General features: G+C 51.3%; 2 protein-coding genes across 3 annotated transcripts in view; one reads left to right on the top strand and one right to left on the bottom strand.

Moving 5' to 3' along the window:
* Positions 1-23099: 23099 nt before the first annotated feature.
* ITM2C (integral membrane protein 2C) lies at positions 23100-36695 on the top strand. Its single transcript, XM_025889861.2, has 6 exons — positions 23100-23336; positions 30873-31013; positions 32768-32956; positions 34163-34273; positions 34817-34967; positions 35470-36695. Exons 1-6 carry the CDS (start codon positions 23223-23225, stop codon positions 35559-35561), a joined length of 798 nt encoding a protein of 265 aa, XP_025745646.1. The 5' UTR covers positions 23100-23222; the 3' UTR covers positions 35562-36695.
* Positions 36696-61179: 24484 nt separating this feature from the next.
* The window catches only part of GPR55 (G protein-coupled receptor 55), a 16273-nt gene continuing 8610 nt past the window's right edge, over positions 61180-68842 (bottom strand). For both annotated transcript variants that reach the window (XM_025889853.2, XM_025889844.2), the window contains exon 2: positions 61180-64899. In XM_025889853.2, the coding sequence (XP_025745638.1) occupies positions 63929-64891 (963 nt within the window). In that variant the 5' untranslated portion in view covers positions 64892-64899 and the 3' untranslated portion in view covers positions 61180-63928. The remainder of the gene's footprint in view (positions 64900-68842) is intronic.

Below are 68842 nucleotides of genomic sequence, written 5' to 3'. Positions count from 1 at the left end.
CCCCCATCCCTGCACTCAACTTGAATTCTTAAAAAATCCACTGGGTGGCAGTAGAGCTCCTTGTTTCCAGCCGCAGCTGAGCCTGGGGACGATGCATTCCTGGAGCATAGCCGCCCCTCGGGACCCCGCGGTGCTGAGCGCCCACCTGCCCCAGCTTCCCGAGTGCCCTTTTGAGAGAGAGAGAAAAAAAAAAGAGGACAGTCAAGAGAGGTAAACAAAGAGCCAGAGGGAGGGATAGATGCATCATACAGATGCAATGTGTGATAGGGACCGTAAAGAATGAAGGGTAGAATTTAGTGGTGGGTATATATGGTGGTTTTGTTTTGAAGCAGCTTTAGCATTTAGAAGAATTTTAGATTTACAGAAAAAAAATGCAAAGATAATAAAGAGAGTTTCCATATTTCCCACATCTGGTTTCTCCTATTAACATCCTAAATTAATATAGTATATTTGTCATAACTCATGGACCAATACTGATGTGTTATTATTAATACTCAAAAGTATTATTAATACTTCAAATCCATACTTTACTCAGATTTCCTTAGTTTTTCCTTAATGTCCTCCCCCTGTCCCCGATCTGACCCTACATGACATTTATCTGGTCATTGTGTCTCCTTCGGCTCCTCAGACTCCCCTTGTTTGCCCTGAGGGGCATTTTGTAGAATCTCTCGCAGGTGGGATCTGTCTGAAATTTTTCTCCTGGTTACAATGAGACTATGGGTTTTGGGGGAGGAAGACCACCCAAAGAGAGTGCCATCCTCATTGCGTCTTATCAAGGGTGCACACAGCCCCATGACTTACCCCTTGATGTTGACCTTGATCATCTGGTGGAGACTGTTCTCAGGTTTCTCTGCAGTAAAGCTGTTCTTTGATTTTTCCCTCTTTCGATTCTGTCCTCAGGAAGAAGTCGCCGTGTCAGCCCACACTCCAGGAGTGGGGATCAGGCTCCACTTGCTTGGAAGCAAGTAGCAAGTATCTACATGGATTATTTGGAATGGTTCTGCATGAGAGAGCTGTCTCTTCTCCCCATGATATCATTTCCGCCTGTAAACTTCCCTTGTAGAATTTTCTGTATGCTTGAAATGTTTCATCAGAAAATGGTGGAAACAAAATTAAATGATCCCAAAAATAGAGGGGGGGAGGGGGATATGTGCCCTGCAGACACTGCTGAACCCCAGGTGAAGGGCCCCGTGTGTTTGAGGGGCCTGAGCAGCATGCACAGCACCTTCCCTGGAGTTCACTCTCCTACTGCCTCATGGATGCCCAGCAGCAATGCCAGATGTGCCGGCCCAAACCGGAACTCAGGGCGGCCCACCTGCCAGGGGCCCCCCAGCTCTGCCCTGGCTCCTGAGTTCCTGCCTCATCTCCCACCCCTTCCTCCCATCCTGTCCAGGGCAAATCCTGCTCGCTTTGCCTCGAAGTGTGTTGGTCTCGAGGTTGCAAATGTGACGTCCTTGCACCAGTTATAACAAGCCTTCTAAAATCCTAAGAAAGCTCTTTTCTCTTCTTAGGAAACAGACTTAGAGATTCAATTGTGTGATGATGCAATACAGCATCAGTATTGATTTAATGTGTATTTTGTGGTGACTGGCAGGTAAATATTTGCTGACCTTCTGCATCTAAGCCCTCCTAAAGCACCCACGTCAACAGATCCCCATTCTCTCAAGGTTCTTGGTTAATCGCCAACAATCCCCATAATTTTGACTGAGTGATTACCAGGTGCGCCACAAGGGTTAACTCAATCCTCATGACACTCAGGTGGATAGGTCCTCAAGGATCCTGACTTTACAGATGAGGAAACAGAGGCACAGGCAGGGTCAGCCTCTTCGCCAAGGCCACGTAGCAGAGCCAGAAGCGGACTGGGCAGGCAGGATCTCTTTTCTTCAGTCTGACCCTCCCCACCCTCTTCCAATTGCCTGTCTTCCTCCAAAAATCATCAATAAGCAGATAATTGAGGCTCGGTTGTCACCAGCCAGACCCCAAGACCTAACCTTTTACTGTTCACCGGCTTGCGTGGACCCACCGTTCTTTCTCCCACATTGTTCCCTAAGCTCTTCTTTCCAGCTTCTCTCTTAACTCGGGGAAAACACCCAATGAGCATAGCATCGCATGGTGGGAACCAAAATTACCCTTGAAGCAATAACTGCCCAGGAGAGCTGGGGTGGCTCAGACCGCCCCCACCAGCCCGAGCTCGACCCCTGACTGACGCCTGTGCAGAGGGACCGTGGGGTGACCGACGGAGTGGCCCACTTACCTTCCGTCATTCTAATGCTAAAATCCCCACCCAGGTGGGAGCACAAGCCTGTGTATGTAGGGGTACATGACAGTGTATGTGGGGGTGTGTTTGCTTAAGGCGCAGGTGCCACCTGAGCCGTCTCCACACGAAGATAAGGCTCCCCTTTCTAAATATTCATCCTAACCCTAAATAAGGGAAACCCATTCACTCTTGCTGGGGAGTCACAGCTTTGGACACGATTCCCCTTGATCTCTTTATCTGCTGCAAATAAAGTTTCCTTTGTGTGTCAGTTTCTACTTGTGACTCACCAAGGAGCAAACTCAAGGTGGTTCGGTGACGCAGGGAACAGGGGCAAAAGGGGGTCTCCGAATCCCACCCATTCTGATCAGCTGTTTACATGAGAGGCGCGAGAGGAGCAGCCACGGCTCTGCCACTCACCGTCCCCATAGGTCGGAGCCCTGCGCCTCTCCGAGGTGCTCCCTGCTCCCAGGTGCTGTCTGGTCTCAAACGGTGATGTGCTTGGCACTTACCCGGGCGGCGGGGGGAGGGGGGGGTTGATAAAAAGCTGGTTCTGATCCAGAGGGTGTGGGATGATGGGGCCTGAGATTCTGCTTTTCTAGCCAGCTCCCAGGGTGCTGCGGCCGAGGGGCCACACGTGGAGAAGCCAGAGAGGGCAGGTGACACAGGGTGGCAGGTGCTCAGACTCAGCCGCAGGTCATCTGGCTTCCATGCAAATGAGTAAGGAGCAGCTCCAGGCAAGCTCATCCTCCAGGACGAGGGCAGGCAGTGGGCCCAGGGGGGTGCGGCTGTGATGCCAGGCCTCAGAGCGCTCCGGGAGGCCACCCACGATGGCCAGGGCCACCGGAGAGCCCTGGGGGGCGGGGCGTGGTGTGGACCAGCCTAGGGACCAGACGACTGGGTCACGCCTGGACCCAGCACCCAGAGGCGGGATGCTGAGCCGTGCGGCCCCCCAGAGAGGGTGTGGGTCTGAGCTGGGCTCCCAGTTTGCTGCCCATCCCTCCCTTGTGTACCCACCTCATGTTTCCGTCCCTGTGCCCCCTGACCATGAGCTTCTGCCGGTCAGGGAGATCGGGGTCAGGCATCATGCAAGCTTAGCTGAGAGCAACATCCCAACAGGGGAGCCTGCTGCCGGCCTCTAGGGGCACCATCATTCCTGTCATACCCGGGTTTATGTATTTAATCTGACAGTTTTCCAGCAGATGGCAGGGAAGCCTCTTGGGGACGAGTGCCCACAACACACCATCGGGGCTGCCACTCTGCGATCGAATGAAAGAACAGAACCCACGTGGGCTGGTAGCTTCGGTCCTTCCTGCGGGCAGGCCAGGTGCTCAGATGTGCTGAAGAGGGAGGTGGCTGCCCCCTCCTCACTGGGAGCCCAGCAGCCAGAACCCCTGTGCCCGTGCAGGCCGTGACGCCCTGAGACATGACCAAGTTCTGAGGACAGGTGGGTGCCCAGCCTCCCGTTAGACCTTCCCAGAGAAGCTCTGCCTCGCGGTCTGTCACTGGCAGGGACTAGGCAGGGGCGGAGGACATTCCGAGCTGCCACTGGGGTGCTCTGAGTCTGGCTGGTGGAAGCCTCACAGGCCCACACGGTGGCAGTGATCTCTGGCTCTTGTCCTAAATTCAGGCAGACGAGGCGTGAGGCGGGAGCCTGGGTTCCTCCAGGCGTGGTGGTGATCCTGGAGGATCCTCATTCCACAGCAGCCTGTTTGGGGGCCGCACAGAGGGGACGTCCACAACCTCGGGGAGCCTGGGGAAGCCCCAGAGGTGGTTCGGGGAGAGCAAGCTTCCGGCTAAGGTTGGCCCCCAGGAGGGCTGGGGACATCTGGTAGCTTCCGGGTGTTCCTCTCCTACTCATGGCGATGCTAGGTGCAGGCTGGGGGACCCGAGGGAGCCTGGATGAACTAGTTGCTAAGAGGACTGAGGCTCTCGTGGGTGAGCTGAGGGGAGCTTTGGTGGGGAGCTGAGGCAGCCTCCAGAACCCAGACGTGCTGCCTGGTCTGGGTAAGAGCAGTCCTGCCATGGAGGGAGAAACTTTGCAAGGCAAGGGGAAATCAGGCAGATCCCAGAAAGTGGGGAGGGTTCATGGGACAGACTGGAGTCCCGATGAGCCCCAAACACAAGAACAGTTCACTCGGCCCAGAAATCCCCTCATCTGAGGTTGGACAAGAAAATAGGGTAGAGGACAGTAAATAGAAGGAAAGTGGATAATCCCAATCACTCGTGGGGTGATTGGATTCTGGGACTCTTCCAAAATCTAAACACAGACCTTTCAGCCTTCATAAAAATTTACTCAAATAGGATATAGACCCAACTATAAAAAGCAAAATTATGAAACTCCCAGAGGATAACATAGGAGAAATGACCTTGGTTGGGTGTGGTGATGACCTTTTCAATACAACCAAAGACATAACTCACAGAAGACATGACTGATAAGCAGGACTTCATTAAAATTAAAAACTTCTGCTCTGCAAAAGACATTATTAAGAGAACAAGAAGCAAGCCACAGACTAGGAGAAAGTATTTGCAAAAGACACATCTGACAAAGTACTATTATCCAAACTTTACACAGAACTCTTAAAACTCAACAATAAGAAAACAACCCGATTTAAATATGGGCCAAAACTTTATTAACAGACACCTCACCAAAGAAGAAATTCCAATGGCAAAGACACATATGAAAAGATGCCCCACATCATATATCATCAGAGAAATACAAATTAAAACAGCAATGCAGTACTACTACACACCTATGAAAATGGCCAAGATTTTTAGGGCAGTGAAAAAAACTGATGGATACCTGTCATCACACATTTGCCCAAACCCATAGAATGTACAACACCAGGCGGAAGCCTAGCTTAAACCATGGGCTTTGGGTGATAATGACATGTCACCGTCAGTTTATCACCTGTAACAAATGTCTCACTCGGTGGGGGATGTTGGTGGTGGGGGACGCTGTGCATGAGTGGGGGGCAGATGGTATATGGAAAATCTCTGTACTTTCCTTTCAATTTTACTGTGACTCCAAGATGGCTCTAAAAAAAAAAGAAAAAGAAAAAGAAAGAGAGTTGGGGCGCCTGGGTGGCTCAGTTAAGCGTCTGTCTTTGGCTCAGATCACGATCCCAGGGGCCTGGGATCGAGTCCAACATTGGACTCCCTGCTCAGCGGGGAGTCTGCTTCTCCTTCTCCCTCTGCCTGCTTCTCCCCCTGCTGTGCTTTCTCTCTCTCTGTCTCTGACGAATAAATAAATAAGATCTTTAAAAAAAAAGAAAGAAAGAAAGTCTTGGGGTGCCTGGGTGGCTCAGTCGGGCTCTGCACTCAGCAGGGATTCTGCTTGAGATTTTCTCTCTCTCCCTCTTCCTCTGCCCCTCCCCCTGCTCATGCTCTCTCTCTCTCTCTCTCTCAAATGAGTAAATAAACACCTCCTAGACAGATCGAAAGGACTCCTAAAGAAACTGATCGATGCCCTTCATCAAAGCGTTATTTCAAAACACTTTAAAGGAAATCAGATGTACGCCACATGGGCTGAGGAAGATGAAATCATCAGTGTCCTCATATGTAAAGCGTTCAAACTTCGAAAGCTTCACTGATGTTAGGAAAACACAGAAAGGGAGAGACAATAGCACCAGCAGACATTCGGGGCCTTCCTGATTTACAGCAAGACGAACAGATGAAGGCTCACCAAACCTCCAAGCGACAGGGAATTTGCCCTTTAACGTGCGAGGAGAATCTCTCCAAAGCAGATGACAGGACCGGCCGCGCTGGACAATCACAGAGCACGAGCCAAGATTCTGGCAGGCAAATTCCGAAGGATCCTGGGCCATTCCTGAAGCCAGCTTATTTCCCACGAGCGAAAAAACTCACGGTGATGGGCTGAGAGCTCGGGTGGCTGAAAAACAAAAAAACAAAAAACAAAGCAAAAAACCCTTGAACACTTAAGGAAAGAACATTCAGGGGCGCCTGGGTGGCTCAGTCAGTTAAGCGTCTGCCTTCAGCTCAGGTCATGATCTCAGGGTCCTGGGATCGAGCCCCATGTCGGGCTCCCGGCTCAGCAGGGAGCCTTGCTTCTCCCTCTCCCCCTGCTTGTGCTCTCTCTGTCTCTGTCTCTCTTTCAAATGAATAAATAAGAAAAGAAAAGAACATTCATACATCAGATGAAAATTATTGGGGAAGGATGCACGTATTTTGAAGAGTACCCTTACACCCCTGATGTTCCACGCAGACATCTGGCAGAGGCCAGGAAGACGGCTAGAGAGCGTTACCCGATAAAACGCAGGATGCCCCGTTAAACTGACAAATACCTCCTCAGCCTGGTGATTGATCATCAGCATCGACGGGCCTGAGTCATGTTGATCACATGTCTCTGACATGATGCAGTAAAGAATGGCACTTGACCTCTGGTCTTCCTTCTCCAAACCCCTAACCCCCATCTGATCCTAACAAGCACATCAGACAAATCCTTTAGCAGGACATTCTACAGAATATCTCAAAACCGTCAAAGTCATCAAAAACAAGGGAATGACTAAATGTCATGTGGGATCGTGGGTGAGATCCTGGAACAGAATAGGCATATCAGGTAAAAACTAAGGAAATCTGAATAAAGCATACGGATTCGTGATGGTAATAAAAGTACCATCCCCATGTGAGATGTTAATTTTGAGGGAAATTGGGTGTGGGGCATATGGGAACTCCTCTGTCCTATATTTGCAGTTTTTCTGTAAACCTAAAACTTCTCTAAAAAATGAAGTTAATTTTTTTAAAAAGTTACTGAGGGTACAGGAGATGCAAATAACGTTACCAACCAACTTGCTGTAACTGACATTCATAGAACTTAAAACGCCAAACTGCACAAAATACACATTTTTTTCAAGTGCACACGAAATCTTTGTCAAGATCAGCTATACACGGGACCACTGAGTGAGGCTCAACAAATCTGAAAGAAAAGGGATTTAAATTATTTAGAGTATGTTCTCTGAACACAATAGAAATAAATTAGAAATCAATTACACAAAGATAGCTCTCACATCCCCAAATATGGGGGGATTAAAAAACACTTTTCACAATAATCCTGCGTCAAAAAAAAAAAAAAAAGAAATCACAAGGGAAATGAGAAAATATTTTAATATAAATGAAAATAAAAACCTAACATATCAGACATCATCCCAACCTCTGGCTTCTTCGTCCAAGTGACTTATCTAGTCCCACGACTTTAAATTCTGCCTGTGAGCTGCTGAATCCCACATTTTTATCTCCAGCCCAACCTTGCTTTCAGAGTTCACATATCAAGCCGCTGCTGGATGTCTCTTGGATGCTTCAAGAAGAGCATCTCAAACCCCAGATAGCTAAGAAATAGATTCTCCTCCCATTTCCCCACCATCCACCCCTTTCCTTAGGCCCCAAGCCCAGGAATCATCCTTAGGAATTCTCCTAAGGAGAAGGATTTCCTTCCCACCTCCCCAAGTGCCCAGGCTCTCTCCACATTCTTCTGACTCTACTTCCAACCCAACTTGAATCCACCCACTTCTGTCCCTCTCCCAGAATAGAAAGCCCATATTTACAAACATTTCTTACAGTAAGTCATTTGTGTCAACCGCCATACTTTGATTCTTTTAAATTTCCTTCTAAAGATAACATTAATCTACATGTATGAGTCTGCAAGGGCTGCCATAGCAAGTAGGGAAGGTTGTCTCTCTTAAACAACAGAAAATTACTTTCTCACAACGCGGGAGGCCAGAAATCCACGATCAAGTTGTTGTTGTCAGGGTTGGTTCCAATGGAGGCCTCTCACCTTGGCTTGTCCCACACCCAGGCCAAAGCTCCGACATCCACATTCCCCAAACAAGAACACATTTCTGGGCCCGAAGACCCCACTTCCTCACATGACAAACAGAACCTCACTCGTCCTTGTGGGTGACCCATAACCGCGTTGGGAGACGCGGACATGAGGGACGCCACAAGGCAACAGGGGCGCGTATGTTCCACTTTTCTCCTAACTGAATGTTCCCCTGTATAAAAAAATACGGGATTTGACAAGAGTGGGTAATGGCCAGCACACCCATCTTCCCGCGCGGATCCTCCTTCACCTGCCCCTCCACGGCACCTCCTCCGAGAAGCCCGCCCTGACCCCTAGCCACGGCTGGCCACCCCCACCCCCCTCTCTGTTCCTGCTTTATGATCTTCAAGTTATTTATTTCCCTTGGAGATAATCACATTTATTTACTTGATTATTTTTGTCTCCTTTCACTAGAACAGACGATGCAAGGGAACAGTAGGGCGCTTGTCTGTCTTGGTTTCCGTTTGAACCCCGTAGCCTGGCCTGTTAAGACAGCTTGAGTCAGCCGATTTGCAGTGAATAAATAAATGGCTGCCGCATTTTCAAGAGTCGATTTGGCTTTAGGGTGACTTTTTCATGCTCATCTTCTAAAGTGTATTTTTGCTGAATCCAAAATGTTGAAAATCGTCTGCCTTCCTTCACGGGAGGTGACTCAAAAGTCTGGCAAGGAAAGAAAATCCAGCGAGGCGATGTTTGGGTGGAATTGAAAGGTAGCAGAATCGCCACTCTGGGAGCTACCACCAGGGGGCGCCACGGAATCGGCCCTGCAGGCGGCGGAGGCGGCAGCTCTGGACCCGAAGCGGGGGGCGGGCAGCGGGGGGCGGGCGGCGGGAGCTGGGGCCTCCGAGTCCAAGTTCTCGGCCGCACACGTGCCTCTCGCGTTCTCCAGGTATCCCCGCGGCCGCGAAGGTCCCTTCACGAGAGCGCCTGCGAAAACACAATTCCTGGGAACTCTCTACGACCTATGTATAGAAAGGCACATTTTACTGGGGACCATAAAGCTTCCAGTAAATGGAGGGAGAAACCGTATTCCTGGATAGGAATACGGAGTCTCCCCCAAATTAAAGCAACGCCAACAAAAATCCCCCCAGGTTTTTGCAGACAACTAGAAAATTTATTCTAAAAGTGGTCTTGAGAAGCCAATGCATTACAATCGTCAAGAACTTTAAAAAAAGAAAAAGTCCTGACTAATGATTCCGATGTCCTATATATATATAACAATGCTAGAAGGAAATATTGGTGAATACATAAGTTTAAGGAGGAGTCTAAGTGTACAGGCAAGGAAGAAATCATAATGGGAAATGTGATGGATTTACTTATCAAAACAGTCCATGAATTCTATAGAGAGGCAGATGTCAAAATGGAAAAATACCAGTGACTTCTGGTGGACAGAGCTAATATTCTGAATGTACAAAGGGTCTTTTCTGTTTTTTATGAGACAAACACAGGAATGGAAAAACGGGGAAAAGACACAGGCAGAGCCTCACAGAGTGGGGTCTGGAGCAGCCCCACACACACACACCTCTAACCGCCCCGCACCCCCCCGCCCGCCCGGCTAGGGCTGTGCGGTTTATTCCGAATAAGCGGAGAAGGCTGAGCAGAGACCGGGCCCAGTCTGATTTACGGTAGAACGTGCGCCCTCTGGCGGCTGTGGGGAGAACAGACGTTGCGGGGCCCGGGGGAGACCCTACCACGGTCCAGGTGTGAAACCAGAGAGAGGCTCCAGGTGAGAAAGCGGCGGGGATCAAGGCGGGAGAAGCGGTCCGACTGGATAGACTTTGGAGACAGAGCCCAGGGAATGTGCTGATAGAGCCAGTGCGAGGTGTGAGGCAAAAAGGCAACAAGGCTGACTTCAAGATTTGACCTCAGCTGCTAGAAGGGAGCTGTCCTGGCCGAGGTGTGGAAGGCTGGGGAGAAGCAGGTCTGGAAGAGAAAGTGCTTTGGTGGCGGGAGTGTGAAGAGTCACAGCGTTTCTGGAGGAAAGGTTGTCAATGTGTGTCAAAATATTTTGCAAGACACAGGCCATTTTAAACTAGCAGACCCACTTGCAGCAATGTATCTTGGGAAAATAGCAAGCTAGGGATCAAGAGAGCACGTTGCATACAAGTATCTTCATGGTTCCTCTGCTCGTAAGAGCAAACATTTGGAAAAACAAATATTCTTCAATCAATAGAACATGGTGCATTGAAGAATGGGATTCTGTACGTCCCTTAAAATATAATCTATTTGGTGACGTGTAAAGGTGTTCAGAACATTTAGTTAAGTGAAAAAAGCAGATTATAAAACTATATAACTCCATTTTGACAAAATGAACTGTGAGTGTACACATGCACGTAGATCGAACCTGGGAGAATATACACGGATTGCATACAACAGCTGTGATCCTAGGGAAGAACAAGGTTGCTGTTGTGGGTCAAATTTTGTCCTCTAAAATTCATATGTTGGAATCCTAAGCCTTACAGTACCTTTGAATTTGACCTTATTTGAAAATACAGTCATTGCTGATGTAATTAGTTAAGATGAGGTCATTAGGATGGGGTAATAGGTGTCCTTATAAAAAGGAGAAAAGAGGCAATTTGGACACACACACACGGAGAACACCATGTGAAGATGGAGGCAGAGATCAGGGTGACGCTTCTACACACCAAGGAGCACCAAAGATGACCAGTAAACCCAACAGAAGCCAGGGGGCAGGCCCAGGACAGACTGCTCCTCGCAGCCTCAGAAGGAACTATTTACCGCACCACCGTGATCTGAATTTCTAACCCCCAGAACGGTGAGACCATACATTTCTGTTGTTTGAGCTACTCAGTTTGTGGGACTCTGTTATGGCCGACCTAGCTAACTAACACAGTTGACTTTCTTTTCTTTCCTCTTTTTAGAAAGAGAGTGTGCTTGTGCATGCGTGAGTGGCAGGGGAGGGGCGGAGGGAGAGGGAGAGAATCTTAAGCAGACTCCGAGCCCAGCACAGAGCCCCATGCGGGGCTCAATCTCACCACCCTGAGATCATGACTTGAGCCAAAATCAAGAGTTGATCACTTGACCCACTGAGAGCCACCCAGGTGCCCCAATACAGCTGACTTCCTATATTGTCTGAAATTTCTGCAGTATGCACTTATTTAATTTATCCTCAGAAAAAACAAAGTATTTCCCCCCTGCTGCCGAGGCTGGAGGAAGGTAAGAAGGAGGTGGGTTGGAAGCAGGATGCCTTTGTGAAGAGTAATGAGGATGTCCGCTAAGGCATTGTTTATACTAGGGAAAAACTGGAAATGATCGGAACAGCCAACAGCAGAAAGTTATTTGAGGTCCAATAAGTACCTCCAGGTTCTGGTCTGTTTGTTATCTCGTCAAAGCCTTAATATTAGGATTTAATCATCATTACCTATGAAATAGTTTGGCCTGTCTAACTTAATTTGAACATGAGAGAAGGAAAGTTCATCTTCAGTAGCAATAAAAATAAAAATAGTCGAGAAAAGAAGAACAGAATACACATGAAGAAAAAAGAAGGAAATGAATTTTTTTAAGACAGAAATAGGGGCACCTGGGTTGCTCCGTCGGTTAAGCATCCGACACTTGGTTTTGGTTCAGGTCATGATTTGTGGGTTCTGAGATGGAGCCCCAAGCCAGGCTCCACATTCAGGGGGGAGCCTGCTTAAGACTCTCTCTCCCTCTGCCCCTCCCCCCCACTTGCTCTCTTTTTCTCTCTCTCTAAAAAAAAAAAAATCTTAAAAATATAATAAAGGCAGAATAAAGTAATTAGAAAACAGGAGAAAGCAGAATTGATAAATTCAAGAGGTCGTTCTTTTAAAAAATACATCATTAGCAAATATCTCACTTTAAATTATTTTAATGAAAAAATTGACAAGATATAATATCAAGGTATACGTTTTTACTTATCAAAATAAAGGATACATTTTACATGATTTCACTAAATGTTAGTAAGAGCAAGGTGTAGCCTTTTCTCTCAAGTATGGCTGATGATAAATTGAAAAAAAAAAAACATTTCCAGAGAGGAACCAAGTGATATGTGTAAAAAACCTATGAGATGGGGACAAAGATCTATACACACAGATGCTCGTGAATATGAAAGATTTGTTAATTGTGCCATACGTATTTGTTTTATATCGCTGCGGGAACATTATCATAAATTTAGTGGCAATACAATTCATCATCCCAGAGCTCTGTCAGTCAACAGTCCCGGTGGGCTCTGCTGTTTCCTCTGCTCCTGGGCTCACAAGGTCAAAACCAAGGTGTGGGGCGCCTGGGTGGCTCAGATGGTTGAGCATCTGCCTTCGGCTCAGGTCATGATCCCAGGGTCCTGGGATCAAGTCCCACATCGGGCTCCCTGCTCCTTGGGAGCCTGCTTCTCCCTCTGCCTCTCTCTCTCTCTCTCTCTCTCTGTCTCTCATGAATAAATAAATAAAAATCTTAAAAAAAAAAAAAAAAGAAAAGCAAGGTGTGGGCCAGCTCGAGCTCCAAACCTGGAGGGTCCGGGGGTGGGGGCAGTGGAAGGCACTTCCGGGCTCATTCAGGTTGTTGGCAGATTGCAGCTCTGTCTTCTTGCCCTCAGCTGGGAGTTTCTCCTGCATTCCTTGTCATGTTGCACCTGCCGCATCTTTACCCAGCAAAACCACTCCTGTCCTTCCATGCTTCAAATCTGAGTTCTCCTTCTGCCACACCTGTCTCACCCCAGCCAGAAAAAGTTCTCTGCTTCTAAGAGATGCAATGAGATTGGGACCATGCAGATAATCCAGGATGGGCTTAGTAATTGAGTTATTTCTGTGAAGTTCCCTGCACCACGTAAGGTGACAACATCACGTGGGAAAAGGTGGGCAAGGTGGTCGGAGTGGATACTACCTACCTCATGAGAAAATGCTGCAATTATTTTAAAGCGAAAAAAAAGTGAGATATTAATCAGGGTTTCTCAACCTTGGCGCTATTGACATTTCAGACTGGATAATTCTTTGTTGTGGGGACTGTCCCATGCATTATAGATGCAGCAGCAACCCCAGCCTCTACCCATCAGAGGCCAATAGCACCTCCCCCACCCAAGCTGTGACAACTGAAAATGTCTGCAAACATTGCCAAATGTTCCCCGAAGGTCAAAAATACCCCAGTTAAGAACACTCACATACTGGGGGCGCCTGGCTGGCTTAGTCAATGGATCAAGCAACTCTTGATCTCAAGGTTGTAAGTTTGAGCCCCACACTGGCTGCAGAGATTTACTTAAAAAAGTAAAATCTTGGGGCACCTGGGTGGCTCAGTCGGTTAAGCATCTGACTCTTGATTTCGGCTCAGGTCATGATCTCAGGGTTATGAGATCGAGCCCTGAGTCGGGCTCCGCGCTGAGTGTGGAGCCTGCTTGAGGATTTTTTCTCTCCCTCTCCCTCTCTCCTGGTTCACACACTCTCTCTCTAAAATATATAAATAAATCTTAAAAATAAATAATAAAATCTTTTTTAAAAATAAAAGAAATAAAAAAAGAACACACACATACTCCACACACACGAATACACACGAAATGGGGTCCTGGTTCTGTAGAAAACACAGCACACACACATATTAAGAGAGAGTAAAAAACATTGGATGAAAAATAACAAAGTATTAACAGTGGTTATTGTGGGTTTTGTCCTAATAGTTATTTTATTTTCTTATTCTTTTCTCTGCTTTTCAAGTTTGAATAGCTATTGCTTCTAAGCATTATTTGACAAAGCAATTTCTCCTTAAATGGATTTTCAAGCATGAAATCTGTGTCTTTATTCTTGGGAGAAGTTCTCTTTGATGGCACTTCACTCTTCTTCTTGCAGACTGTTGAATATTTGTATCTCTATTCATAACTGAAATTATATTTTTCTCCTTTATTTGTCAGACTTTGGTGTCAGAATATATCATCGATGCTTAAAATTAATGGAAGCATCCATAGAATTAGCTGTTCCTTCATTATGAGAGGACTATCTAGTTAAGTGGTCTGGCTGTTCAGACCATTTTTTGAGATAATTGCTTTGAGAACTTTCTTTGGTAGTTTCCCTGATTATAGGGCATTATGATATTCTGCTTCTTCTTTGGTTCGTGTTGGCCATTTACACTTTCCTATAAACTCATCCACTTCAAAATATTTATATTTATTAGATATGATTGTATATAAAAATAATTTATAATTTATAATATCCACCTTATCTATAATATCTTTCTCATTGAATTAATATTTTTCTCTCTTGCTTATTAATTAGATTATCTATAGATTTGTCTCTTTCTACTGATTTTTTCAGAAGAACTATCTTTTCATATACTTAGCAAGTATAACAATTATGGAAAACCATATGGAGGTGCCTCAGAAAATAAAAAATAAAACTATCATATGACTGAACAATCCCACTACTGGGTAAGTAGTCAAAGGAAATGAAATCAGTGTCTCAAAAAGATAATCTGCACGCCCATGTTCAGCACAGCATTATTCACAACAGCCAAGGCATGGAAACAACCTAGGTGTGCATCAGTGGATGAATGGACAAAGAAAACTCTATATATCATGGAATACTGTTCAGCCATAAAAATGAAGAAAACCTTCACATTTGTGACATCGATGAACCTGGAGGACATCATGCTTAGTGAAATAAAGCGGACAGAGAAAGACAAGTACTGTATGATTTCATTTACATGTGGAATCTAAAACAGTCAAACTTATAGAACCAAAGAGTAGAATGGTGGTGACCACAGGCTGGGGGGTGGGGAAGTGGGGAGATGCTGGCCAAAGGTACAAACTTTCAGTTCTAAGATGAGTAAGTCTTAGGGATCTAAAGTGCAGCATGGTGACTAGTTCATAATACTGTGCTGTATACAGTAAATTTGCTAATAGTGTAGATCTTAAATGTTCTCATCAAACAAACACAAAGTGGCAACAACATGAATGGATGTATTAATTAACTTGATCATTTGGTGGTGATCATTTCACCATGCATACATATATCAAATCATCACATTGTACACCTGAGGTACATACAATTTTCATTAGTCAATTATACCTCAATAAAGCTGGGGAAGAGAAAAAAGATGTTGCAGAAAAATGAGGAAAATATACATACTCACCAGTTCTCCCGTTTTTCCATTTTCCCATTAATTTATTTCCTTCTCTTTTCTTCAGGTTTGTTTTGTCATTCCCTCCCTAGGTTCTTGGTGTCAATCCTTAAGTCATTTACTTTATTTTTATTTTTTACATTATGAGTTCTATTTTTTTAAGTTGTATTTATTTTTTTTTAGTCATTTCTACACCCAACGTGGGGCTCAAACTCACAATCCCGAGATCAAGAGTCACGTTCTCCTCTGACTGCCAGGCGCCTCTGAATTCCTTTTTTAATACTATGGACTCTTACTGTTTTTTTATGAATTCTTTGCGCAGGAACTGCTGATTCCCTGCTTCCCTCGCTCTTCCTTCTTTAGTAATAGAAATCTACTGAGCTCATTGCTGCCGAGTTAAAAGGACTATATTCCTCAGCCTTACCTCTATCAGGAATAACTAGGAGTTTTCCCAGTTGACAACTGCCTCTTTATTTCGTACCTGGTATTTTCAGACATGTAAACATATCAAATTTTCCATCATGACTTCTTGCCTGGTACAGTTAGAAAGTCCCCACTCCATAGTCACCAGTATCTTCGTCGGCTAAATTTCAATACAGTATTTTGTTATGCTGAAAACTGTACTCATCTTTTTTCTTTTAAAATTCTTGGCAGCTGCAGTGACAAATTTTAGAGTAGTATTTCTGCTTGTCTGCAAAAACCTATTAGGATTTTAATTGGATTTGCTTTGATTTGGAGGAGAATCAACATTTTCTTCATCTTCCCGTCCAAGAAGACAGTTTGTCTCCCCATTTTACTTAAGCTTTATACCTTCCATGAAATATTGTGCCTTTCTTTACATAGGCCATAAAGTTTATTCCTCAGAATGTTACGTTTGGAGTTGCTCTCTTGAAGGGAAGGTCTTATCCATGATATTGCTGATGGCATGTGTCACAGGGGCTAGGTTGGTGTGATGGTGTGTGGGAAGGCTTTCAGTGAGGTCATTGCAGGCCTGTCTTGGCTCCCAGCAGTCCCAACACCAGCAGAGCATGAGAAGCTCTTTTGGGGAGGTCCTGGAGTTAGGAGGTGGTGGGGATGGAGATTCAGTCCCAAGGGATATATCGCCACAACCGAGACACTATACCACCTCTCTCCAAAGAAACTCTTCCCATCAAAAGACTTTTCACAGCACAAATCCAGCTTTGAGGGTCATCCCTAAGACCATGTGTGCAGCAAGATGATAAATGAAAGGACTGGTGGAAGATTCTGAGTGGCACCTTCATCAGGGTGGCTCTTGTGGAACGCAAGCTTGCTGCAGAGAAAGCCTCGCCTTCCAGTCTGTGAAGTGAAAAAGACACCCTAAAAAGGAAACCCAGTCCCCAGCAGGTGCTCAGCAGTAATGGGTGCGCACATTCGCTGAGGTCACGTGGAAGAACAGAGTGCTGTTGCTAAGAGCCCCAAACTGGCAACAACCCAAGTGCTTACCAACCGCAGACTGGATACACACATCGGGGTGCACAGCAGAACACCATGCACTCCGGAATGAACCAGCCCTAAGGACCCTCAGCATGGACAACCCTCACAATCGTGACGTTAAAGATGCCGGACAGAAAAATCTCACATACTGTGAGATTTCTGTAGATTAAATTTTAAAAAATAGGCAAAGCTCTTCACTGGGTAGGAAATGAGGATACTGTTTACTCTTGGGTCATGAGTGGCGACAAAGGGGGATGTTAATTCTCTGTTTCTTGATCTGGGGGCTAGTTACATGTGTGTGAATATTTTGTTTTGTTTTGTGAATATCCACTGAGCTGCTCGCTTATAACTTAAGAATATTTCTGGGTATATGTTACATTTCAATAAAATGTATTCACCCCCTCCCCCCCAAAAAAACTGTCTGAATCAACAGTTCTCAAATTTTTTTGACTCAGGGCCCCTTTATTTATTTATTTGTAAAGGTTTTATTTATTTATTTATTTGGCAGAGAGACACACAGCGAGAGAGGAAACACAAGCAGGGGGAGAGCGAGAGGGAGAAGCAGGCTTCCCGCCGGGCAGGGACCCTGATGCGGGGCTCGATCCCAGGACCTCAGGATCATGACCTGAGCTGAAGGCAGATGCTCAATGACTGAGCCACCCAGGCGCCCCTCAGGGCCCCTTTAAACTCTTAAAAACATCAAGGATCCTAAAGATCTTTTGTTTATGTAGGAAATACATTTAATGATATTTAACATATTGACAATTAAAACTGAGACATATATGGGATATTTATTAAGTCATATAAAAATAACAGTATAAACCTATTACATGTTAATAACATTTTTATTTTTTAAAACTATATTTTCCAAAGTAAAAAAAAAATCGTAAGAATAGTGGAGCCACTTTACATTTTTTGCAAATATCTTTAATATCTAGCTTAACAGAAGAGAGCTGGACTCTCCTATTTTCTTCTGCTTCCAACCTGTTATGATACCACATGTCGGGTAACTTCTCAGCTACTCCGCTGGGTTCTCGTGAGAGAATGAGATTGAAAAAGGCAAATAACATCCTAATGTTATTAGAAAAATAGCTTTGACCTCCAAATTCTCAGAAACAGTTGTGGGGATGCCCAGGAGTCCCCAAAACACACTTTGAGAACTACTGATCTAAACAGATTAAAATTTTTTGAGGAGGGAGGGGGTCCAAGCTCTTATAAATGTAAGCCAAACTTATGTGCACATCATTGCTCCCTTATGAGAATTTTCAGGTGGTGAATAAACTCCCAAGAATGTTTCACCTGTTCTCCCTTCATAGATGGCACAATGATCACCAGGCCATCTTTATCTGTTTGCTCTCCGTAGTGTGCTGAAAGAGCCCAGGCAAAGGCTTTGGTCTAGGGTTCTCTCTTCTGGCCTGCTGAGGGTTCTGACCTTGCACGCTGACCTCTCCACTAAAATGTCACCACCTTGACAATTTTGATGGCATGGACAAATTCCTTCAAAGGTGACCAGATTACCAAAACTGACATAAGAAGAAATAGAAAATCTTAATAGTACTATATTTGTTGAAGAAGTTGAATTCATAATTAAAAGCTTACCCATAGTAAAGATTCCAGATCCCCATGCCTTTATTGGTGAATTATATCAAATATTTTAAGGAAGTAATAACACCAATCTCACTTAAGCTTTCTCAGAAAAAAAAAAAAAAAGAAGGAGAATGGAAGACTCCCTAATTCATTGTATGAAGTCAGCACAACCCTGATACCAAAAATTGGCATTACAAGAAAAGAGAGACTGATAGCCTTCATGAACATAGATAAAAAACAAAACAAACAACAACCAAAAAATTTTAATGAAATATCAACCAGTTGACTCCAGTAATATGTGAAAAGTAATTATGACCAAGTAAGGTTTATCCCAGGAATGCAAGGCTCTTTTAATATTCAAGGATCAATTAATACAATTTCTAATAAAAGATGCAACTCATACGGTCACTTCTATAGGTGAAGAAAATGTATTTGACCTAATGTAATACCCATTCATGATTAAAATTCTCAGCAAACTAGGAAAAAAGAGAATTTCCTCAATATGATCAAGGATGTCACAGGTTGAGTTGTGTCCTCCAAAAAGATGTGTTGAAATTCTAACAACCTGTACATGTGACTGTATTTGGAAATAGGGTCTTTTCAGATATAATCAAGTTAAGATGAGGTCGTCATGGTGGGCCCTAATCCAATATGACTCTGGTGTTCTTACAAGAAGAGGAAAGTGTCATGTGAAAACAGAGACACAGGCAGAAGAAAGCCATGTGATGATGGAGGCAAAGATCGGAGTGATGTGTCTCTAAGTCAAGTTATGCCAGGGTTGTCAACAAATAGCAGAACGTAGAAGAGGGAAGGAAGGATTCTCCCCTATAGGGATAAGAGGAAGCATAACCCTACTGAAACCTTGATTTTATTTTATTTATTTAGATCCATTTATTTATTTGGGAAAGAGAGAGAGAGTGTGTGTGCACGCACTCGCACAAACATGTGTAGGGGGAGGGGCAGAGGGAGAGACTCTTCAAGCAGACTGAGCTCGGAGCCCAACATGAGGCTCAATCCCACAACACACAACCCATGAGATCATGACCTGAGCCGAAACTAAGAGTCAGATGCTTAACCGACTGAGCCGCCCAGGCGCCCCTGAAGACTTGATTTAAGACTTAGAGCTTCCAGAACTTTGAAACAATAATTTCTTGTTTTCAGCCACCTGAGTTGTGGTGTCAGCCTGTTTATCAGCCCTGGCAAACTAATACAAAGGGCATCTATGAAAAACCTACAACTAAATTACATTCATGGTGAAAGACTGGACGTTTTCCCTCCTAAGATGAGAAATAAAAATGAGGATGTCTACCCTTAACACTTTTATTTGACACTACTAGAGTCCTAACCAATAAGGCTAGAAAAAAAGTAATAAAAGTTATAAAGATTGAGAAAAAGGAGTAAAACTGTCTTTGTTCTCAGATGGCATGAATATACATTAGAAAGTCCAAGGAATCTATAAAAAATACTGTGACAAATAAATATATTATTTCCAAAATCAATTGTATGTCTATATGCTACCAGTAAAGAATTGGAAGACGACATAAATAATAAATGCAATAACATCAAAAACATAAAACACTTAGGCATAAATCTAACAAGAGATATATAAGACCTCTGCACTAAAATCTGCAAAAAATTGGTGAGAAGAATTAAAGACAAGCTAAACAAAACAGAGAGATATGCCATGTTTATGGATTTAAATTCAATATTGTTAAGACATCAATTTTCCCCTAATTGATCTCTAGATGCAACTCGAACCCAATTTGTTTTGTAGAAACTGACAAGGCAATTCTAAAGATTTTATGGACCTAGAAGGGCCAAAATAATCTTGAGAAAGAAGAAAAAGATTTCCACTGCCTGATTACAAGACTTACTAGAAATTTACAACAGTCGAGATAGTGTGAAATGGCATAAGGGTAGGAAAAAAAACCAGAAGAATGTAACAGAACAGAGTCCAGAAATAAGCTAACATATAAATTGTCAACCGATTTTGACAAAAGCACCAAGGCAATTCAATGGAAAATGGAGCTTCCATTTCATTAAGCAAATGACTCTGGAACATTTCTATATGGATAATCATTTAGAAAACAAAACAAAACAAAACCTTAACTCCTACCCTACACTCTTCATTAAAAAAAACACCTAAAAATAGATCATAGACCTATATGTAAAGCCTAAAATTACAAAGCTTCTAGAAGAAAACATACTAAATAAAACATCTTCAAAATTTCAGGGTGGGCAAAGATTTTTTAGACAAAACACTGAAAGTGCTAACCATAAAATGAAAAATTGATACATTAAACTGTATCAAAACTGTAAACTTCTGCTCATCATAAGACAAAATTAAGAAAATGAAAAGACCAGCCACAATCTGAGAGGAAATATTCACAATAAATATATACGACAAAGGGCTTGTATTCATACAATGACCTCCTACAAATGTATATTCATACAATGAACTCCTACAAATCAATAATAAAAAAGACAATCCAACCTCTAACATGACCAAAAGACTTGAACAGACATTTCACAAAAGAAGATATACAAATGGCCAATACCATAAGAAAAGGTGCTCAACATTCATATTCATCAGGGAAATGCAAATTAAAACCACAATAAGGGGGCGCCTGGGTGGGTCAGTCGGTTAAGTGACCAACCCTTGATTTTGGCTCAGGTCGTGATCTCAGGGTTGTGAGATTGAGCCCCCTGTAGTCTCCATGCTGGGCGTGAAGGCTGCTTAAGATTTTCTCTTTCCCTCTCCCTCTGCCCCTCCGCCCTTCCTCACTAAAAACAAAAACAAAAAAACACAATAAGATACAACTTGTTATATCAGCTAAGATTACTAAAATTAGACTGACTGACAGCACCAAACATTGGTGAAATTGTGGAGCAACTGGAACTCTCATACATTGCTGGTGGGAGTGTAAAATGATAAAATTCCACTCCTAAGCAGTAGTAAACTGAGGTGGGGGACAGGGTGGTATGAGTGATCTGCCCCAGGTCAGGCAACTAGGGGGTGCAATATCTGTGGAGAATTTAAACACAAGACTAAAACCAAACCAACTAAACATTGGGTCACTTTATCAATGCCATGTGATAAAATATGCCTATCTGCTGGAGTGGACCGTTCCTACCTCACCCTTTGTGATGCTATTTACTCAAGAAAAAAACAACAAACGTCAACAAAAAATGCTATGTCCGGAAATGTTCACAGCAGCTTTATTCATTAGCCAAAGACCAAAAGCAACCCTAAATGTCCATAACCAGGAGAATGGACAGACAATTGCAGTATATTAACAAAATGGAATATTACTCAGCCATTAAAAAGAACAAAGCATTGTGGGTAAATTTCATAAACATTATGAGACTTTGGCAGGTGGAAGGTTGAATGTGATTAGCTCCTTGGTTGCCGGGTTGCATCTTAGGACTTTCTATCTTCTGCCACAGGGATTAACACAATGCTTGACATGCAGGGGCCCTTGGGAAACACTTTCTGAATGGAGGAACTTATGTTGGGGATGCTGGGTGGGAATCTAACCAAGCGCTGGGACTTAACTTCTCCAAACAGCAAGATTCAACTAGGAGTCCTTGGAGCTGGTTAACAAGAGTCCATAGCCCCTTCCTCTCTGGCTCTTGTCCAAACCAAATTCATCTGCCTCCAAACCATCTTCTTCCACCTTCCCTTTCCTTCTCCCAGTTTCCTAGAGTGGTGGCCTTAGCATCAGTTAAATCTTCCTTCTCAAGCTGTCTGTCCTCAAGGCTGATAGATTCATCCAAGATCTGAACCAGGATGTTGGAGTCTGGGATGTGGGCACCTAGGGCTCAAAGCAGCCACCCAAGACCTAACAGGTGGGAAGGGTCAGTGGAGGACTTCCAACTATCCTCAACAAGCTCTCAGACTCCCCTGCCTTCCCCAGTCAACTCAACTGCAGAACCAAAAGCTGGTGTTCAGCCCAAGGCTATGTGTGGTCTGCTGGGTGTTGTCCCCAATCCAGTCTGGACCAGGGAGAGTAAGGAAAGATCCAGGGTTTGGGTGCCAAGAGTCACTCCAGTAACACAAGCCCCTGGTCCTACACAATACCAGTGATGCTTTGCAGGGGCAGAGTCTTGACTAGAACCCAAGCCTCCAGTCACCCACCCGGCAGATCTTCCTGCCACACTAGGCCCTCCTGGATAGGGGAGAAACGGGCCACAGGGCTGGTCACTCACTAACTGAGGCCGCAGCCTGCCCTCGTTTCTCTACTCCCAGCATCCTTAGCACGTATCCCCAGAGACCCTCAGGAAGTTTCTACAGGAATGAAAAATGAAGGAAAAAGGATGATGGAATATGAAAGAGATGTGGATGGATGCAGGATGCAGGCAGTTAGGCACCTGGCCTTGAAGCCCCCTCCTGGGCCCAGGACCGGTGGGAGGGAGCAATGAGAGCAGGTGTAGCGGAGGCACCAGCATTTCCAAAGAGGAGGGTATGAAGTGGGGGCGGGGAGATGAGGAATTTGTCTGGAAGCTGTATTTGCCGGACGAACACTCTTTTAACAAAGACAGTGTTATGGGGACGCTGGTCTTGGCGAGGAAGCTGGAAGGGATAAGGCTGCGAAAGGGGCTGAGTCCATGCCTGATTGGATGGAGGGATGGATGGAGGGATGGATGGATGGATGGATGGACGGACGGACGGATGGTGGGTGGATGAATGGAGTGAGTGAGTGAGCGAGTGACTGAGTGAGTGGCTGAGTGTGTGAGCAAACCTCAGCCCTCCTTCGGTGGGAGCGGCGCGCCCCACGGGGGTCACTGCGCGCCCCGGGGGTTGGGAAGGGGGCGCAGGCGCGGCGGGCGCCGAGGCCCTCCTCTGGAGGGGGGGGGCGGGGCGGACTAGAGGCGGGGTTAGGGAAAGGGACGCGAACACCAGCCAAACTTCCGGTGCCTGCAGAGCGGGGAGCGGCGGTCGCCCAGATCGCGGCTGCTCGGGCAGAGGCTGCACGGGCAGAGGCTGCACGGGCGGACGCGCGGCCGGGGGCAGCCATGGTGAAGATCAGCTTCCAGCCCGCCGTGGCCGGCATCAAGGGCGACAAGGCCGATAAGGCTTCGGCCGCGGCCCCGGCCCCGGCCGCCGAGATCCTGCTGACGCCCGCTCGGGTAAGAGGGGCCGGGGGTCTCAGGCTGGAGTCGGGGGGGCGAGGGGCGCCCCAACGGCCCCGGGAACTGTTCGAGTCGCATCGGGGTCCCGGAGCCGTGACCGGAGAGAGTGAGGGTCCGGAATGGGCCCTCCATCCCAAAGTGGGGAGAGGGCTTGGGTCCTCTCCTAAAGCGGCCGCCAAAAGCAAAAGTCCGAAGAGTGGGAGGGGTCCGAGTCGCTGGTCCCCAGGTGGGGAAGCGCTCGAGGTCTCCTCCCAAAGTGGAGGGGCCCTAAGTGGCTGGCCCCAAGACTGGGGAAGGGGCCGGTAAGAAGTTGGAGGAATGCTGGTGGAGGGTATGCGTCTGTTTCTAATCAAGGGGGAGGGGCCGAGAGTCGAACCCCAGGTGGGGGATGGGAGGAGGGTTGGACGTTGTTTCCCCAAAGTAGGGAGATGGGTCAGGATTGGTGGGGAATGGCTGGGGGGAGGGCGGGGGGGGGAGAGAGTCCGGTGCCAACGAAGGGGGAGGGGCCGTTGATTTCGTCCCAAACGGGGGGCTGCGGGGGGCGGGGAATGTGCTGCTGGTCTGCACCTGAATTGGTGGACCAGAAAATGGAAATAAACCAGGACCGGCCGGGCTGCCTGTCCGGGATTGAGGTTTGAGGTTCGAGGTTCGAGGTTCTAAGGCCAGGTGCCCAGATCTCACCCCACCCCCTGCCTTCTGGACCTCCCTGCTCCCCTCTTCCTTCCCCTCCGGGCTCTCGCTCTGCTCAGCTCCCTCCATCCCGCAGGGAGGCTCTCCCACTGCTCCGGTGCCCTCCCGCATCCCGGAGGCTCTTTGTGGGGGCGGGCCTCGGTGCACTCCGCCCCCTCCGGCGTCCTCCCCCCTCCTCCCCCTTCCCGCCGGCCGCGGGGGGAGAGAAGGCATTTCCGCCAGTGGAAAACTGTCTGAGCTGCGTGGAGTCTGACCCGGAGAGGGCAGGACGCGTGGCGGGCGGGGAGGGGAGGAGGTCCAGCCAGGCTGTATTGTGCTCCGGCAAAGGTGTCCACGTAGCCCTAGTCTCTGGCGGTCTTGGGGTGCACCAAGCGGTCGCATCTAGACTGGACTTCCAAAGTCTTTGTCCACTCCCCTTCTCTGCCCGCTGCGGGCTTCTGATGGCTCTTTCTCAGCGCCAGGTCCTTCCTCAAGTTTTGTGGCTCAGATTCAACCTTGCCCGGAGTATTACGGGGGGGGGGGGGGTGGCGGTGTGTGTGCAGGCGGAGAAAGAGGGGACACTTGAGAGGGGCCTCAGAGGTGGGTGGTGTCACATCCTGAGCAAAGACCCTGAGTGAGGAATGCACCGAGGAGCCCTCCCCTGTCCGGATGTGGTCACTGCATCATCCAGGACCACCTGGGCTGGGTTGGGGGTTGCTATGCACACCCAGCCAGAGCAACTCCATCTTCATCTAATGTTAAATGGGCAGGGGGCATTCCATATTTGAAGACCATGGTCTGCAGCTTTAAAAGTTTGCAAGGGTCTCTTCAAGCTTCCTTCCTTCCTTCACCAAGGAACCAGCTTCCTCTGCTCCTCTCAGCCCAGGGAGGGAGCAGGGCTGGGACCTTACCTCTTTCTTCTCCCAGGGCCTGCTCCCCAGCTCAGGCCTGGAATTCAGACCCTGCCTCTGAGGGCTGTAGGATTCCAGCAGAAGGGAGGACCAACCAGGCAGTAGGAGGATGTAATTCAAACCCTGAGAAGGTCCACCAGATTTCACAGGAGTGGCACGTTCTCCATGCCAATGGCGTGGGGTTGGATGGCAGGTGCCCGCATCACCTGGGTAATAACTGATATCCAGCTTCTGGCGCTGAAAGCCAGCATCTTCTCTTCCCCCTCACCCAGCGTGAAATGGAAATACCAACATCTTCCCGATGCTGTCTGTAATGGCCGTGAGCCTGCCTCCCAAACCTTGTTAGTTGCACAGAGTCCCCTGGCTGTCTTAATTTGGCACGGAGTGGGAGGATTAAAATCCTGGTACCTCTAGGACACAACTGCATATCAGTAAATGATCATAGCTCCCCAAGGCCTTGAGGTGATGCAGAGGGGGCTTTGGATGTTCCGTGTCAGTTCTGCCAGTCGCCTACTGGAATTGGAGGGGGTGGGGGGAGAGTTCACTGCTCTGGGCCTATTGTGCCCTCACCTGGCCAAGGGGCACATTCTCGTGTCCAGTAACCAGGGTGCGGATGGAGCCTCCCTCTCCTGCCTCTGGCGGTGAGCACAGCAGGTGTCAAGCATTCAGACAGAGGGCCACCGTTTAATAGGGCACTGAAGCAGATGGTGGGTGGACTGGGAGGCCCAGCCTTCTCCTTTATCAAGACAGAGCATTTGAGGTTTGCCCCATGCTGATGGGGACGCAGAGGAAGACTTATTAGAAGGTTTCTTCTGGCTGAAGGGGACCTGAGAACCCTCCTTGGTTACTGAGCTGGGCTCAAAAATCAGATATAAAGCCCTGGAAGGAGCACTTAGGGAATGGGCCTGTGAATGCCCTCAGCAGTGAGCTGCCCTGTGGCTGTTCCATGAAATGTCCACCTGCGTGCAGCCCCTGGGGGCCAGGGTGAGGCAGCGCAGCACCCTCACGGCGGGGCTCCCCCCTGCCTCTGACCAAAAACTCAAATACAAGGAGGATTCTGTCCCCAGACCTGCTGCTGGGAGGAAGTGCCTCAGTGGGCCGGGAAGGGATGGGGGTGGGGGCCCAGCTGGGCCTCCAGCTGCCCACCCTCCTCTTGGCGCTTGCCTCGGAGGTAATGAGAAGCCTGTGCTGATGGGCGACTGGCCAGAAGCCAGCCTGGAAAGTGGGCAGCCCGGGAAGCATCCCCTCTTAGCACGCGCTGGCTAGATCCTTCTTCCCCTTTGGAGGCCTACTCCTGGCCAGCCCTGCACCTCTCCACCCAGCTCCACTCTCCCCTCCATCTGCCTGTGCCTGAGTGCACGCATGCACACGCGCGTGCGCGCGCACACACAGCCAGGTGTAGGCATGTGCAGACCGGACTGAGCTGGGGGGCTGCAGATGGGCTTGGGGGCCTGCAAGAGGAGAGAGACAGAGATGTTCAATACCATCCTCTCTTCAGCGCCGGCTAATTTTCTCCTTGGCTTTGCCTTTGATTAATGGCTCCTGCGTCGCCCCCTCCCCCAGCCTGCATACCTGGGGATCAAATTTCACTTTCAGCGTCCTGGCCTCAGGCCGTTGGTGGGAGGGAGCTGGGTCTCCCGGAGTGGTTGGGGGAGGGTCCCCTGCCAGCCGGGAAGGCGGGCCTGGCCAGGCGTGGAGTGCTTCTGCCCGAGTGCCCCGGTACCTGCTGCCCCAGTGAGGGACCTTTGTAGGAAGGTGGTCCTGCCCCTGGTCCTGCCCCTGGTCCTGCCCCAGGGCAGGGTGGGCGGGGGGTGCTTCCGGGCATCCCGTCCCTGGCCAGCCCTGGGCCTTCCCAGGGGGGCTTGTGCTTTTGAACACACCACGATGGCTTTTCTGTTCCCTATTTCCTTCTCTTTTCTCTTTGCTCTTCTGGGCCGGTCCTTGCATGTTTCAAGGCTGTCAGCAACTGCCAGGGAGGCTGAGTTCCTCATAGAAAAAAAACTGTTTATGGTAAAATCATGGAAGCGCAGCCTGGCTACCCACCCCCCAACACACAAACACACTCTCCAAGTTTGTCCCCCAGGAGAGCTCTTCCAGCAGCCCGCTTTGCTGCTCGTCCTTCGGAGCCTTTGTTCTCTGGAGTCTCATCTTGACTGTCAGGAACCGAATAGACTCAGAGCAGAGGGTGGTGCGGGAGTTCTGGGGGGTCCATGCGGTTCCTCGCCCGGCGTGAGCCCAAGCCGCCAAGCCGCACAACAGGAATGGGGTTCCATGACTCCCTGGGGGAACCTACCCAGCGGTCTGGGCCTATTGTGCCCTCACCTGGCCACAGTTCACCCAGTTCTGTGTGCTCCGATGCCCACTCCCCCCAGCCCCACTTGGGCTGTCTGTCTGTCTCTCTCACACACACAACACATTGGTGACCTTGAACCTGTTCTGCAGCCTGGGAAAGCGAGGAAGGCCAGGCAAGAACCCCTCCCCCTCCAGCTGTCAGCCTGGGCTGCAGCAAGTGCATTTCTGGCTCCCTGCCAACCTCCTCCCAGCAGCCTGCAATTGTAGTTTAATCGGCTTGCAGTTAATTTGGACATCATTGTTACCGAGGAACTGTAGCTGGGGGGCTCCCCAGGAGCCGTGGGAGTCCGCTGAGTTAATGCTCCAGTTGGCTGGGCTCCCCTTGACCGCTGTGGCCCTGGCTTTGCTAACCCATTTAATGAGCCATTGCGGGCCTCAGTGCAACGGGTAGGGGAGGCCCAGGCCCCTTTCGGCCCCCTGGCCGGCCGGCTCACGTGCCCCACACGAGTGCTCAGCGAGGCACTTTGCTCAGAAAGCCCAGTTGCCTTGGAAACAGTAGGCAGTGTTTTTCTACTTTCTAAATGGAAGCCCCCCCAAAGGCCTGGCTGCTCCATGGGGGAGGGGGTGGCATTTCCCTGGGTCTCCAGCATGACAGGGGAAGCAGCTGGGGGTGTCTCAGGAAGCAGGCTTCTCCAGGGACAGCCAGGAATCCCCAGGTTCTCTGTTGGGTGGTGTGGGGCCCAGTAAGCAGTGACAGCTTCCGGGCAGGATTGAGGGGCCCTCCCTCCTGTGTGGGGCTTGGTGTCTAAAGTCCCTTTTTCCTCGAAGCAGGGACGTCCATGGCTCCCCGTCTGCCTCCTGGCAAGCTCTGGTCCTGCTTTGCCTTCCAGCAGGGCGCAGGCTGCGGGGGGCGGAGCAGGGCAGCTGAGCCTCAGGTGTGCAGTAGGGGGTGGGATCAGGAGCTGTGTTAGCCCCAGACGCGTGAGGGGCATGTCCACTGCACATCTAGGACAGGTGGGGGGTCCTCAGCCTTCCTCGTGACCCCCACAGAGTAAGGACGCAGGGTGGTACCCAGGGGACCCCCTAGAGGCCGTTTTCTCCTCAGCCACATAGCCACCCCCGTGCCCACCCCCTCCCCAGGCCCTTAAAAACACCTCCCCCAGCCCGAAGCAGAAAGGCCACATTAAAACCGCCTTAAAAACCAGAGGCCTCCTTGTCTGTGAACCTCAGCCGAGGAGCAGGCTCTGAGGCCCCCGAGGCTCTCTCGCTTGTGGCCCGATGACTTTGTTTTGTTTTGTTTTGTTTTGTTCTTTTTTAAAAACAGTTCTCACAAGCTTGCCTCTCTGGCTTTCCTGAATGCAGGAGCGAAAGCATGGCCAGTGTGCAGCCTCAACAGCTGTCCAGGGCCTTGGCCCTGCAAAGGAGAAGCTCAGCTGAGAAAGATCTGCTATTTTTATCTAGCACTTCATCCTTGACAAAGGCCTTTCAGATTCTTTGTCTCCTTTAATCCCTGTGACTTCACATTTCCAGAGAGAAGCTGGCGGGTGGGGGTTGCAGTGCTCCCCTAGGGGGGGTCCTAGTGCCTGCTGGGGCCCCGCTCAACTTCCAGGGACCGCTCACCCCACTGCACCAAAATGTCCCTCCCCAGGGGCAGGATCCACAGCTGGTGCAGGCAGCCCGGCCTGTCTCCCAGGTCAGCCATGGTTCTTTGGGACCCACTCAGGACTCTGGAGGAGCAGAAAGGCCACCACCTCATCTGCAGGAGCCCCTGGGTGGCTTGCTCCTCGTGGGCTCCCCCCCCCGAGACAGCAACTGTCCCCGTGGGACCTTGGTTAGGGAACCCCAGGGTTCCCTAAGCAGATGCCAGCCAGGTGGGTGCCTCTCTGGTCTTGATCACAGGCCCCCCGCGGCAGGGCTGAGTTGGTGGGAGCCCCAGCGCTCAGCTGGTGAGTTTGAGGCAGGGGGTTTGGCCTCCCACCCCTGCCAGGTGAGCTCCCTGGAGGGCAGACGGGGGTGTTGGGGAGCAGGGTGGGCCAGGGCACCTCTGTGTCCCATGGTGCAGAGTCTGGGGGCTAGCTGGTCTGGTGATGGATGTGCCCGGGGAGGGGGAGGGGCCTCCAGGGGCTTTTGTCCTTTTCCTGGGTATGGGTGAGTAGGAGAGCCCCAAGCAGGGAGGCATTTGCCCCTCTGATGGTACTCCCCATTGCTCCCCGAGGCCTGGGCCCCATGCCCCACCCCGAGGCCAGGCCTCCCGTGCTGAGATAAGGGCCTATCTGTCCGAGGTAACTAGGACCTGAGCTGGGTCCCCAGCCCCCAGAGTAAAGGGAGAGAGGACACATGGCACAAAGCGGGCTAAGCCGGCAGTTCGTGGCCCCTGTGGAGTGAGAAGCTTCTGGCCTCCAGGCAGGAGCTCCTTCCCTTCCCCTACACTGCCTCAGCTCCTGGAGGCTGGGGGTCTTTGGGACTGGACTCTGCCCTCACCCTGACTGTATCTGGACCCCATGGAGGAAGGATTGAATGGGGACAGTGGTGGCAGAGGCAGACCTGGGTTCCTGCAACAGCTCCCAGGATAGGTGAGGGCCTGGGTTCGGGCGGGGGAGGGGGGTCGGGGGGGGGGGCACGAACAGACATGAGAGATGGCCCAGGTCACCTAGCTCCTGAAGAGCCTGAATCATGACACTCCTAGGCCAGAGCTCCGGGTGGAGCAGTGAGATCGACACACACACCGTGGTCCGCCAGCCCAGACGTGTGTGCCCGGAGTAAGGTCCGTTTGACTTACAGCTGCTTGGCAGCCCCGAGGCTACTGCCATGAGCCCGTCTGGCTCCCCAGAGCAGACTTTTTCCAGGAGCCTCCTGCCCTGGCCTCTCTGACGGCAGCCACTGCCACTGCGGCCACATTTCCCTCCTGGCAGAAGTGCCCCGGCTTCTGGAAGCCTCCAGACTTCACCCTTCAGGCTCCACTCCTGACAGCCTGCTTGACGCTGCCGGGGGGCCGTGGCTGCTCCCCGGCAGGTGGAGCTGTGCCCGGCGGGAATCGCAGGCTCAGGGCTGCCTGGCCGGAGGGAGATCAGCACCGTGCCCGGACCCCGTGGGCTTCCTGGGACCTCTGTCTCCCTCAGCCAGTGACCGTTCCCTGCCACAGCCTTCCTGGTGGAGCCCAGAAGCCACCTCCCACTGCCCCGGTTCCTGTCCACCCTGTGCACTGCCACCTTTGGGTGGATCCGAAGCCTTCCCTGGCTCCCCATTGCCCAGAGCAGCAGCTCCCCAGTGCACCCCAATTCCTACAGGTTCCTGGGTCTGGTGCAATTATTAAGGCCATGTCTCTGCTTCCCCCATTCTGTGTTTAAGAGAGTGACACTGTAGTCACAGCTGGGATAATGAAGAGGACGAAAGGCCTGGGTGATGCAGATGGGCCTGCTCCCAGGGGGTCATTCTGCGTGGCTTCGATGTGGGTCTCAGTTTATCTTTACCTGGGTGGAGACCGGAGAGGCCCTGACAAGGCATTCCTTCCAGATGATGCTGTGTGTCCCCAACATGCCCCCCCACCTTGTCCCAAGGCTCAGTCCCTGCCCCCAGGGTGAGGTCTCCTTTGGGAAAGGGACGGGAGGATTCTGGGAGGTACGGGACCACCACCTGGCTGAGCCGGCCCTGCAATCCACAGGAGGAGCGGGCCCCCCCGCAGCGCTACAAGAAGGGGAGCTCTGTAGGCGGCGTGTGCTACCTGTCAATGGGCATGGTCGTGTTGCTCATGGGCCTCGTGTTCGCCTCCGTCTACATCTACAGATACTTCTTCCTTGCACAGGTGAGGCCATTCGGGAAGGGAGGCACGGGGCTCAGGGAAAGGTGCTGTTTAGAGAGACTTGCAGGGATGTGGCGGGAGCGGCTGAGAGCCAGGTGCTTGGGGCTTGTGAGGGGAGGGGTGGCAGGTGACCTGCCCCCGGGTGGGAGTGGGTGCCCAGCCAAGCCCAGAAGCCCTGCGTGCTCCCTCCATGGGGCCTCCCCTGGGTACGCGCCAGCCTACCTGGCCCCTTGCCTGGAGGGGGGAGCAGGGCCCCATCTTCTGACTCCCGCGGACCCTGGCAGACTGCCCTCACCTGCCTTCAGACCCAGCTGACGCCCAACCGGGAACTCTTCCAGGAGCACAGTTAGCAGTGGGGGGCCCGGGATGGGAATCTGTGGCCCCTTCCCACACTGTCACCCTGGAGGGTTTTCACCAGAAACTCAGATCCAGCAGAAATCGGAACTCTGTGATCCCTCCAGAGCCGGACCCTGTGCCCAGGGGTCATGCTTTAAGAATTTGCGTTCCTCGGACGTTTATTTGGATTATAAAACAAGGAGGGTAGACAGTGGGTTAATGGACAGACCCACCAGCACTTCCTCCTGCAAGGGGTGGCCTCCACCCATGCTGGCACCCCAGTTAGGTGCTCACACTGCCAGTCGGGGCCTGCAGCTGGCAGGAGAACCGGTCATGGTCACGGTGACCTTGTGACCAGTCCAGACCTGGGGCGGGAGACGGTGCCACCAAGGTAGTTCAGTTAAAGCTCAAAGGAATAATCGTTAAGTGCAATGCACAGGGAATTTCTGAGTGACAGAGAAGCTGGGAATTGCCAGTCATGTGAGACCAAGTGACCTCTTCCCACCCTCAAGCAATGATTTTTAGCTTTGTTACTTTGTTTTTTCCGTGATGGAAATTACTGAAGAGTTTTTGTATTCCATGTGACTTTTCCCTGGAAACCTCAGCTTCCACACACCTGCCGACTTCCCTTTTGTTTGGCATGTCCTCCCACCTCTCCCCATCTTCCCCCTCCCGCGGGCCCTTCCTGAGCACCCTGGGACCCTCCTGCTCTAGCTCCTGGTCCCCTCTCTTCCCAGCCCCAACTTGTGCTCTCCTGGGGCTCCTCACCCCACCCCACTTGCTGGGAAATGGGGGCACCTCAGAGCAGCCTCCGAATCTGTGCCCTGGACAGTATGATTCGTGTGTGATGATTCATCCCCCTGGGAGAGCTCACACGAAAACAGAGAAAGGGCAGTTCTGCTGATGGCAGGCCAGTAGTCTGCGCACAGATCTGGGGGCCCCTGGAGAGGGACAAGGTGGGCACATTGGTCCACGTGCTCAGCCGCTTGGCCTCAGTCATGTCACATGCCTCCCCACCCTTGATGAGGGGGCAATGCGGCTGGCTGTTCACATAGGGGCTCAGTGTTTGGCAGGACTGCTCAAGGGGCACAGGGTCCAGGGAAGGTAGTGGGACCTGTGTGAGGTTGGACACGGAGCTGCCTCCTGGACACCCCACAGGGACCCACAGTTCAATCTGGGGCTCCTCTGTTTGCCCCTGAGAGTCAAGGAAGTTGTCCACCTCGGACCCAGGAGAGCCGGCTTACCCTCCCTCTCCCTGACTCCCTATGTTTCTCAGTTTCTCCATCTGTGAAATGGGTTTCATTGTCCCACCCTTCCCTCTTGCCAAGGCCCTGGGGTCATGGCGCGGTGGGGTCAGCAGGGTGGCTGTGCTGAGGGCGCTGCGTGACCAGTCTGTCTCTCTCTCCAACCTCCCCCCCCAGCTGGCCCGAGACAACTTCTTCCACTGTGGGGTTCTCTACGAGGACTCCCTGTCCTCCCAGGTCCGCACGCGGATGGAGCTGGAGGAGGACGTGAAGATCTACCTCGAAGAGAACTATGAGCGCATCAATGTGCCGGTGCCCCAGTTCGGCGGCGGTGACCCCGCAGACATCATTCATGACTTCCAGCGGGTGAGGCCGGCCGGGGCTGGGACAGGAGTGGTGGAAGGGTGTCCTGAGGACCCAGAGCCCCCCTTCCACCAGGGGTCATGAGAAAGGAGAACAGGAGCGAAAGGAGGCCAGTGTCCCTAGTACCTCCTTTGAGTATGTACTGTGTAATGGCAAGTATGTGTAATAGACGGCGGGTTAGGTTGCTCAGGATTTTAAAGACCCTGCTTTTGTTATAGAGGCAGTGTTTATCACTGAACGTGAGCCAGCCATGGTGGATTTTCTCCTCGGCCACCTGACCGCTGCAGACACTGGCCATCACGGGCTAGGCCAGTGTTCCTTTTAAAACTGGGTATTTTGTGTTGACGTTTTCCGGAGGTGTAGCATTCCTGCCATCAAGTGCATTAAGTGTACAGCTTGGTGGATTTTGCCAGAGGCTACGTGCAGTGCCACCCAGATCAAGATTTGGAATTTTGCCAGCACCCCAGAAGGTTCCCTTGTGCCCCTCCCCCCAGTCCGTACCCCCTCCCAAGAGGTAACCATCCTTTGCACTTTTTTTTTTTTTAGATTTTATTTATTTGAGAGAGAGCACGAGCAGGGGTGGGGGAGGGGCAGCGGGAGAGGGAGAAACAGACTCTCGGCCAAGCAGGGAGCCCACAGGACTCGATCCCAGGACCCCGAGACCATGACCTGAGCAGAAGGCAGCCGCTTAACGGACTAAGCCCCCCTCAAAACTGTCGCACTTCCGTTGCCAGCAACAGTTTTAAGGCTAGTGAAACACAGACTCCCCAGCTGTCTGTCCCCCGTACTTGGTTCCAAGAGCTTCCTAGGGATTCTCCAGAAGGATCCCTTCGCTCTGTATCCTGGACACTCTTGTCGCTGAAGCCCACAGGGAGCCAGGGTTGGAGCATCTCTTGCTGAGGCTCCAGGCTGTCCGCAGGGATGACAGGACCTCACAGGGGTGATGAAATGCGCACTTGGAACATCACTGTCTTCCCCACACCTCAGCTCTGTGACCGCAGAGAAGGGCCCTCATAACAGCTGAGGCGCTGGACACTTGGTGTTTTTCATGTAGTGCGTGGAAGCTCCCTCAGACACGGGCGAGGCGAGGCGCAGGAATTGGGGGCGCGTGACACTGGCACGGCGGGCTGGTGGCTCTGGTGGCCCGAGGGGCCCGCCGGGGCCAGGCGCTCACCTGCAGAGCCTGACACGGCCCCTCCTCCCGCTCAGGGGCTCACCGCCTACCATGACATCTCCCTGGACAAGTGCTATGTTATCGAGCTCAACACCACCATTGTGCTGCCCCCCCGAAATTTCTGGGAGCTCCTCATGAACGTGAAGGTGAGCAGGAGCCCTCGTGGCATCTCGCGGCGCTCCCCCGTGGACGCCAGGCCTGGGGCAAGGGAGGGTCCTGCGGTGGGAGTGTTGCTGTCAGCTGGGCCCAGCACCCCAGATTGGCCCCTGCTCCTCCATCTTCCTTCCCCCGCGCCCAGAGTCAACGCCCCTCCTTTTCTTCTCCCTACCGTGCTCTGCCTCCCTCCCTCTCTCACGAAGAGCCCAGCTTCCTTAGCCCCCTAGGCCAGGCCCCCCCACCGTTGGCAGTGCAGGGAACCCCCCTCCCAGCAGCACACCCCCCCCTTGGGGAGGGAGACCAGACTCCCCCACATGCAGCACCAGGGCGCAACCAGAAACTGCCCGGGCGCGTCCGAAGGGCGAGCCCCGGCGGCTGTGGATGGGGAGGCGGGCGGGGGTGGACAGCACTTCAGGTGGCGGGGGACTCCGAGTGAGCAGGACAGCGGTGAGGGGAGCGGGCGGCGGGCAGGGGAGCCCGAGGTGGGAGAGCCGTGCATGCTGACCCGGCACTGCGGCCGCCCCCCTCCGCAGAGAGGGACCTACCTCCCGCAGACGTACATCATCCAGGAGGAGATGGTGGTGACGGAGCACGTCAGCGACAAGGAGGCCCTGGGCTCCTTCATCTACCACCTGTGCAGCGGGAAGGACACCTACCGGCTGCGGCGCCGGGCCACCCGGAGGCGTGAGTGGCCGGCCCCACCCATGGGGGCCCCTGCCCTGAGCTCTGGGCCACAGCCACCATCCCCCCCATGCCTGGCCGGAGCTCAGACCATAGCCCTACGAGCAGCTCGTGGTAACTCAGCACTTCCCACGGGCCAGGCCCAGGTTCACGCTCCTTACGTCCTTCCCAGAGCCTGTAAGTTGTCGTCATCCTCATCATTACTCTTGCTGCCCCTTGAGAGATGAGGAAACGGAGGGACAGAGAGGTTAAGTGACACCCCTGAGGTCACACAGCAGGGAAGGTGCCAGAGCTGGGCAGTCTTGACTCCAGCTCTTGAGTTGAGCTCTCTCACCCCTTCGGTGCACTGCCTCCGGGTGAGTCTGGGTGTCATCTCCTGGGCCACCCCTTCCTCCCCTCGCGCCCTCCCCCTCTCAGGGTCCTGAGGTCCCCCTGGTAGCCTCTGTGGCCCAGCCAGCACCGGGCCAGGACACAGTCCTCACTGAGATTCTCTCTTCCCTCCCAGGGATCAACAAGCGAGGGGCCAAGAACTGCAACGCCATCCGCCACTTCGAGAACACCTTCGTGGTGGAGACCCTCATCTGCGGGGTGGTGTGAGGGCCGCCCCCTCCAGGCCCCACCCCTGCCCTCTGCCGTGTTTCTCTTCTGGCCACTCTGGCTGTCCTCTTTCCCCTCGCTTAGCTTGTACTTTGGACACCTTTCCATAGATGTGACGTGTCTCCTGGTTCCTTTCTAGCCCTGCCCACCTCCCCGTACCAGAGCCGTGACCTCTCGAGGCCCCACCTCTTCCGAGCTCCCGGGTCTGGGGGACAGGAGGGCGCCACCGGGTGGTTGCCGTGACCACCGTCCTGCAGTCTGGCCCGCCGGGGCCGGCCCCCAGCTGCTCTGGCAGCCCAGGGGAAGGGCTGGACAGAGAGGCCAGGCTCGTGGGGGCCCTGGGCGAGGGGACAGCCGGGGATGGGGTGTGGGGCTCAGAAATGTCTGCACAGCTGGGGAAGTCCCACAAGGCTTGTTCCTTGGACAGTCCCATGTCCAGATTCCCAGATCTGGGCTGAGGATGGGGGAGTGTGCCCAGGGATGGACCCACCCAGAGCACAAAGGAAGATGGGGTCCTGGGGCTCCCCCCCAGGGCTCTTGTCAGTGCCTTCAGCCCACCAGCAGGAGCCTGGAGTGAGGGGTGGGGATCAGTCTGCCAAGCACAATCGTTCTCCGAGTGGAACCAAAGAAGGGAGGAGCCAGGGCCCCCCCGGCCCTGCCCCCCCAGGAGCACAAGCACGGGGGGTCCTGCGGCCATGGCACGGGGATGGGACAGAGGGGGGGGCCACTCTCACCTGTCAGCGGGCAGCCCTGCGGGGCTGAGCACTGAGCAGAGCCAAGGGGGTGGGCTCGCTGCTTTCTCCAAGCTTGGAGCTGTTTTAGAAGATAATGTGGGGGAAAGGGAGAGCCACCTGGTACTTGTACACCCTACCGCCTCCTCGTTCTGAAATTCCGTCCCCCTCGGCTTTGGGGGAATGCAGCCTTTTTTTCCTTTTCCTTCTCACTTTTGCATGTTTTTACTGATCATTCAATATGCTAACCGTTCCCAGCCCTGAGCCTTGAAGAGGAGGTTTCGACGCCTCCGTCAGACTTAGGTGCTCTCTGGAGATGAAACTCTTAAATGCTTTGTATATTTTCTCAACTAGATCCCTTTTCAGAAGTGTCCGTAGAACAATAAAAATCTTTGACTTCTGACTTGGACTTGGGAGCGGCGGGGAGGGTTGGGCAGAGGTGGGGCCGTTGCCGGGTTCAGCCAGGGAGGGTCCGTCACCCCCCAGTCCTCACACCTCGTCGAGCCAGGTAGATTCACATTTTTACAGGAAGGAGGAAGAAGGGCTTTGGAGACCAGAAGTAACTTGCCCAAGGTCATGCTGCTTTCAAGTGCCCATAAACCACCCCATTTAGTTCCACACGGAAGATGACATCATTATTGCTTGTCCTTAAGCACAAGGACGATGTAGTGTTCCACACAATTTCGAGGCAATTAGTAACCATCCCGGTGGTCTGAGCTGAGGTTGGCCTGAGTCACAGGGTCGCATTCTGCAGGGAAGGAGGCGATGGGAGAGCCAGCCCAGAGCTTTGGCCGGGTGGACCCCAGAGGCGGGACCTGGGGCGACTGTGGCTGCCTATGCCCTTGCAGCTGGTCTGGCTCAATAATCCTGTGAGGGACATAAACGACTCAGGTTAGTGCAGACACACCTTGTTCTCAAAGGCAATCTTGCCCAGACGTCAGTCTACACGCAATGCAATCACAATTAAAACACTGATAGGATTTATTGTTTAACTTGACACAGTTCTTTTGGGAAAGTCAATATGGGGAACGGTCTGGTAAGTCCGCAGAAGGGGAAAGAACAGCCTTCAGGTATTAGGCATTATAAATTACCATAATTAAGAAGTTACAGGTAGCAAAGGAGAAGGTCAGTAGGACAATGGAGGGCCTGGAAATTGTGTTAAATATAAGGAAACTTAGTGGGGGCACGTGTGGGTTCTTTTTAATGGCTAGCCATTTTGACAAAAATTAACCTGGATCCTACTTCCCTGTAACATTAATTCTGGATAGACCAACGTTTTTAAGGATGATATGAAGCCATAAAAGTACTTAAGAGGGGCGCCTCAGTCGGTTGAGCGTCTGCCTTCGGCTCAGGTCATGATCCCAGGCTCCTGGGATCGAGTCCCACATTGGGCTCCCTGCTCAGTGGGAAGCCTGCTTCGCCCTCTCCCTCTGCCTCCCCCCTGGCTTGTGTTCGTGCTCTCTCTCTCAAATAAATAAATCTTTAAAAAAATAAATAAAAGTACTTAAGAAATGATTTAACGGAATTTTAGAGGAGGGAAAAACCTAAGCATGATACCCACCAGTTGCGACTTGACTATGGAAAACTAATTTATGTACAGCCAAACACCACAAAGGCAAAAGATCTTTGGGGGGGGGCAAACTGGGGGAGATGCTTTTGAAACCTAGGACATAGAAAGGGCTGTTTTCCTCAATATGCAACGTTCCTATAAATCATGAAACATGAACAACCCAACGGGTAAATAGGCAAAGACTATGAACAGGCGGTGCAGAGTAAGGGAAATTCAAGTGGGTCATTGCTTAAACGTGAAAAGATGTTTAATTGCAGTTGTTTTTATTAAATATTTTACACTGTGAAGCGTTTACTACATATAAAATGCTGCATATAAATCACAAGGATATAAGTGATGAAGCCTCACGACCAGTGTGTATCTGGAGACCCACCAGGCAACCTAATGAAACAGAAGACTGCCAATATTGCTGATTTCCTCGTATGCACCTCTCCATTTGCTGCTAACAAACCACCACCCAGACTTAATGGCCTCACACAGCAGTTTACTATTTTTCCTGGTTCTCAGGGATGGCTGAGTTTGGCCAGCTCTCAGGAGCGGCTCACTCCTGCTTTGCATTCAGCTGGGTGCTTGGCCGCACTCCCCATCCAAGGTGCTCCTCCCCTCCCACGCCTCACTCAGCACGGCCTCCAACCAATACCCTGGCCTTCCTTAGAGGTTGGCAACCAAGCCCCAAGCCAGAGGAAGCCAGAGGCTTTAGACCTCTTAAAGCCTGGAATCCAAAGTTCCAGAACGTTCTTTCATTGCATTGTTGGTCAAAGCAAGTCACAAAACCAGCCCTGACTTAAGTGGAAGGGAAGGAGACCACCTCTAGATGGTGGGAGAAGCGTTCATGCTCAGGGATGCAGGGAACGTTGGCTCCCATGTTCAGAGACACACACCCCACCCCACCCCCACCACATATCCCAGCCCCTCCCCTCCATACTCTTCCCTCCATATCCTGTACAGGACATTAAGGAAACATCTATTCTTAGGTCTAAAGACAACCATGAAAATATGTCAATTTTCCATGTTAGCCAATCTCTTTATATTGATTAGTCAGTCCAGGCTAATTAATAATGCCTATTCCAGGGGCACCTGGGTGGCTCAGTCGTTAAGCGTCTGCCTTCGGCTCAGGTCATGATCCCAGGGTCCTGGGATCGAGTCCCGCATCGGGCTCCCTGTTCCACGGAAGCCTGCTTCTCCCTCTCCCACTCCCCCTGCTTGTGTTCCCTATCTCGCTGTGTCTCTCTCTATCAAATAAATAATCTTTAAAAAAAATAAATAATAATGCCTATTCTGAGTTTCTCTGCTTTGCTTTAAAATTCTACCACGTACTCATGAACTCCTAGGGTAGTTTTACTTGGATGTGAACATTATTAAAAAGTCATAAAATACATGTCTTATTCTCTGACTTGTCTCATCCCACAACCTTTTATTTCTAAGAGTCATCCATGTTAATGCCTACATTATTTAATTCATTTATACGGCTGTATATCAGTCTATTATGTGAATATGCAATTTAACTACCTACCCATCCTCCTAACAATGAGCATTTGGGTTCTTTCCAATTTTTTACCATTATAACAATGCTTTCAAGAACATCTCTTTTACAAGGCGTCCGGTGCACCTGTGCAAGGGAAGTGGCATATGGGGTCACAAGTAAGCAAACGTTCGACTCACAAAATTCTGCCATACTGTTTTTTTATAAGGAATTGAACCAATTTACATTCCCACCTGTGCTGCGTAAGTGTTCTCCTTGTTCTACATCCTTGTCAACACTTAATGTTAACAAACTTTGGGATTTTTTTTTTTTTTTTTTGGCCAATGGACTGAGGGTAAAGTGGTATTTCATGATGGTTTTCATTTTCACTTTCCCGGTTACTAGGAAAGTGGGACAAGTTTCATATGTGTATTGGACCCTCAGATTTCCTTTTCTATAAAATGCCTGTTTGTGTTCTTGGGGCACCTGAGTGGCTCAGTCGGTTAAGCATCTGACTCTTGATTTCGGTTCACGTCACGATCTGGGTTCAGCTCCTGGGATCTGAGATTGAGGCCCATGCTAAGCAAGGAGTCTGTTTGAGGATTTTCTCCCTCTGCCCCTCCCCCCACTCACACACGCAGTCTCTCTATCTCTCTCATACATACAAATAAATAAATCTTTAAAAATAAATAAATAAAATGCCTTTTTTGTGTTCTCTGGGGCTATTTTTCTATTGGATACTTTGTTTTCTCCTTATTGACTTGTGGAAGTTCTTTATATATTTATGTATCTTACATAATCTTTATGTGTTTTGTCACTGGTGTATGGCAAATATCTTACCCAAATTTATGACTTGTCTTTCTCACTTTCTTTTTTGTTTCTTTGATGAACAGAAACTATTGGTTTTGATGTAGTCAAATTCATCCATCTTTTTCTTTATGATTTTGGCTTATTGTACTTGTTTCAGAAATCCTTCCTATCCCAACACTGAAGAGACTTTATCTTATATTTTCTTCTAATCCTTAAGGATTATTTTATAATCCTTCTAATGTGTTGTATATTACATTTAAATATTCCCTGGAAGTTATTCCCTGGTATGGTGTGAGGTAGGGATAACCATTTGTTCTGTTTTTGTTGTTTTCTTTTCCCCACTGAGTTGCAGTGTGTGTCTACAGTGATCAAGTTTCCCTATGTGTAAGGTCTATTTCTGTTCTGTCCTATTAGGTCTATCCTTTGGACCATAATCACACTTTTAAAAAGTCCAGATATATGGGGCACCTGGGTGGCTCAGTCGGTTAAGTGGCCTGCCTTTGGCTCAGGTCGTGATCCCAGGGTCCTGAGATCGAGCCCTGCATCGGACTCCCTGCTCAGCAGGGAGTCTGCTTCTCCCTCTCCCTCTGCCTACCGCTCTGCCTGCTTATGCTCTCTCTCTCTATCTCTCTGTCAAATAAATAAATAAAATCTTAAAAAAAAAAAAGTCCCAATATCTGGTAGTGCAAGTCTCCTACCTTGATTTTCTCCAGCAGCGCCATGCCTATTCTCAGCCCTTTCTTCTCATATGCGTTTTAGAAACAATTTATCAGGTTCTTTTTTTTTTTAAAGATTTTATTTATTTATTTGACAGAGAGAGACACAACGAGAGAGGGAACACAAACAGGGGGAGTGGGAGAGGGAGAAGCAGGCTTCCTGCTGAGCAGAGAGCCCGATGTGGGGCTCGATCCCAGGACCCTGGGACCATGACCTGAGCCGAAGGCAGACGCTTAACGACTGAGCCACCCAGGTGCCCCCAATTTATCAAGTTCTATGAAATGTTCTGTTGAGGTTTTAATGGACTTGTATTGAACCTATATATCCACTTGCAGAGAACTGAGATTGTTATGATACTGAGTGTCCTGATCTATGAACATGGCACTCGAAAAATTTATTTGGATCTTCTATCTCTTCCAATACAACTTTATACTTTTCTCAGAAGTCTTGCAGATCTTTCATTAGATTGATTCCTGAGTCTCTTATATTTGTTGTTATAGTAATTATACCTCTTTGTCACTAATGCACAGAAATGTAATTTATTTTTGAGTATTTTGAGCATTGATCCAATGAACTTGCAGAGCTGTCTTCCTTGTTCTAGGACATTATCCGAGGATTCTTTTGTACTTTCTACATAGGCCCTGTATTGATTATGAATAGGTTTTGTTTCTTCCATTCAAATAATTAAAACATTTGTTTTTCTTATCCTACCTCACTGAGTAGGAGCTCTGGTATCATGGTAATAGTCATAAATCTTATTTGTTCTTGATTCTAAAAGGGAATTCATCTTGAGCACCATTTTAGCTATATTGGGAGAATACTCTTTTTGAAGTTAATTGAAGAAGTTATCCTCAATTCCTAGTTTACATTTTTAATCAGGTTATATGTTGAATTCTTTCATCAAATATTGTTTTCTGCACTTACCAATATGATCATGTGTCTTTCCTCTCTTAATTTGTTAATGTGGTGTATAACATTAGTAACTGATTTAGTCATAACATATTATCTTATTTCTACACTCTTAGATTCTGTTTGATAATATTTCATTTAGGAGTTATTGATATATGTTTATTAGTCAGGCTGACCTGTAATTTTCCTTTCTCAGGCTCTCCTTGTCAGGCTCTAGTGTTAATAGTTCACTGGTCTCATAGAATGAGTTGGGGAGATTGGTTTTATGGTTTTGTTTTGTTTCAGTTTAATCATACCCAGTCTTCTCAAGTGTGGACAAGCCCTCTTGTAACAATAATGGCAGTAAAATTGGTTTGACAAGAATCAGATTTTAAAATTCCAGAAATTTCACTGCTAGGAATTTACCATATGGATATACTCAAACAAGTATACAAAAAATATATGTACAGGATATTTATTGTTATAAAAGCAAGGAACTGAAAACAAAAGTGCCTCAATTGGGGACTTACTTTTTTAAAAAGAGCAGTATTTTTTTTTTGCCATTATAAAGAATGAGATAGATCTATTTGTGCTGATGTGTAAAGTTCTCCAACATCTATAATTAGGGTAAAGCAGATGGCAGAGCGCGAATATATATCCCATAGTGAATTTTCTAAAAGATTAGCTCTATGGATGTGCATATACTATTTCTAGAAGCATACTCAAAGCCAAGTAATACCAGTTACCTCTGGATAGCAGGGACAACAGGGGGGTGTAGGACTTTCTATCCTCCCATGTCATGAAGATGTATTCTTTTTATAATTTAAGCCTGTGTGAGTGTATATATACATGCACAGTCTGCAGCTGAGACGGGGGAGGGCCTGCTGGCTGAGGAGATGCCCTCCCGGTCAGCCAAGTGCACACTGTCTCACCCGTTCCCCTCTCTGGCTCTCGAGGTCTGTCGCCCCTCCTAGAAAGCAATCCCTGTGTTAGGCCCAGGTCTGGCCTGAAGAAGAGAGTGGTTGGAAATGTTAAGTTGACACATATAGGAAGCTCTGTAACCTCGTGCAAGTGTTACTATGGAAACCAGAGCCTGGGCGGTCTCCATGGAAACCCTTCTCAGCCTTCTGCCTGAAGGAGTTACCACCCACTGGTGTTGAAGTCTTACTTTGCGGGGACCTCAGAGCTTCAATAAATGCTTAGGGAGAAAATGGTGGACAGGTCCCTGCCCTCCGCAGGGATGTCTGGTGGGCTCTGGGCACCACTCGCTGCTGGCCCAGGAAGGAGAATGAGTCCATCACCAAGGGGAGCAGAGCACATATGACACCCAAGGCAGGGTATGCAGTGTCCCCAGAGCGGACATGGGGTCCATGTCTGGAGGGCCCGGGGCATCTGGACTCCTGTACTGGCCACTGGTGGGGTGAGCCGATGCCACGTCAGGGCTCGAACCTGCCCCTCTACAGAATTGCAGAGTTTGAACTAAGTCATTCCGATTGTGGTTTGCATGCGGCCCGGCAGCGTGGGGCTCAGAGGAGGGAGACTAAACAGTGACCGGTCAGCCTTCTGGGGGATTCACCTGAGCTTTGCAGAACGGTGAGGAGGAATGGCAGGGGGAGGGAAAAGGCAACGGGGAAGGGAAATACACCCTCCCAGGGCCAGAGGACTCAGTGTGGAGCCATACCGCCGTGGGCCCTCCTGGGACCAAGTTCCTTAAGGGGTCCTGGGGCCTGGAAAGAGGCTCGAAGTCCAGGGCTTGGGGTGCCAGGGATGGGCGGTGCTGTCCCGGGAAGGTGGATGCAGAGCGTCGGTGGCACCCTGACGCTGCTGCCCACCACTGGCATCTCATCCTCACCCCATGCCACCCACACCCCGGCAGCCAGAGCCACAGGGCTGGAGACACCGGAGCCGATGAAGGTCACGGTGCCGGCCTCCCACCCAGGAGACAAAGAGTCCTGTCGCTGGAAGCTAACAAGTCCTGTCTGGGCCATCCCTGCAGGAAGACTGCTGAGAAGAGGGATATCAGTGAGGGAAGGGGGGCGGGGGCTGTGACTTTGACCAGCGCCCTCGTCCGGCACTTACTGAGCAGGGCCCACTATGTTCAAGTGTGTGCCTAGGGCTTCCACTGATTTATTTTGCTCATTTCTTGCATGATCTCTGGGTGAGTATGAATTCCACAGCCAAAAACTCAGGTCAGGCCTGCAAAAAGGAATTTTTATTTTCCTATAACAATCTATTTTTGGTTTTCTGTTTGTTTTGGTTTTTTGTTTTTTTTTTTAAGATTTTATGTATTTATTTGAGACAGAGAGTGCGAGAGCACAGTCAGGGGGAGGGACAGAGGCAGAGGGAGAAACAGACTCCCCGCTGAGCAGGGAGCCCAAGGCGGGGACTCAATCCCAGGACCCTGAGATCATGACCTGAGCCGAAGGCAGCCGCTTTCCGCTTTACCGACTGAGCCACCCAGGAGCCCCCATAATTATTTTGTACAACAATCTCCTTTTCAAATCCCCATTCATCCTGGTGGCAGAAGATGTACTCTTGGTCATTTGGGGGTAAACTCTGCCATTACTTCACTTTCAATGAAGGGTTCACCCTTTTAGTAAATATTAATTTTGCTGCCCCCCGCCCCCAGGGCCCAGCATTAGAACCATGTTTCTGTATTTGGGGTCTTTCCCACCAACACAGTCTGATGGAGGCGGCAGCTCTCTCCTTGTGTAATTGCTAGGAATGCCCAAGATGGGGACGGCGAAGATCACATCACCCAGCATCCGTGGGCAGAGGGGTGGTGGCATCCTGTCTGTGGTCCCGTCGCCTGCTTTCGACCATGGAGCCCGTGTCACCTCCCGATTACTGATTACTACAGCAGTTTCCCCCGCCTCCCAGGGCTCTCTGAGCCACCCAGCGCCCTGTCGATAAACCCTTTCTGCTCAGTTAGCTAGACTTCTTCCTGTTGCTTGCGTCCCAGTGTCGTTGAGCAAGAGAGCCGTGCGGAGGATTATCAGGAAACACCTTCATTCTTTCTTCCCCGCTTCCTTTTCTAACCTGCTCTGTGGAGTTGGTTCTCTCCCCACCTTGGGTGAAATCTAAGGCAGGCTTCTTGTTTTTTGGGGTCAATCCAAGATAAGAAAAATTCCTTGGGTCACTTTTACAACAAAAATCCAATTTCGGTAACTACAGTGTCTAGGTATGAACAGTAACCCAGATTCCGAGTTCATTTGAAGCTGAAGCTGCTCCCCTCCACCATCTGAAAACTGCGCCCTGTGGGAGGAGAGCTTGGCCAGCTTCTTCTCCAGCCCCCAGCCTGCTGCTGTCGCGCTCCCCACCCCCACGGGCTGCTCAAGGCGGGCAGGGCTTGGTGCCGGAACACCTGTGTGAGTGGGCACCTGGGGGAGTCTTTGACCCCCACCCCCCATCTTCCCTTCTCACTGCAACTCAGTGCAGGGGAGCGCGCGGCCAGCTCAGGTCTCCTTGGGCTGGAGCTTAGCAACGCAGACCGGCTACTGGAACATTCCCACATCCTCTGTTGCCACCGGCTCCCAGAGTGTGGGCCTTTCCTGGCACAGCCACCCCTTCTGGCTCTGTGCTCCCAGCAGACAGCTCCAGTCACCAAAGCTTCCTCAGGAGCCTGTCACACACTGGGTCCTCAGGGCCTCCCCCTCCACCCCCCACCCCCAACGTCAGGGCACACCTCTCAAGCTCGCCAGCAGTCTTATGGAAGCCCAGACTAAAGACGGAGGGATGGCTCCTGGGACTCTGATCATTCTCTCCCTAGAAATGTTCTGCCCAGTTAGCAAGCCGGAATGGGGGATGGGCACAAGTTGCAGGATGGGTTTGGGGTTACCTCCTTTGCAAGTTGTTTCGGTATGTGTGCCAGTGGGCACGATCCCTCTCTTTTCTCAGATCCCCAAGGGCTGCTGACAGGTCTCCCTGGAGCTAACCTCACGTGATGGGGGGCAGGAGGACCCAGACCCCCCTCCAGGACCTCACTTAACCCCTCTGACTTCTTTTTCTCTCAGCTTGTGGGACCTTCAGCTACACTTGGGTGGCAGGTGTGAGGAGGCGGAGGGTGAAAAAAAACCTCATTAGATTTGCTTAATGCTCAGGCCTTGCAGGCTCCTCTGCGGGCATCCCAGGCAGCGGGTTCTCTAGCTGAGGAGGGCTGGAACCACGGATCTGACCACCCCCTGGCTGGGCTGGGAGTTCAGGGAGCCCATGCAGAGGAATGTTCTGATGCCCCGGGGCTCCTGAGAACTGAGAACCAAACTGCATCCCAGACATGAAAGGACACCTGCCCAGCCTCATCTCCAGGAGGACGCTCAGAGCTCCGGATGACGCCCTACACGTCAACATTGGCAATACAGCCCCGGACGATGGCCATAAGAGAGTGGACCCTGGGCCACCGGACCTGAGTTTGAATCTCACTGCTGCCACTTAGTGGCTGTGTGATTGCTTTGGTTTTCTGTTGCCGCATAAAAAGCTGTGGCTGAAGATAGCAAGCATTTGCTTAAGGTTTAACAGTTTGGGCAGGGCTCAGTGGGGACAGCCTTCTGTGTCATCAGCTGAATGGTCTTTATGGAGGCAAGAAGGTCTACTGCTAAGGGAGCTTCACATCAGTTCAGAGTTCAGCTAGGCCGGTCGATTTCCTCCAAATGGGCCTCGGCAGGTGACTGCTTGGGCCTCCCACAACCCCGGGGGCTGGGTTCTACCCCCGAGGAAGCAGAGGTTGTTGGGCCTTCTTCATGCCCAGGCTCGGAGGCCCCGATGCACCACTTTTTCTTTTCTTTTTTTTTTTTTTTTTAAAGATTTTATTTATTTATCTGACAGAGAGAGAGACAGCGAGAGAGGGAACACAAGCAGGGGGAGTGGGAGAGGGAGAAGCAGGCTTCCCCCCGAGGAGGGAACCCGATGTGGGACTCGATCCCAGGACCCTGGGATCATGACCTGAGCCGAAGGCAGACGCTTAACGACTGAGCCACGCAGGCGCCCCTGGATGCACCATTTTTTCATTCGATTGGTCAAAGCAGTTCTGGGCCTAACCCAGATTCAGAAAGAGGGGCCATGAGCTCCACCTCTTGAGGGGAGGAGGTGTATGCATGGACGGGGAGGGGCGCAAGGGTTTGGAGTCATCTTCAGGTCCCAGCGACTGTGGTAACAGTGAGCTTGAGCAAGTTACTTAAGCTCTCCTCATCTCAGTTTCCCCTTCTGTAAACTGGGGATAACAATATCTATCCCCACTTGGCTGTTGATAGGATTAAATAAGCTCTCGGTTGAGCTCATAGCAGGAAGAATGTCTAAGAACAGCTGAGAGCTCAAAAGAATTCAGTGTCGGTCTTAGACAATCCTGAACACACAGAACGTCCGGGAGATGGTGGCAAAGGTTCCTATTAGTCCTTTGGGCATCTGTCTCTGACGTCTCCCCTCCCTGTCTCCCACCTGCCTCTAGTGTCCTCACCCGAGAACCCCCCCCCCCAGCCCCACGGCACTCCCTTCATTCCCTTCTCCCTGGAGACGGGGCAGCAAAGTGCCCGCAGGTCTGGGCTTTGCTCCTGGAGTGTCTTACTCAGGCACCCCCAGATGGGGCGCTTAGCCATCCGTTTCCGCAGTCTGGGCCGCACCCCCCCCCATCCTGTGGGACAGTGTGGGATGTTGCTCACATTGCCTCTGCCTCCGGACCTGAAAGCCCCTCCCCACCGGCGCCCACTACCTGGGAGTGATTTATTCTTATAGACCTAGAGCCGACCTCCTGGGGGCCTCCAGAGTCTTCCTTCGGAGGTAAAATAGCTTTGCAGGGAAAGGGTGAAGCAGGAGAAGGGAAAGAAGTGGGGACACCTGGCTTTGAACCAGCCCTTCCCTCGCCCTCTGCCTGGGCAGCTGCGCCCTGGCTGTGGACCTTCTGTGGGAAGCAGGGGGCGCAGTGACCCATCCTGGGGGATCCTCGGGCCTCTCTGGATTGAGGGCATTGGAAGCAATGGGCAGTGATTGATGGAAATTGGGGGATTGTAATTTGGAAATGGGGCAGCCCTAACCAGTCTGGGAACTTTCTTCCCATTTCACAAGAGACTGAAAAACCTGATTCTCTGGGTGTTCAGAAATGTCCAGTTGATGGGGGGCAGGGCAGGCCTGGACTGGGGAGACTGGGGCACTTGTCCTCTGGGGGTGGAGCGGGTGAGATGCATCCTGTTTCAGGAGCGCCCCCTTCTCCCAGATGTCACGGGACGTCCTGGCCCCTGACCACCCAGGCGCAGCCACCCTCCAGGCCTGCCGTGTGGATGGAACCCTGGCACCCACGCAGGTCGTTCCCGCCCCACGCGAACCCCTCACGGCAGAGCAGCCCCACACAGCCTGCCCAGCTGGTCCCAGAGACCCCCCCCAGCAGAGCTTGAGCTCCCATTCTGGCCCACGGTTACCCAGGAGACTGCTGTCACCCAGGATCCCCGGGCCAGGCTTTGCTGAGCAGGGATTGTGCCTCTGAGACCAGGAAAGTTTCCAGTTGGAACTTCTCTGACTCTGTCTTTGTGCTGTTGCCCTATTGTCGTCACTGGTAATAAAACTTGCATTTACCAGAACTGGGGCAAACACTAGGTGGAAAGAACAGAATTTTGGTGACTTGTACCGAGTCCCAGGGCTTGGGTGGCCCCCTTCGGGCGGCTCGGAGCCCGGGGAACTCGATGCCCTGGCTTAGGAGAACCACCAGTTCCGTGGTGGCCATGTGGGGGGGGGGGCAAGCGGGGGGGGGGGGTAGTGAGGGGACCACAGGTGAAATAACCTCCACGCTGCTTGTCCTCAGGAGGCTGGAGCTGGGAGGACACCCCGGCACGACCTCCACTCCTGTCTCCTCATGGAGAGAGTCGTCACAGATTTCCTAGCTGTTAAGAGAAGTTTCTTTGCGCATCATTCAGCTTGCCCTGGCTACAGGCTGGGATGGAACCAAAAAGGAAATGTGAGGAGGTGATACCAGTCATTCATTTACCAAATGGTTTGGAGCCCTACTGTGTGCTGGGCGCTCTCCAGGGAATGGGGACAGACGAGCAGGACACTGGCCGTGCCCTTTGGGAGCAACAGACCTGCCAACCAGCCCCCGGGCCCGAGACACAAACACAGGCTTCGGAGCACAGCGGAGAGCCTGCAGAGCGCCTCATTGTGTTGTGACGCCCCATGTCACTCTTTTTACCTTCTTTTGGACCTTGGCCAACTTCCCATCAGACTACAGAAGCCCTGACCCTGCTGCACAGGGAGATGGCAACCAAGCCCCACACACAGCCCCCAAGGGCCACCCTCTCCTACCTGGCCTTGAGGCCAAGGGATGGAACCCAGCTCCTTGGGCTGCATGACTTCTGGCCCCAGCACAGAAAGCAAGGCTGGGGTTTGAGCAGGATATGGTGACATGAGCAGAGCACATGGTGAGAACCAATCCTCCCGCCTCCCTTTAGCTGTGGGCCGGGGCTGGGCAGACCCTGGTTCTTTCCAGATGTTCTGCCATCCATCTGCTTCCCAGCCCTCCAGATCCTTTGGCAAAATGTCAAACCTAGCTGTTTATCTTTGGATCTCTAACCGCCACACCCAAGTGCTCTGTTTTAGAATTTCTCTCCTACCGGCAAGAAAACAAGTGTCCAAGAGTTCCTGCCTTCTTTCAGCTTAATGCAATATTTGCTGAGCAACCTTTTTAAGACCACTCTGGATTCCACGGAGAGGAGCTCATTCTGCCTTTTCGTTCTGTGGGAGCTAAGGACTTGGTTCTCACTAGAGACCGCAGACCTTCCCTCAACCCAGTGACTGCCCCTGCCCCGGTTATCTCTTTGTGCAAATGGCGGTCAGCCCTGGTCTCCACTTCAGCTGGAGGCCGAAGCCTCGCCGGTCTGGAGAAGGACAGTGGTCACTCTAGCTTTGTCCCACCCCACACTCTCAAGTCCCCCTCGGCATCAGACGCGGTCACGTGCTACTTTGGACCTCTCTCACTTATCTTTGGGCCATTGGTCACCAGCCCCAGCCACCGCGGAGACCACCGCCTGTGTGCACAGGCTCCACGCAGCCCGGCTTCACCTGCGCACAACCCAGCAGCCTCTGGCCCAGGTTGTGCACTTCTTGCCTCTGGGGTTTCCCTGGACATTAGGGAATGAGACCCGGCATCCGCCCTAGCTCAGCCAGAACAGCTGTGGGGGAACCAGCGTGAGATGGAGCCTGTGGACAGATTCTTCTCCTTTTCTCCTCTGAAGGACGATGCTGAGAACCAGTGACTTCCACCGCTTCTCAGAGGATGGTCCCACAAGACAGAGCAACCGGATAGGTTTGTTACCAAACCATGGCAGCTCCATGAGGCACTCTGGAACTGGCTTGTGCTTCCTCCTGCAGCACTTCCCCTTTCCCTCTCTCCTGCTCCCTGGGGTCACCCTCCCTAACAAAGGAGTGTCACGTGAGTCTCTACTTCCTGCTTTGCTTTCCAAGGAACCCAAACCAAGTTCTCTTGATTTCTTTTCCAGAATTCCTCTTCCATTCCACAGGATGCTCTTGGTGCCACCGTGGGTTTCCCACTTGCCCCCTCTGAGATGGGCACGTGACCTAGGCTGGCTGATCACCCCTCACCCATCTGGCCACAGAAATTGGCTCAGGAATAGCTATGTGACCCCCTCCACCTTTTCCCTCGTATTGACATTTGGACACCAGAGACCTCGTGCACCAATAAATCATTACCTTCCTTCTTCTCTACCAGCGATGGATTCCTCCTCTTTCGGCCCAAACCAGCTGGACTCCAGCTCCCAGGAAGCCTTTCTTCATCATCTGTGCCCAAAGAGATCTCCGCTGCTTCATTTCAGTAATGTCCAGAAACCCCACTGCGCTGGCCCCTCCAGCCGAGCCCCAGCGACGGTCATCAGGCACTGCCCGGCTTTCTGACCCGGTCGTTACGTAGGTGCTTATGTGTGTGACTGTTTCTGTGGGCCGTGCAGCCCAGCATGGATTCACTCGCCAAAACACAGCAGACGGTGCTTCTACTTAGAAAAAGCCCACGCTGTTCAACATGAGGCGAACACGTTGTCCGGGTTTGCCCAAGACTTTCCCTGCTTCCGCACGGAGCGTCCCGCGTCCTGGGAAACTCCCAGTCCTGGGCCGACTGGACAGTTGGTCACCCTGTCGGATGGGCGGGAGTAGTGACAAGGGTGCTCACTCTAAAGTGAGGGGTTCCGAGTGTACACAGTCAGCCCCAGGCCATTGATTTACTCATTTAACACAATGTATTGAGCTGCTACTCTGGGTTGGCACTCTGCTAAGTTTTGGGAATCCGGGTATGAATGAGACCAAGTTTCTGCTCTCAAGAGCTTAGAGCTCTGCGTAGAGGTCAGGAAATGTCTTCTGCAAAGAGCCACATTGGAAATATCTGTGGCTTTGCAGACCCTACAGTCTCTGTCATAACTACTCGACTCTGGGGTTGTAGCTCAAAAGCGGCCACAGAGAGTACAAATGGGAGTGATGGTTCCAGGAAGACTGCAGGTAGTGGCCCCAGGTTTGGGGGCAAGGACAGACACGCTGAGCCTCAGAACGCCTGTCAGGCCCCTGTTGGCCCCATGGCGGCCCTGCCGTGGCTGACTGGATTGGCAGTGAGCACTTGACCCACAGGCGGCCCATCCTCAGGATGCCAGCGATCAACACAGAGGGACCGGCCAGCAGAGAGAGGGGCCATTAGGAGGGGCAGTGGTGGTAGGGGACAGAGCTGCGAGGCTGGAAGGGGAGAGCAGAGTCCGTAAACTTTCTGGAAACTTCCAGCCCTTCCAAGCACTGAGCCCCGTTGCAGGCCCCATGAGGCCCGCCCAGGGAGGTCTTGTTATGGGTCTGTCCGGGCCTTGCAATGGCGCCGAGAGTCCTGTTTTCTTTATTTCCATGTACATCCTTACAATGAAGCAGCTTGCTTTCCTCCCCTCCCTCCCTCCCACTCTCCTAACCTCCTTCCTATTCAACAAAGTAATAATTTTTAGTAAATTTATAAAATTGTGTAATTAGCATCATCTGTTTTTCTCTAAGGAATGTATGTGAGTTCCCTGCATCTAAAGACCCTCACACACCTCAGTTCCATGTGAGAAGCCAGAATACCACGGGGACATATAAGAAGGGCCTCACTGGGGCTTGGGGGTCAGGGAAGGCTTTCCAGAGAGATGTGTGTCTAAGCTGAGACCTGAGGACAGTGAGAATGCCCTGGAGTCATGGGGAAGGGGGAGAGTCCTTTTTTTTTTTTTTAAAGATTTTATTTATTTATTTGAGAGAGAGAGAGAGAAACAGCATGAGAGGGGAGAAGGCCAGAGGGAGAGGCAGGCTCCCCGCCGAGCCGGGAGCCCGATGCGGGACTCGATCCCAAGACTCTGGGATCATGACCTGAGCCGAAGGCAGTCGCTCAACCAACTGAGCCACCCAGGCGCCCCAAGGGGGAGATTCCTGTCACCTCCTTGACCTTCAGGTGACAGCTACCAGGTGCCAAATCTGGACCAGGTACCCCCTACGGTGGTCAGAGCACAGACAGAACGCTCCACCAGACGCCGCTCACAAGCACCCAGTGAACTCTGAGCAGCTTCCTGAGACCACCCTGGTCTCTGTGGACAGGGCCCTTGGAGGTGTCCCCAGCCCCCACGTCAGGCTTCTGCCTCCTGGACCCCAGGAAAAGGAAGAATCTGTGCCGCCCCCTCTCCCCTTGGGGGGTAATCTATGGCCACTGTGCTGTCTCCACCACCCCAGAAGGTTTTCTTCCAAGAAAAGACCCTAATCCAGTGTTTCCCAAGGAACGGAGGTGAGATTATCAAAAAAGGCTTGCCCTTACCCTTGCAGCTCTGAGGCTGGTGGGGAGGGTCTGTCCATAAGACACCCCCTTCCCCTCCCCCATCAGAGAAGGAATCTCCTAGTCCCACTTGCACCCCAGAGCCCCCCCATCCCCTCTCCCCACAACCAGCCTTTCTCCTTCTGGAGCAGGAAACCTCATTTCCCTCACAGGAGGGTTCTTTGTTGCCTGCAAGAGAAACCAGCGTGAGCTCACCCAAGTAAATAGGAGCAGCTCCAAGTTGCAGAGGAGTAGCTGAGGGCAGCCCTGCGGGCGACTGCAGCCACCCGGGGCCTCCCTCAGCTTCCCTCCAGGAGAGACAGCAGATGGCGGTGTGATGCTAGGGTGATTCCTAGCCCTGGGCCCTTGGGTCACTCAGCTGTAGCAGGGAGGCGGGCGTTAGCCCAGACTCTGCCTCTGGGGGAGTGCCACCCCCATCTGCTTCCATATCCCATCAGAAGAATCTGGATTTGCGCCACCTACCCAGACCTGGGTTTCTCCAGGAATCATGGGCACATGTCATCTGTGCCCAAAACTAAGGCAACCCTGAGAATGAGGCATCTCCCACTTGGCCATTAAGAAGAGGCACACACAGTTTGCTGGGTGGTTCAGGGTCGGTTAAGTGTCTGCCTTTTGGCTCAGGTCATGATCTCGGGGTCCTGGGATTGAGCCCTGTGTTGGGCTCCGCGCTCAGCAGGGAATCTGCTTCTCCCTCTCCCTCTGCCCCTCCCTCTGCTTGTGCTCTCTCTCTCTCTCAGATAAATAAATAAAATCTTAAAAAAAAAAGATGCACACACAAAAGAAATCATTTTTCCAAATAAGAAAATTCAGCTTGAATATACTGACTCTGAGGGTATGCGTGCAACTGTTTAAATGTCTCTTGCAGTAGCTCATGTGTGCTCATTTTTAAATAGCTATTTGAATTCCATAGAAGGCAAATAATAAATACATTAATTTGGAAATGTTGCTCGTGTCTACTTTCACATTTTATGGGACATTTTTTTCACCAGGGTCTTGGTGTCTCTGTCTTCATCACCCCTTGGGCGACACGGGACTTGCAGGGCTCGTGACCTACCCTCGAGTCTCAGTTCCTCAAATTCAGCACTTTTTGAACCCCTGTGTGACGCTATCGCTGGAAATTTTATCCCAAGCCACAAGTGCCCTTTCCCTAATGTTGGGGGTTTAGAGTCGTTATTTGAACTCAAAGAGAAGTGGGACCTGATTTGTAAGTGGCGATATGAGACACACCAGTTACCCCGGCGTTATTATCACCTCTACCAAGGGCGGCTGAGGCTCCCTCACCCGGCTGGGATGAAGGGCTTGGGCCAGGACTCTGGCTTTCTGTTATCTCAGCAGGTGCTATGGGGGCGCCAGATCCAGGGGGAGACAAGCCTCCAATTGCCCCTACTTTGAAGCAAGGGCTGGTCAATCCCCAGGTATTTATGGGCTCTGCTGCGAGCGACAATTAGGAGGGACCACCTCTATTTAGAACTCCTCGCCTGGTGCGGAGTGCCATGGAAGGCCAAATGAGGCGGAACAGACAAGTAGAGAATAAGTCTGTTCCCTCCCAGGTGCCAATCGGGCAGAGGTTGGGAGGTGGGCTTGTGTTAACCTCTGCTGGGGAGCAGAGGGGTCACCCTGGGATGGCTCAGGGTCTGTGAAGAGCCCGAGGCAATTTGAGGAGGGTGGGCCAGGGCACAGAGACCCAGAATGCTGCCCTGGAAAGAGCCCTCACCTGGGAATCCGAAAGCAGGGGCCAGTTCCCTCTGAAGGCGGGTCCTGGACACGCCTATCGCTGGCCCCAAGTCCTCAGCTTTATGGGGTCACGCTCCCTTTACTCTCCAAACAGAAGGGCTTGTGATTTCATCCCGTGGGATCCTGGTACTCCCCACTACAATTCTGGAAGTCTCGGGGGAAACTGCACGATTCTCCATCTCAGCCCTGGTCCTACAAGTCTGTGGGTCTGACCCTACATGGGAAATCTTCCCGCTTCCTTTCTCCCATAAAGGACAACTGTCGCAAGGCTGCTGAGTGTGGGGGACTTTATGGAAAGCTAAGGGTAACGGAGACGGATTACGATGCACAGAAATTTAATGCACCTGAGGCCCATCCTCTGACAAGGGATCTTTCCCTTGCCTTGGGCAGCCTCCTCTCTAGGTTTGCTGATTCCAGATGCCCCACAGCCTTGGGAATCAGCACAGCACCTCACCTGTGCAGGCTCTTTGTTGCAACTTTAAATGCTGGGGGGGCGGGCGGATATCTCTAAATGTGTCTCCCCTTCGCTGTCTTGTTTGAATTACAGCTTTCTCCCGGTTTCATTGTAAATATCCCAAGACAGAAAAACCATATGGCCAGGCACTAATACGAGGAGATGATGAAGAGCAGAAGGACGGGTGGCCTGGGTTGAGTGGGGAGCGGTGAGCAGGGGAAGGGAGCACTGGAGGAGGGAATGAGGTGTAGGGAAATAATTCAGGATCCTGCCAAAGACTGGAGGTTCTGGCGTGATAGGACCTTGGAGATGCTTTACGGCTTGACAATAATGTGCCCCCAAGAACTTTTACATAAGTTTAGGCAAGGTCATCCTCTGAGAGTGGAACTCATTACATCAACACATTGAAGGAACAGTAATAATAGTAAAACATCATATACAATACGATGATAGTGACGTAACTGGTATGACTCGCTTCACTAGCTTAGATTACAGATATGTTTACCGTTTTTTTTCTTGCCCAAATTCACCCAAATTGGGAAGCCCAAATTTCCCCGAACACAAGGGTCCTCCTTAGCCCAAAGAGGAAGTCAGCTTCTTCCTCACACCAGGAGGAAAAGCAGGGTCCCAAGAGCCCACGGCTACTGTTGCCCCCTGCGGTCACTAGGTGTCACTGTTGAAGCTTGCTCGCACTGGGGATGCTACTGCCCCCAAGGCTGGGATGCGCTTGGTGCTCCAGGTTCAGGTTTGTTTATGGCTCTTTATAGACCACTTCCCCACCCCCCAGCCGTCATTTCCTAAAACACCACCCTGGGGGCAGGGTGGCTGGGTGGGAAGGGACCTCACGCATCAGCCACATTCCACGTGGGTCTCAGCCCTCCCGCTTTGAAATGAGAACAGCATGTCAGCCTCCCCACCTTTACTCAAGGTGATTTACTTGGAAGGCCTCACTGTTCTTCCCTGCCACTGCCCCTTGGGTCACCCCTAGCACACCTGACCGAGTGCATGCCCGACTCTGCATCTCAGAGATCAGGGGTGGGGATATGGGTGTCTTTGCTTTCAGCACGCCCCAGAGAACCTCCCCCTATAGTGCTGCACACCAGCCTGGGCAGACCAGCTTCTGCTAAGCCCCACTGCCCATAAACCCCAGAAGAAAAGGATGACACTCTGGTGGCCCACAACTGTATAACCTAGAGGGCACACAAATTATCCTTCTCCAGAGGAAGACCATCAGTTGCCAGTATTCTGCCTAAACCAGGAGTTCTTAACCTGGAGGTCAGGTGTCAAACTCAGAGGAGTCGTGAACTGGCTGGGGAAAATCATCACACACTTATTTGCACTAATCGCTAATGGAAACTAGCATTTCCTTCCATTGTGCGAGCGGGCATCACACCACAGCCGTGTAGACGGTCCCTGGGAATTTGCCACCACAGAAGTCCTAGCAAATTTCACATCACACCACAGTTGCTGCAGAAATTTCAAACTATTGTTTCAGCTCAGCTCACCACTCACTCAAAATTATGATAGCTATTAAGCACGGTACCAGACCTTCTTATGCAAGCCTGAATTCAGAAGCACACCTGTAGCCATATCACAATTTTTAAAATTCGGTGACCGTATTTCAATATATTGGGTTTCCTTTGTGATCCTATGCATTTTACTTCATGCATTTAAAACTGCTAGCCTGGGGGCGCCTGGATGGCTTAGTCAGTTGGATGTCCAGCTCTTGCTTTCGGCTCGGGTCCTGATCTCAGGGTTGTGGGATCAAGCCCTGCATCTCTGCTTGAGATTCTCTCTCCTTCCTCTGCTTCTTCCCCTGCTCGCGTGCTCGCTCTCTCTCCCTCTCTCAAATAAATAAATAAATCTTAAAAAAAAAATAATAAAACCGCTATCCTGGGGAAAGCCCACAAGCCTTCCAAGCTGCAGGAGGAATCCATGGTACAAAATTGATTGGAGACCTGTGACCTACACTGACAGCAACTGGTCACCACTTCTTCCTTTTTTAAGAAAAGGAACTCACCACAATTCTAATTCTAATTCAATTCTAATTTGAAATCATTTCAATCCTAATTCTAAATAGATTCTGTTTATTGAGCCCTCGCCAGTGCCAGACATTTTGCACGTGTGGCTGCATCCTAGGCAGAGCTGAAGTATGGTGCACTGCGTGGGGTCCCCGGGCCACGGGGGCACACACACAGTCAGGGCTGGAGCCAGGAGTCAGCCTTGACCTTTTGACCCAGCTCCTGAGCTTTCCTCATTCTCAGTCTGGCTGCCTCCAAGGCCTGGGGAGCCTCGGTTGAGTGTCTGTAGCTCAGAGTCAAGGTCAGCTCTGGGCAAAGTGGGGGAGGTGGTCTCGGGGGAATCCAGCGTTCAGCCCACGGGGGTGGCCATGGCCTGCTCTCATCCCACAGGCACCAAGCAACCTTCAGTCCCCCGGGGTCACCCTGGCTCCCTGCCCCTTGCAGGCTTGGGTAAACCTGACTGGGACCCCAGGGTCACCGCCCAGTAACAACCACACACTCGTTGGCTAACACCCAGCTGCCGGCTACCAAGGCTCCCATCCCTGTTTGCACATCTGCTCATGATGGGCACTGCACGAATTTCCATCATTTACTAGAGATTTTCCAGGTCACACATGCCCTCTGCCATCCTTCTAGTTCTTTCAGGCTCTCTGACCCTCTCTGGTCTCCCTTCCTCCTTCCTCCCTTTCTGAAGTAATAGAGTCTCACTTGGAACAGCTTCTCTCACTTACACCCCCAGGGACTTCCCCAAATACTTTCCTTTCTGCAGGGGGATTTTGGTAAATAACATTTTCTCAATCTCACGAAGAACTCATTGCTATGTTGGGTCCCGCCTTAGCTGGGGCTGCTATAACGTAACACCATAGGCTAGGGGCTTCAACAACAAGCATTCATTTCTACACAGTTCTGGAGGCTAGAAGTCCAAGATCAAGGTGCCAGCAGGGTCAGGTTCCGCGGAGAGCCCTCTCTCCACAAACTATGATTCCTCGCTGTGTCGTCACATGGCAGAGCAAGGAGCTGTCTGGGGTCTCTCTCACCAGGGCCCTAATCCCGCTCTTGAGGGCTCCACGCTCATGACCTAGTCACCTCCCAAAGGCCCCACCTCCTAAAGTATCATCCTATTGGAGGTGAGGATTTCAACATATGAATTTGGGGGGACACAAACATTCAGTCCATAACAGGCCCCAAGTCCCCATCCGGAGGGAGGTGGGACCCATGGGGAGGTGATGTGCACTACTCCTCCTTGAAATCAAATCACTCATTCACATCATTGGCACTGCGGCTTCCTCGGCTGATCTCCAGCACCATCCAGTGCCCCGAAGCCACGGACCATCAGTTGAGCGCTGAGAAAGCTCACCACCTAAACCCACCCCCCCTCGAAGTGGGGCTCTGCCCTGAACGCACTCCATGCCCTTGGAAAGTCTCCAAGGCACTTCAAGGCAAAGACACTGGGTTTGACTTCTCTAAAGGCCCACACTTGGGCACCAAGGTCCCCGGCTGTCTCTGCTCCCAGGGACTTTCTCTACCTGCCCATTTTGCATTCCTTCCCAGAACAAGGCCACTCACTCTGCCCTCTGTGGCTTCCCACCCTGACTCAGACTTGGCCTCTCTACTTCTCGGGGCCAGCCACATATGTAGCCCCAACCTCTCCTCCCGGAGTAGATCCAGCCGAGTGGCTTGAGCTGCTGACCAGTGTTCTGCCTGCTCTCCTCTGGGTGGACCTTGTGGGGTCCAAGGAGGACCTACTGCCCAGCCGCTCTGAAGCCTTCAGTGCAGGGAGTCCATTTTTCTGCTGGGTTCCCCTCCCCAGGTATTCCTGGGTCTCCTTCTGCCTAGTACCCCACATGCCTCCTGATTCTGCCTTTGCGCCATGCCCTGCTCCGCTGCACACACTGGATTCCCATCAGCTCAGCTCCGGCTGCCACTTGAAGTCCATGCCTAAGACTTACAGAAACCAGAGGAAAAGCACAGCAAAGGGGCCTGTATCCGCCCCCAGAGGTGGCCACACCCAGAGCCTGGAGCCCAGCATCCCCTGCGGAGGGTGAGGTTTCTCCACCCATCTGGTGCCAGGCCTCTAGTTCATAAGGCCTCTCTGCCCTGTGGGGAAACCCCACCACACACTGACAGAGCTGTGGTTTGACCCTGAACCTCCCACACAATCACTGGGCTCCTGGACAAAATATGGTCCCCAAGTCAGAGTCATGCCATGGTGAATGCACCGTCCATGAGAAGCAGCTTGGATCCTTGGATCTTGGATCCTTGGACCATCTGCATTCAGCCCAGTCAAGCCTGATTCCTGAGTATCTCTCCTCGATCCTGTGGGGCCTCCGGCAGACACACACACACAGCTGTGCACCGTCACTGGCCCGCATGTACCGCCCGAGCTGTCCTTAGAGAAGAGGTCTCTCACGGGGGCGTGCGCTTTGTAGGGTTTGCGTGACTGTAGGCGCCCCCTGGAACCCCGTCTCGACAGCTTCTCCCTCAAAGGGAGCGTCTGGGTGACGGCCCCCCAAGAACAAAGGCTGTCTGCAGCCTCCTGGTGAACTCGGGGCCCCTCTGCCAAGCAGAACCGACAGCAGGCTTTGAAGCGACAGTGCTTCAAATCTTACTTCCAAGACTTCAAAGTGCAAAGGGGCCACGCTTAGGTTGTAGCTCACAAGCAAGTGGCCACGGGGCCCCTCCGGTGGCGGCTTTGTGAAGAGAATGTATCTTGCAGGGCTCTTGGCTGGGTATGGGATGCTCAGGCTCAAATTGGGCGGTGGCGGGGGGGGGCTGTCCGTTTGTCCTTCTGCTTCAAGCCCCGCGAGTCCTCCGGGCCCTGCCACCCACACTCTCTCAGATGCCTGTTCACGGTTGTGCATCCTGGGCTCAGGGGGAAGCCGGCTGCGGGTGGAAAAAGGAGGGGGCTGTGATCATAGTTGGGGGGGTAGATGCTTCCCCCCCAAAGTGCCACTCTTCTGGGTCTTAAGGCCCCTGTCCCCTCAGCAGTGGGGTCCTCACGGTGGAGGGCAGTTCCGTGTGGGGATGTCCACCATCTCCACGTGGTACCGTGTCCCTGCTTCGAGACTGCTCCGCATGCCAGGCTCTCTCCTCACAGGCCGATTAACTGATGCCCTTTTAGTCTCTCCTGGTCTCCACAGTCACCTGCCAGCCCTCGGCCATTTCAAGCATCTTTGCAATTAGTGTTTATTTGTGGCAACTTGCTACAAGGCTGTCTTACTATTGCCAATGTCATCCGTACCCACAGCAGCTATATAGCATTAATAGACCGACTTTCAGCTCCACAGGGTCCCCACAGACAGATGCAAGAGGAATGTGCAGCTCATGGACTAGCATTCTGCATGTCAAGTGCTCCCCGGGGGCCGATATCCCGAAGGAAGGTCAGTCCTTGCCCCTGAGGGGACTCGGCCCAGATGGGTGGTGGCTCCGGGGTCAGCAGGAGTATGTATCTCACTGTTCTGGAGCCTGGACGCCCAGGATCAAGGTATCAGCAGGGCTGATGTCTGCTGAGGGCTCTCTCCTTGGGTTGCAAATGGCCGCCTTCTCCCTGAGTCCTCACACAGCCTTCCTCAGCACATGCAGGGGGAGAGAGATAAAGCAAACACTCTGGTGGCTCTTCCATAAGGACACTAGTCCCGTCGTGAGCGCTCTGGACTCAGGACCTCATCTAAAACGAAGTATCTCCCAAAGGCCCCATTTCCAAATACTACCACACTAGGGGTTAGGACTTCAGCATATGGATTTGCGGGGTGTGGGGAGACACATAACAACTGTCAAGAGCGAGGATGTCTCCAGCCAGCTCTCAGCACCCAGGCTGTAACTGGGCTGTGCTTGAGACTGTGGGGAATTTAGGAGAAAGCAGTGGCCCAAGCAGGCATCTAGGAGCTCACACTCTCCAGGAGCTCTGGGTAGGGGAGCCGGATTCACGTGTGAGGAGCCATGAATGAAAACTCAGATTTAACCCGGGAGAGTCAGACTCACACCATAGGTGGTCGGCAAAGGACCTCTGGGAGGCAGGCCCTGTGTCTTTAGCCCCTTGGCGATGAGCGGGTCTCCTATGCTGGGCCACACAATGTCTGTAAAAGGAGCCAGGGCCTTTGGAAGCTGTTCCAATAGCATGATGGTAGCGGGACAAAATGGAGGGAGAGGGTGCAGCAGACTCAGTCCTGGAGGGACAAGAGCTGGGCTTGTGGGGTCTCTGTGGCCCAGCTGCTACCACAGGGAGCCAAGCACCCAAGTGGGTGTGGGGAACTATGCTGAGGGCAGCTCCCACACCCTCGCACTCAGCGTCCGTGTGGCTGTTCTGGCCTGAGCCCTTCTTGGCCCCTTTGGCCAAGACAGTTGGGTCACCAGGCAAGGGCCTTCAGCGGCCAGTTCCTCCCTGGAGCCACTGCGGACCAAGACCACGTCACACAGCATTACAGGCATCTGTTTATTTGGCAAATCCAATTATTCAAATCATTTTCCCAATGAATTGTGCTAGTTTCACACATGTACATATAACAAGGATGTCTTGGGTTTTTCCAGACTGGGAGGAAGACTATGGTCACATTTACGGCCAAATAATGTCCCCAGGCCTCCTTTACCGGCAGGCATTTCAGCCATTTCCACAACTAAGCTCAGGGCTCCCCAACTCACTGACTGCCGCTTGCTGGTGGGAGTGGGCCCCTGGATGCCCCAGCACTCAGCCCTAACCCTGGCCCTGACCTCTGCCCCTTCCCTGCCTGCTGCGCCCAGAGTGCAGATCTCCCTGCCTAGAGCTGCCTGGCCTGAAGTTCTGGGCCTGAGCCTGCTCCCACAAGCCCTGATGAGTCCCCTGCGACTCGAAAGCCAGGATGGGTCTGCATGGGGAGAGAAGAGGCCTGTGTCCTCCCCCAGTGTGTTGGGATCAGTCGGGGGGGAGGGGGGCGTTCTCCAAGGCTCTCCCACAAGCCCACAGTTTCCACATAGACCCGAGGCTGCTATCTCCCTGCAAGGACCTACATGGCTCATGGACCTCCCCCCTACCCCGTCCTGCCTTCTCTGTCACCCAGCTCGGGCAGGGTCAGGCTGCCCACCAGACAAACCTTACGTTTATGAACATCACAGGGGGTGATGGGGGTGGTCAGGGAGCTGCCATCTCCTTTCTCTTAGGAGGCCTGTCCAGCCCTAAGTACACTGGGAGATGTAAATGCCACACGGTGGGCTCCCAGCTCCCAGCACAAAGAGAGAAATTGGAGGAGAAGACTGACCACACACACGCATGGGCTCTGATCCCCGGCCGGCACAAGTGTCCTACTGGGTTTAACGACCCGGCTTCCTTAGAGCCTCTGTGCAGGATGGCCACGGCACTGTAGGCACCTTGGGGCAGCTGGGTCTGCAGAGTCCCTGCCCTGGGCTGCCGCCTCCCGGAGGCCCAGTCTGCGGGGCCAGAGCCTCTCTGAGCCTCGTTGGGATCACTCCTCCACACCCGTTTCCACCCCTGCATTGACACTCGCTTCCTCACCCTTCCCTGCCCCTGACCACTGAGCTGGCTGCGGCCGAAGCAGGAGGTAGAGAGGCTCCGGCCTTGGACGGCTCTCGGTAGAGCTGGGGATTCTCAAGCAGGAAGCAGCTCTGCCCTCCATCCTTCCTCCCTGCCACTCCCCCACCCCCTCACAGGGCCCTGTAGCTGCAAGCCTGGGGTAATCGCCCCTGCCTCCCGTCAGGGTTTTATCTAAACCATCCCCTTCCCCACCACCCTGCCACCCTACCTTCCGTCCACCAATTGGCAGTGGAAGCCTCTTTCCCTACAGGTAGAAAGTGGTTCTTTTCTTCCTCAGGACCTCCCCCTTTTCCACACAAAGTCTCATCCCACTCACTCCGTCTTGCAAAACCACCCCACAATTGATCCTTGGAATTGTTTTACTCTCTGGAGCAGCCTGAGTCATCGGAAGGCTTTCGGCTGTCACGGCAGCGCCTCCTCAAGATCATCGGAGAAGCCGGGTCCAAACAGTGATCGACTGTTTAGACTGTTTACAGTCTCCACCCAGGAACTGCCAGGAGCTGTTTGCCATCGAGATGGTTCCTCCGATCCCTGGCTGGCTCATTTTCTCCCTCCCAGCCCCCGGAGAGAGACAGTCCTTTGGACAGTGCCACCCAGCCAGCCGCCCAGACCGGACTCAGGTGGGCGACACGGCACGCGTGCCTTATTCTCCTCTGGTGGAGCCCAGTCAAGCCTGATTCTTTCTCCTCGATCTCAGTGAAACAGCCTAACCAACAATCTCCCAGTCTGTCCAACGTAGCAAGCCGGTCACGTTCAGGAATTTCCCCTCTCCTAGTCTTGTCTCCACCGCCTCTCTTCCCACTGGGCCCGTGCTAAAGCTCCATGTCGTGGATGCCATGATGGCAATGGGGGTGGCTGTCCACTGCCAGCCCTTGGCCTGTCTCCTTCCTTCCCCAGGTGCCACCGACACCTTTCCACTCTGTCCCCACTGCCTCCACAACGCATCTGTAGCTTCGCCACGGCCTGGTCCACATCAGCTTCCCTCATCCTTCTGCCGCCTTCTTGTGGGCACAGGAAGGTTTGGCTGGCTGGCTGGACCTTTCTTCCTCATAGGAAACTTGGGGCTCTCTGCATGTTCTTGCTCTGCCCTCATCACCCCCACTTGTTATGAGGTTATCGGCCACCAGAGCCCGAGAAGGGATTGGGAAGGGTAAGTCTGTTCTACCTTGTGATCCCCAAACCAAAACGGAGCTTGATACATCCTTACTGCTCCTTCTCTGCCCAGAACACCTTGCACTGTGACCAACCCTCTTGGTTCTCTCTCCTAACTCCTCTCTCTGCCTTTCCAGAAACTTCTAGTCTAACAGAAGGATGGGGGTAGCTGGGAAACAGCCTTGCTCAGATGGTCTCCTTTTTTTCAATTTTTCTGGCTCATGCTTTTTGAGCTTAGAAATAAAGAATTCACCTGGTTCTTGGGTCCTGAGAGATTCCCAAATACTGGGTGATTTGTGTTGAGCTGCCTGGGTGCCGGGGAAAGGTCTTTGGAGCATAAAGAGCAAAGACGGTGTTCGGTGAGCCTCAAAAGGGAAAGCATACCAGTAGACGTGCCACATTCGTCCACCACATCAGAAACCTTGGAACAGGGTATCTGCTACCAGAATTTGGGGCTGGGGTTTCCATCCCCTGCATAGGTCTTTCTCTCCTTAGCCCCTACTGATCATGGTATCCTGGAGGACCAGCTGGACCCTGGAAGGCCGGTGGGCCATGATGTCCATGCGGAATTCTTTGATGACAAAGTAGTAGCAGAAGACATCTAGGCAGCAGTTGACGTTGGAGAAACACATGGACAACTGCAAGAACAAGCTGATGTTCTGCTTAGCGCTGCACTGCACAACAAAGCCATTCCGTACCAGGAACTGCAAGAAGAAACCCAGGTGGACCGGAAGAAAGGAGACCACAAACACAGCCAGACTGGCCGCGATTGTCCAGACACAGGCCTTCTGCTGGACCCAGTCCCGGCTGAGGTCTCGACGGCTGATCAGGATGTGAATGCTCCTGGAGGAACAGAAACCCATGACACCCATGGGAAGAAGGAAGCCAAACACCTCAAGGGGGAAGAAGACCTTGGCACTCCAGGTGCCATCGGACATGTTGTGGAAGCATGTGTACTCTTCCACTTTCCCATGAAAGCTGTAGATAGGGATGCTCCCGGCCCACACCAGGACCCAGATGGTGCAACAGATCCCCAAGATCTTCCTGGGGGACCGGAGGTGGCTGACCAGGAACGGGTACTGGATGGCCAAGAATCTGTCCAGACTAATGAAGCAGATGGTGAAGACACTCCCGTACATGCTGATGAAGTAGAAGCACTCCACCAGGGTACAGAAGAAAGGAAGGGGAGCATGCATGTTGGACAGCGCCATCTTGAAAGGAAGGGACAGCACCAGCAGCAGGTCGAAGATGGCCAGATTGATCATGTAGATGGAGGTGGCGGCGTAATCTGGCCACCTCTTCTTCAGGAAGGAGCTGAAGCCTCGGATGGCCAGCACGTTGAGGAGGAGGCCCAGGAGGAAGGTGGGGGTATGGACCACCAGCTGCACGGTTTTCATCAGCTCATCCACGTCCCTGAAGGAGCAGTTCTGGCTCTTGTTGAGTTGCTGGCTCATGTCCTTTCCTGCAACACCAACAATAGATGAGATGAAGTCCCTCTCGTTCGCTACAAGCGACGGATCCCCAATGACTGTATCACACAGCCATCCGTGCCTACTAAATAACAACTAGAAAACGCAAGAAAGAAAATTGCCTCTAATCCTGCTGCCCAATATAAGTGCTATTACCTTTTTGTGCATTTCGCTCCAGACTCTCTTTCTCTCTCTCTCTCACACACACACACTCACGCACACATGTGTGCCCGAGTGCCTTTCTCTTTTACAAAAATGGAATTGTGTGTGAACATCTGTCCCTTGTTTTCGATCAGAACTCCTGTTGAAAGTAGTAACAATGACAAACCCTGGCCCGCAATGGCTTAAGCAAAGGACAGAATTTCACATGACTGAAAAGATAACTAGGGCAGGGCCGACCTGAGAGACAGCTTGATCAGGAATTCAAATGCTGCTTCCAGGACCGAGCCCCTATTTGTACACTGTCCCTCTGATCTCCGCCACCCGCATCTGGGAGGGTTCCCCGAAGGGCTGGTGGCACATCACATTCCCTCGGACATGGTGACTAGTTGTTCACTGGTTCAGGGATGGACACTTGATCCACCCAGAGGTGTTGAAAAGCGACAGTAACTCTTACTTGGGTTTCCAGGAAGGGGGTTGGGGCTGTCTCAGTGACACCTGAAGTTGGAAAGACAGAAGGGCTGGAAGTGACAAGCCGGAGACAAGTCAGGGTTTCCGAACAGGCCAAAGACGAGGGTCCAAGGCAGGCCCTGGCCAGGTCTCACTGCAGAGCTGAATCTGGGGGTGTGGAGGGCACGTGCATGCCACTGGGGATCTCTATACCGTCGTAGGTGGCTGCCTTGGTTCGGGCTCCCGTAACAGAATACCATGGACCAGGGGCACCTGGGTGGCTCAGTCGGTTAGGCGTCTGCCTTCGGCTCAGGTCATGATCCCAGGGTCCTGGAATCGAGCCCCGCATCGGGCTCCCTGCTCAGCAGGAAGCCTGCTTCTCCCTCTCCCACTCCCCCTGCTAGTATTCCCCCTGCTAGTGTTCCCTCTCTGTGAAATAAATAAATAAAATCTTAAAAAAAAAAAAAAAGAATACCATGGGCTGTGTAGCTTATAAACAACAGAAATTCCTTTCTCACAGCTCTGGAGGCTGGACATCGCAGATCAAGGACCCAGCACGGTTGGGGGAGGGCCCTCTGCCAGGTTGCGGACTGCTAACTTCCCTTTGCAACCTCACATGGCAGAAAAAGGACAAGAAGTCCCGCTGGGGTCTCTTTTCTAAGAACACTGATCCCATTCACGAGGTCTTAATCACCTCCCAAAGGCCCCACCTCCTAATACCACCACCTTGGCGGGTGGGTAGGGGTTAGATTTCTGCATATGAATTTGGGAAGGGGGATGGGACACAAACATTCAGTCCCTAACAGTGGCCCTGGAGCAGATCAAACCCAGGAGACATTCGACCCTATCCAGGAGGCTGGATAGAGAAATCAAAGATGACCCAGACTCCATGCACACACCCCTCCTTTCTCACGCCCCCTCCCACCCCAAAGGACGCAGACCTGCTGACGTGGCTGGTCTGTGCCAGGCCCAGGAGCACACAGGGCCGCTGCGTGGGAGAGGTCAGTCACACCGGCCACGGCTGCTCCTTGTGCCCCTCCCCACCTTCAGGGACTCCCTGGCAGCGGGGGCAGGGGGCCCAAAATGTAGACGCAGCAGAGATTAGGCGCCAACATTGCCTTTTACCAAGAATCCTGTGCTAGCGACCAATGCACTCATTTGCTGAGCTTCTGTTAGTCTACTAGTTATTTTCTTTTATTGAAAAAGTATCCTATGCATTCAATAAGATATTCAGATGGTACGAAAAGAAAAGAAAGAAAGAAAGAAAGAAAGAAGACAGAAGCCTCTGTTGTACCCCAGAGCCTCGGTTTTCCTTTCTAGAGACAACCTCAGTTAACCATTCTGTGCATAGTTTTTCCAGAAATTTTCCAAGGATATGCATACACACACACACACACACACACACACACATGCATACGTACATACATATATATGTGTGTGTGTGTGTATGATGTTGCTTTAAAATTTGGAAAATACTACACCCACAGCTCTGTCCCTTCCTTTTTCACTTTACAACGTTTCTTGGAAATTGTTCCACATCAGCATCTATGAATTGGCTTTTTCTTCTTAATGGCACACTTACATCCTGTTGTGTGGAGGTACCACAACCCATTTAGCCAACAGCCTATTGACGAACATTCAGGTTTCATAGGGTTTTACTGGCAAACAAAAACTTCCACAGCGACCATCCCGGTGACTTATTTCTTTGCTATACAGATATCATTAAGAGAATCCCCATTCTGTTATTGTTTCTCGTCAGTAGAGCTCCCTTGAAAGCTTTAGGAAAGGAAGGACTTGGGCATTTTTAAGACCCTTTATTTGAGTGTTTTTAAGACCTTATGCCATTCCCAAACCTTCCCTAACAGTTGGTAAAAAAGGAATATATTTTTATATCCTCCACGGAGAGATTATGTGTTAAACATTTAACACACATTACTCGAGTTGGTGGCTTTCCTATGTGTTAACCGTTCTCAGGGATTGATGTCACAAAAGATCTAGGAAAATGTATTTTCTCACATTCAAAACTTTAGGCCCCTGAGGTCTGTGTGAATGGTGCCCCCTGGCGTTGTGCGGCGTGGAGGCCTGGTGTAACTGCTCCTACCCGAACACACCTGCAGTAAAAACAAGCTGGCAGGCTGCTTCCTCCAGACTAAAAATGCCAAAAGATCCACAGGCCTATCTCAAAAAACTAGCTAGACTAACTTGGAGCCAGCAAGATAAATTCCAAAAATGACAAGAAAAGCAGGCAAAAATTCAATCCAGGTCTCACCGGAAAGTGTTGCCACACCAAACAGGAAGGCACAATTGGTTCAGAGAATTCACTTAAGCAGCAGAAACAGAAGTAAACCAAGAACCACAAAAAAGGAGTTCAAATACAGGTTTGTGTTTAAAGAGATTCAACATGACTGCAGAAAAAGGAACTTGGGCATCCGTGTGGGGCTGGGTCATGCTCAGGCACACTCCGTGGACGAATCTACCACATCACCGGTGGTTCAGCGACTAGAACTAAAAGAGCCAACAGCAGCAAAAAAAAAAAAAATCAGTGACGCCCAAAGGTAAACCCAAACCCAACCCCAACATACGGCTGAATTGAACAGACCAATGAAAAAGGAAGGGAGTGTCTGCCTTCAGCTTGGGTGGTGATCCCAGGCTCCTGGGATAGAGTCCTGCATTGGGCTCCTTGCTCAGGGGAGAGCCTGCTTCTCCCCCCACTGCTCGTGCTCTCTCTCTCTCCCTCTGTCTCTCTCTCTCAAATGAATGAATAAAATCTTAAAAAAAAAAAAAAAAGGAAGGGAGAAAATGGTCTGAGGGATGCTGGGGCTTGTCTGACTCGATGGTACCAGGTGGATGTGTGCGAAAAAACACAACTCAGCCCTCAGTGTTCTCCAGCGGGACCATCCTAAAGGTCACATTTGAATTACTGTCAGACTTCAAATGGGAACTTCTCAAACGCTAATCTTTGAAGTCAGAGAAAGTACTCTGGACTGGCAAAAGGAAATCAGTTTGGAAAAAAAAAAACAAAAACAAAAAACTCCCAGCTAATGGCAGAGTAAGCAAAGAATCTGAAAAATTAATCCTCTGAATTCCCTCCGAATGTTCAAAGACACCACCTTTTTGTTTTTTTAAAGCTTTTTTTAAATTTTTTTAAAGATTTTATTTATTTATTAGAGAGAGAGAATGAGAGATAGAGAGCACGAGAGGGAAGAGGGTCAGAGGGAGAAGCAGACTCCCCGCTGAGCAGGGAGCCCGATGTGGGACTCGATCCCGGGACTCCAGGATCATGACCTGAGCCGAAGGCAGTCGCTTAACCAACTGAGCCACCCAGGC

The sequence above is a fragment of the Callorhinus ursinus genome, unplaced genomic scaffold, assembly GCF_003265705.2.
Source record: "Callorhinus ursinus isolate GAN/ISIS: 27379988/994484 unplaced genomic scaffold, GSC_fseal_2.0 scaffold2, whole genome shotgun sequence".
NCBI classification, from domain to species: domain Eukaryota; kingdom Metazoa; phylum Chordata; class Mammalia; order Carnivora; family Otariidae; genus Callorhinus; species Callorhinus ursinus.
The sequence above is the reverse complement of the archived record's forward strand: the minus strand, read 5'-3'. Positions and strand labels throughout refer to the sequence as shown.

Bases quoted from the DNA above. Each gene is read 5' to 3' on its own strand.
- ITM2C (XM_025889861.2), top strand. From the start codon at position 23,223: ATGGTGAAGATCAGCTTCCAGCCCGCCGTGGCCGGCATCAAGGGCGAC. The intron at 31,014-32,767 runs GTGAGGCCATTC...CTCCCCCCCCAG, and splicing joins GATACTTCTTCCTTGCACAG to CTGGCCCGAGACAACTTCTT. The intron at 34,274-34,816 runs GTGAGCAGGAGC...CCCCCTCCGCAG, and splicing joins AGCTCCTCATGAACGTGAAG to AGAGGGACCTACCTCCCGCA.